Here is a 70039-nt window from a genome sequence, read left to right as displayed (position 1 = left end):
CACAATCATTAGCGCATATGCCCCTACACTGACCAGCACAGAGGAGACCATCGAGCAGTTCTATTCTGACCTGAGTGCCATGCTGCACTCAGTGCCCACCAATGACAAGCTGATACTACTGGGAGATTTTAATGCCCACGTTGGCCAGGACCATGAAAGATGGGAAGGAGTGCTCGGCAAACATGGCGTGGGCAAAATGAACAACAACGGCCTACTGCTACTCAGCAAATGCTCAGAGTTCAAACTCACCATCACGAACATTGTGTTTAGAATGGTGAACAAATATAAAACAACATGGATGCATCCACGATCAAAACAGTGGCATCTCATTGACTACATCACTGTACGCCAGTGAGACATCCAGGACGTACAGATTACCAGAGCCATGAGAGGAGCTGAATACTGAACAGACCACTGATTGGTTAGAACAACTCTTGAAATACGTATTGCGCCTCGTCATCCAAAATGCGCCCAGACAATCTGCACATTTTACAACGTGAGTCGTCTCAGAGATCCATTTTATCTGCAAACATTCCAGTCCTGCCTGGATGACAAGCTGTCTGTCAAGGGACCACTCACTGGAAGTCCAATCGAGAAATGGAACCAGTTCAGAGATGCGGTGATGGAAACATCAAAGGCAGTCCTAGGCCCCAAGCAACACAACCACCAGGACTGGTTTGATGAGAACAACACTGCTATTGAAGATCTGTTGAACAAAAAGAACAAAGTCTTTATGGAATGGCAAAATAATCCAAACTCTGCTCCTAAAAAGAAGAGACTCAAGTCTCTCCAAGCTACAGCGCAGTGTGAGATCAGGAAGATGCAAGACTGATGGTGGGAAAAAAAGGCAGAAGAAATCCAGCGCTTTGCTGATACGAAAAACTACAAACAATTTTTCAGTGCCCTCAAGACTGTCTATGGGCCCGCCACCTCCCCCTTACTATCCTCTGACAGTGACACTCTCATAAAAGATAAAAAAGGTATCAGCAACAGGTGGAAAGAACACTTCAGTCAGCTTCTCAACCTACCTTCTTCAGTTGACCAAAGCGCCCTTGACCAGATCCCCCAAAACTGCATCATCAAACAACTTGATGTCCCTCCTTCAATAGAAGAAGTCCAAAAAGCCATTAAACAAATGAGTATAGGCAAGGCACCCGGTAAAGACAGGATCCCAACCAAGGTGTACAAGGCCTTAAAGGGAAAGGCGCTTCAGGCATTCCACATAGTGCTGACCAGCATATGGGAAGAGGAAGACATGCCCCCAGAACTCAGAGATGCCTCCATCATAGCCCTATACAAGAACAAAGGCGCATGAGCAGCCTGTGACAATTACTGAGGCATCTCACTACTCTCCACTGCTGGAAAGATCTTCGCCCATGTTATACTCAACAGACTCTTGTCATCTGTTTCAGAGCAGAACCTGCCTGAATCACAATGTGGTTTCCGACCAGATCGCAGCACCATCGACATGGTCTTCAAGGTGAGGCAAATGCAGGAAAAATGCCTTGAGCAGAACCTGAGTCTCTACATTGTCTTCATAGACCTAACTAAAGTGTTTGACACAGTAAACAGGGATGCATTGTGGGTGATCCTTAGCAAGCTCGGCTGCCCAGCAAAATTCGTCAAACTGATCCAGCTCTTTCATGTCAATGTGACAGGGGAAGTCCTATCTGGTGGAGAGACTTCCAATTGCTTCAACATCTCCAATGGCGTGAAACAAGGCTGCATCCTCGCTCCAGTACTATTCAACCTATACTTCACCCATGTATTACGACAAGCAGTGATGGATCTAAACCTGGGCGTTTTTATATCAAATACCATCTGGATGACTCACTATTCGACCTTCACCGCCTGACTGCAAAAACAAAGACAACAGAGAAACTCATCCTGGAAGCTCTCTTCGCAGATGACTGTGCTCTCATGGCCCACCAAGAAAATCATCTCCAAACCATTGTGGACAGGTTCTCTACTGCAACAAAACTGTTTGGCCTGACTATCAGCCTCAACAAAACAGAGGTGCTATTCCAACCCGCACCAGGGAGGCTAACCAACCAGCCGTGCATTACAGTCGATGGCACACAGCTTTCTAACGTCAGCACTATCAAGTATCTGGGCAGCACCATCACCAACGACGGGTCCCTAGACCACGAGATCAATGCTAAGATCCAAAAGGCCAGCCAGGCACTTGGGTGGCTGCACTCCAAAGTCCTCCAACACAGCGGTGTAAGCCCTGCAATGAAGCTCAAAGTATATAACGCAGTGGTCCTCAGCTTGCTCCTGTACAGTCGTGAGACATGGACTACCAGAAGCACATGAAACAGCTGGAGCAATTCCACCAATGTTCTCTCCAATCAATCATGAGGATCCGATGGCAGGACTGAATCACCAACCAGGAAGTCCTCGACAGAGCCAACTCCACCAGCACTGAAGTAATGGTCCTCAAAACCCAGCTACGATAGTCTGGACACGTCATCTGCATGGACCCACAGAGAATACCAAGACAGGTATTCTATGATGAACTGTCAGCTGGACTCAGGAAGCAAGGCCGACCAAAGAAAAGATACAAGGATCAGCTAAAGTCAAATTTGAAGTGGGCTGGCATTACACCAAGGCAACTAGAACTTGCTGTGTCTGTCAGAAGCAGCTGGCATATCTACATCAGTCATGCCGCCACCACCTTTGAAGAACAACGTTGACGTCTTGCCGCTGCATGTGAACGCCGACACCAGGCCATAACCACACCTCCCGTAACAACTGGCGTCCCATGCCCCATGTGCCACAAACTCTGCGCCTCAGTCTTTGGACTTCAAAGTCATATGAGGGCACACCATAGATGAAAACGCACAAAGACAATCGTCATTCTCGGTTACCGAGAGACTACTACTACTAATATTCCAATACAATCAGTCTAAGATAATTGCTATCCCTGCTTTATAATTTTTGCTGAAGCATAATAGATTCTATTCTAGCTCTTTATTATGTGTCTCCCTGCTTTAAATGTGTTTCTTGTAGACAATCATAAAATTCCTAAACTGAAGAGAATGGCAGGGTGGATTACAAGCTCAAATCCCACAATATGCCATCCATAAGAAATGCTATCAACCAGTCACAATAAAAAGGGACAAAAGTGGTAGGTAAGCCATATGTCAGGATTGATAGTATGTACAGTGGCCTATATACAAGGTCTCACCTCTCCAAAGTAAGGAGGAAAGTACTTTTTTCTTTTCTCTATGTCTATAGTATAATGGAATTCTGCTTAAGTCTTACCTGTGTGTAACCAGGATTGGTCTGGGAACACCTATTTCCAGTGAAGGCCTTTTATTTCCTATCACAAAGATGGAGGTATCTTCTAATTGGCTTCTTGAAGCTTTAAAACTGGAGAGTAAGGATTGTTCTTTCCTACCTATCTTTCTGTGGTGCTCTTTTCTGCATACAGAGGGTGAAAAATCACAGTTTACCCACAGCATGAGGGTCGTGAACTGAACTGATGAAAGAATGACTTCCTTTCCCTGCTCCCTCTCTTTTTCCCTTTTTTTTTCTTTTACTCTGATGAACCCACTACTTTCCTGGGTTCCCCACAGACAGGAGTCCAACCTGAGTAAGAAAGACACTTTTCTTTCTAGTGTCTTCTCTATGTGGTGTCTCTATTTCTTAGAGGCAAAGGGCATGTTAACTATATTCTCAGCTGCATTAATACAGGAACTCCTCTCCTTAGGAGAGAAGCCCATTGGATAAAGGAATTAGCTGTCTTTTTATTGCTTCAAAATTAGGAAGAAAAAGGGCTATTCTAGGTTCAGTTGGAACAATCCAGTCCGGAATCCTGGTGGTCCTTCTTTCTCAAGCTTAGTTTGTAGTCACAAAGGATTATTAAGTATCAGGAAGGGGGGAGGGGAGGAATGAAGACTTAAGCAAATCCAATAAATAATTATAGTCAGTATTCCTTTTAATTTTTTACCCTGGTCCTGGAAATGAGCTTAGGGGAACTTGTTTCTGCTGTGTTGTTTATCTTGTTTCAGGCTCTAGAGGTGACCTCCACTGTACTAAGAAATTTGAGACATGGTGACCTTGAGGCTGAGGATTTATGGCAAGTCAGCATGGGAGTTTGGAAAAGCCAGAGTATCTGGCTCCCCTTGGGAGGAGAGGAAGGGAAAGGAAGGGAAGGAAAAGAAGAGAAGGGATTTCAAATGGGCTGAGCTCTATATGAGCTATTATGAGCTGAGCTATTATGAACCTAATTTTCACTTTCCCAGAAAATGAGGTGGTATAAAGGAGGCATTGACTCCCATGAGCTGGGGGAATAAACTTGTTATATATATATATATTTTTTTTTCCCCATTTAAATTAATTTATTTAGTCAATTTAGAACATTATTCCTTGGTTACAATAATCACATTTCCCTCCCTCCTCTCCACCCACTCTTCCCACAACCAATCCGCAATTTCATTGGGTATTACTTGTGTCCTTGATCAGAACCTATTTCTATGTTGTTGTTTACACTAGGATGTTCATTTAGAGTCTACATCCCCAGCCATATCCTTTCCACCCATGTACTCAAGCAGTTGCTTTTCTTCGGTGTTTTTCCTCCCACTGTGTTTCCTCTGGATATGGATAGTGGTTTTTCTCCTATAACCCTCTGGGTTGTTCAGGATCACTGCATTGCTACTAGTGGAGAAGTCCATTACATTCAATTGTACCACAGTGTATCAGTCTCTGTGTACAATGTTCTCCTGGTTCTGCTCCTTTCCCTCTGCATCACTTCCTGGAGGTTGTTCCAGTCTCCATGGAATTCCTCCACTTTATTATTACTTTTAGCACAATAGTATTCCATCACCAACATACACCACAATTTGTTCAGCCATTCCCCAATTGAAGGGCAGCCCCTCATTTTCCAATTTTTTGCCACCAACAAAGAGCGCAGCTATGAATATTTTTGTACATGTCTTTTTCCTTATCTCTTTGGGGTACAAACCCAGCAGTGCTATGGCTGGATCAAAGGGCAGGCAGTCTTTTATCGCCCTTTGGGCATAGTTCCAAATTGCCCTCCACAATGGTTGGATCAATTCACAACTCCACCAGCAATTAATTAGTGTCCCTACTTTGCCACATCCCCCAGCATTCATTACTTTCCTTTGCTGTCATGTTAGCCAATCTGCTAGATGTGAGGTTATACCTCAGAGTTTTGATTTGCATTTCTCTGATAAGAGATTTAGAACACTTTTTCATGTGCTTATTAATAGTTTTGATTTCTTTAACTGAAAATTGCCTATTCATGTCCCTTGCCCATTTATCAGTGAGTTGATTTTTTTGTACAACTGGTTTAGCTCTTTATAAATTTGAGTAATTAGACCTTTGTCAGAGATTTTTGTAATGAAGATTGTTTCCCAATTTGTTGCTTCCCTTCTAATTTTGGATGCATTAGTTTTGTTTGTACAAAACTTTTTTAATTTGATGTAATCAAAATTATTGGTTTTACATTTTGTGATTTTTTTTTCTAGCTCTTGCTTGGTTTTAAAGTCTTTCCTTTCCCAATGATCTGACATGTATACTATTCTGTGTTCACCTAATTTGCTTATAGTTTCCTTCTTTATATTCAGGTCATTCACCCATTCTGAATTTATCTTGTTGTAGGGTGTGAGATGTTGATCCAAACCTAATCTCTCCCATACTGTCTTCCAATTTTCCCAGCAGTTTTTATCAAATAGTGGGTTTTGGTCCCCAAAACTGGGATCTTTGGGTTTATCATAGACTGTCTTGCTGAGGTAATTTACCCCAAGTCTATTCCACTGATCCTCCTTTCTGTCTCTTAGCCAGTACCAAATTGTTTTGATGACCACTACTTTATAGTATAGTTTGAGATCTGGGACTGCAAGGCCACCTTCCTTTGCATTTTTTTTTCCATGATTTCCATGGATATCCTTGATCTTTTGTTCTTCCAAATGAACTTTGTTAGGTTTTTTTCTAATTCAGCAAAAAAGTTTTTTGGTAGTTCAATGGGTATGGCACTAAATAAGTAAATTAATTTGGGTAGGATTGTCATTTTTATTATGTTAGCTTGTTCCACCCATGAGCAATCAACGTTTTTCCAATTGTTTAGATCTAGTTTTAATTGAGAGTGTTTTATAGTTGTGTTCATATAGTTCCTGTGTTTGTCTTGGCAGATAGATTCCCAAGTATTTTATATTGTCTAGGGTGATTTTTTTTTAATATTTGAAATAATTGTTTATTTCATCTTATTCTAAATACTATGCATTTATGCTATATACCAAAATTATTTCTTTTTTTTAACGTTATTTTATTTGGTCATTTCCAAACATTATTCATTGGAAACAAAAATCATTTTCTTTTCTCCCCCCCCCCCACCTCTCCCATAGCTGATGCATGATTCCACTGGGTATCACATGTGTTCTTGACTCGAACCCATTTCCGTGTTGTTGGTATTTGCACTAGAGTGTTCATTTAGAGTCTCTCCTCAGTCATATCCCCTCAACCCCTGTAGTCAAGCAGTTGCTTTTCTTCAGTGTTTTTACTCTCACAGTTTATCCTCTGCTTGTGGATAGTGTTTTTTAGATCCCTGCAGTTTGTTCCGGGACATTGCATTATCCCTAATGGAGAAGTCCATTACCTTCGATTGTACCACAGTGTATCAGTCTCTGTGTACAGTGATTTCCCGGTTCTGCTCCTTTTGCTCTGCATCACTTCCTGGAGGTTAAATAAAAGATTGTCTCCATGGAATTCTTCCACTTTATTATTCCTTTTAGCACAATAGTATTCCATCACCAACATACACCACAATTTGTTCAGCCATTCCCCAATTGAAGGGCAGCCCCTCATTGGCCACCACAAAGAGTGCAGTTATGAATATTCTTGTACAAGTTTTTTTCCTTATTATCTCTTTGGGGTACAAATCCAGCAGTGCTATGGCTGGATCAAAGGGCAGGCAGTCTTTTATCACCCTTTGGACATAGTTCCAAATTGCCCTCCAGAATGGTTGGATCAATTCACAACTCCACCAGCAATTAATTAGTGTCCCTACTTTGCCACATCCCCTCCAGCATTCATTACTTTCCATAGCTGTCCTGTTAGCCAATCTGCTAGGTGTGAGGTGATACCTCAGAGTTGTTTTGATTTGCATCTCTCTGATTATAAGAGATGTAGAGCACTTTTTCATGTGCTTATTAATAGTTTTGATTTCTTTGGCTGAGAACTGCCTGTTCATGTCCCTTGCCCATTTATCAATTGGAGAATGGCTTGATTTTTTGTACAATTGATTTATCTCTTTGTAAATTTGAGTAATTAAACCTTTGTCAGAGTTTTTTTTTTTTAATTTTAATATTATTTTATTTGGTCGTTTTCATACATTATTCACTGGAAACAAAGATTGTTTTCTTTTCCTCCCCTCCCCTCCCCCAGCCCCCCCCGCCTTTCCCTCTCCCATAGCCGACGCATGATTCCACTGGTTATCACATGTGTTCTTGACTCGAACCCATTTCCCTGTTGTTGGAGTTTGCATTATAGTGTTCATTTAGAGTCTCTCCTCAGTCTTATCTCCTCCAACCCTGTAGTCAAGCAGTTGCTTTTCAGCGGTGTTTTTACTCCCACAGTTTATCCTCTGCTTGTGGGTAGTATTTTTTTTTTAGATCCCTGCAGATTGTTCAGGGATTGCATTGATACTAATGGAGAAGTCCATCACCTTCGATTGTACCACAATGTATCAGTCTCTGTGTACAATGTTTTCCTGGTTCTGCTCCTCTCGCTCTGCATTACTTCCTGGAGGTTGTTCCAGTCTCCATGGAACTTCTCCACTTTATTATTCCTTTTAGCACAATAGTATTCCATCACCAACATATACCACAATTTGTTCAGCCATTCCCCAATTGAAGGGCATCCCCTCGTTTTCCAATTTTTGGCCACCACAAAGAGCGCAGCTATGAATATTTTTGTACAAGTCTTTTTGTCCATTATCTCTTTGGGGTACAAGCCCAGCAGTGCTATGGCTGGATCAAAGGGCAGACAGTCTTTTATCGCCCTTTGGACATAGTTCCAAATTGCCCTCCAGAATGGTTGGATCAATTCACAACTCCACCAGCAATTAATCAATGTCCCCACTTTGCCACATCCCCTCCAGCATTCATTACTTTGCATAGCTGTCATGTTAGCCAATCTGCTAGGTGTGAGATGATACCTCAGAGTTGTTTTGATTTGCATCTCTCTGATTATAAGAGATGTAGAGCACTTTTTCATGTGCTTATTAATAGTTTTGATTTCTTTGGCTGTGAATTGCCTGTTCATGTCCCTTGCCCATTTGTCAATTGGAGAATGGCTTGATTTTTTGTACAATTGATTTAGTTCTTTATAAATTTTAGTAATTAAACCCTTGTCAGAGTTTTTATGAAGATTGCTTCCCAATTTGTTGCTTTCCATCTGATTTTAGTTACATTGGTTTTGTTTGTTCAAAAACTTTTTAATTTGATGTATTCCAAATTACTTATTTTGCATTTTGTGACTCTTTCTAAGTCTTGCTTGGTTTTAAAATCTTTCCCTTCCCAAAGGTCTGTCATGTATACTATTCTTTGTTTGCCTAATTTTCTTATGGTTTCCTTCTTTATGTTCAAGTCATTCACCCATTTTGAATTTATTTTGGTGTAGGGTGTGAGGTGTTGATCTAAACCTAATCTTTCCCACACTATCCTCCAATTTTCCCAGCAGTTTTTATGAAATAGTGTATTTTTATCGCAAAAGCTGGGTTCTCTGGGTTTGTCATATACTATTGTGCTGAGGTCACTTACCCCGAGTCTATTCCACTGATCCTCCTTTCTGTCTCTTAGCCAGTACCAAATTGTTTTGATGACCGCTGCTTTATAATATAGTCTGAGATCTAGGACTGCAAGGCCCCCTTCCTTTGTATTTTTTTTTCATTGTTTCCCTGGATATCCTTGATCCTTTGTTCTTCCAAATGAACTTTGTTATGGTTTTTTCTAAATCAGTAAAAAAAAATTTTTGGAAGTTCAATGGGTATGGCACTAAATAGATAAATGAGTTTGAGTAGGATGGTCATTTTTATTATATTGGCTCATCCTACCCATGAGCAGTTAATGTTCTTCCAATTGTTCAAGTCTAGTTTTAGTTGTGTGAAGAGTGTTTTGTAGTTGTGTTCATATAGTTCCTGTGTTTGTTTTGGGAGATAGATTCCTAAGTATTTTATTTTGTCTAAGGTGATTTTGAATGGGATTTCTCTTTCTAGTTCTTGCTGCTGAGCTGTGTTGGAAATATATAGAAATGCTGCTGACTTATGTGGTTTATTTTGTATTCTGCAACTTTGCTAAAATTGTTGATTGTTTTGACTACCTTTTTGGTTGATTCTCTAGGATTCTTTAAGTAAATCATCATATCATCCGCAAAGAATGATAGCTTGGTCTCTTCATTGCCAATTTTAGTACCTTCAATTTCTTTTTCTTCTTTAATTGCTATTGCTACAATGTTAAATAATAGAGGCGATAATGGGCATCCTTGTTTCACTCCTGATCTTACTGAGAAGGCTTCTTTCTAGTTTGTCCCCATTGCAGATGATGTTTGCTGATGGTTTTAGATATATACTGTTTATTCATTTTAGGAAAGGCCCTTCTATTCCTATACTTTCTAGTGTTTTCAGTAGGAATGGGTGTTGTATTTTATCAAAGGCTATTTCTGCATCTATTGAGATAATCATGTGATTTTTGTCAGTTTGCTTGTTAATACGGTCAATTATGTGGATGGTTTTCCTAATATTGAACCATCCTTGCATTCCTGGTATGAATCCTACCTGGTCATAGTGAATAACCCTTGTAATGACTTGCTGGAGTCTTTTTGCTAGTATCCTATTTAAGATTTTTGCATCTATATTCATTAAGGAGATTGGTCTGTAGTTTTCTTTCTCTGTTTTTGACCTGCCTGGTTTTTGGATCAGTACCATATTTGTGTCATAAAAGGAATTTGGTAGAACTCTTTCTTTGCTATTCTGTCAAATAGTTTGTATAATATTGGGATTAGTTGTTCTTTGAATGTTTGATAGAATTCATTTGTGAATCCATCTGGACCTGGGGATTTTTTCTTAGGGAGTTCTTTGATGGCTTGTTCAATTATATTTTCTGATGTATTTCTTTGTCAAAGCTAATATGACTATCATCAGTTAAATGGAACTGAAGTACACTTAAGAGAAAGCCATTGATGGAAGCTGGAGCATGAGAATTTGAATTAAGAGATCTTAAATTTTGAGTTAGTCAGTGTTACATTTATATTTATTGTAACATCATCTGAAATGATTACTCTTCATCCTTTTGTTTTGTTCAGTTGAAGCATAATGGATTTTGCACCATCTCCTTCATTTTAACTGTAAATCTGCTTTTCTTATAAATATGTGGCCTATATCCTATAGAATCCCATCATACTATGGGATTCTGCTTTTGTAACTCCATTCTACTGGGTGATTTCTTCACATTCACAGTTATTACTGTGAACTGTTCTCTTCTACTTTCTCCTCTCTTTCCTCCCCTCTTCTTGATAAACAAGAAGTAGTGAGGTGGCTCAAGTGGATTGTGAGCCAGGTCTAGAGATAGCAGGTCCTGGGATCAAATGTGACCTCAGACACTTCCTAGCTGTGTGATTCTGGGCAAATCACTTAAACCCAGTTGCCTATCTATCCCTTAGCACTCTTCTGCTTTGGAATTGACACTTGGTATCACTTCTAAGACAGGAAGTAAGTTTTTTTGTTTGTTTTGTTTTGTTTTGAAGTGCCTTCCCTCCTACTCACATGCTTCAGAATGAAACGGGAAAAAATCACACACTGATGACTAAGTTCATTACAAATTTGTTATATAACCTCAACTGGGACCTCATTACTGTCAAGCAATCCTAATTATCTTACTTTTCCCCTTATTATAACAACTCTTTCATATCTTTTTATTCCTCCTTCAAATTTACCATGGCAGCCCTGCCCACCACCTTGAGAACCTAGCCTCAAAAGTACATTGAAAAAAGTGAGGCCATTTGGTGAGAGATCCTCTTCTGTCCTCTCCCTCATCTTGTATCTCTCAAATGCCTTCCTACACTATACCATCATCTCTTTCTCTCATGGTCTCTTTACTAGTGATCCCATCCCTTCCCATCTTCTTCAGCAGATTGCCCCATCATCCTCACTCTCTCTCCCTGGCCACTTCTCTACTGTCTACAAACATGCCTCTCTCCTCCATCCCCTTCATTTGATCTTCCTTTCTATCCCTATTAGCTATTGTCCTATATGGATAAATTCCTTGAGAAATCTATAATTGGTCCTTCTACTTCCTTTCCTCTCAATCTTAACTCTAATCTGACTTCTGACCTCATAATTTAATTAGAACTTCTCTCCAAAATTATCAGATTTTTTTTACAATACTGATTTTATTTTACTAATCACATGTAATAATTTTTCACATAAGTTTTCTGAAGTTATATGATCCAAACTGTCTCTCTCACTTCCCTCCCCACTTCTGGAGATGGTAAGCAATTTGATCGGGGTTATACATGTATAATCATGCAAAACATTTCCATATTGTTCATTTTCAGAAACCTCTTAATGACCAAATCTTTTTTTAAGCCTTCCCCTCCACATATTGCTCTACTATGCTTCATATACTTTTATCCTGTGTGATTTATCTCCTATATACCACGTATGCCACATATTTAATATGTCTATAACTATATATACATTTATATCTTGTAATTCTGCACATAGTTGCTTGCATGTTGTCTCCTCCTAGACTGTCAGTTCCTTGAGAGGAACTGGTTTGATTTTGGGTTTTTTTGCCTTTTCTTCATATCTCTATTTTCACTTAGCATAGTTCTTGGTACTGAGTGGTAGTTGCTCACTTTTAGCCTTAGGGCCAAGCCCAGTCATTATGATCACATAGTAGTCATTTTCCAATTTTTTCCCCCTTTAATATTGGATTGCCCAATATCATCTGACTGCTGTGACTGTCTCTTCTTTCACCCCAATGTGGGGAGGGGGATTAATAATTCTCCAACTGGATAAAATAGCTCTTCTCAAGTAATAAACATTCCCATTGTTCCTCCTCAGTAGGTTTGCTGAATAAACTTGAATGGGACAAACTTTAGTAAAGATATGTGTAAGGGTTTAGCCATCCTCCAAACCAAGAGGCACAGAGTACAGTTAGGAAGATCCTTTTTGTTTCCTTCTGTGGCCCTCTCCACAAGACAAGATTTTTTTTAGGGCAAGATCTAGCTCTATCTTTCTCACCATCAAACTGAAAAATTTGTCATCTTTGTCCTACATCCTATTTCCTACATGATCTAAATGAGTGTGATGACATCACCACAGGATACTGGCCAACTTGCAAAGCCCCAGCCATGGCCACACAACCTCTCTACCTGTTGTCTATTTGTGAATTTTGCATTCCACTGATGGAGTGTGGGAGAGTATCCATCCTACATGTGCATTGCAGATGTTTTCTTGTCACTTTTGCTTTGGACCAATATTATCGGTGAGTACTATCCCAGACCTGAGGTAGGTGTTAGTGTTACACTGAATTGATGAGCATCTTGTCTCATGAGGTAGATTGGCTGTTTCTTGTAAGGATAACAGTTTTTTAAATTGATTTTGTATTATTCTATAATACCTCACACAGTTCACAGAACACTGTTGTAGGCATTAAATAAAGGATGATTTTACACTTGTTGATTTGATACAATAACTGACTATCCTCAGATTGCAATCCATGGAACTGACTCCCATCCTCAACTGCTAAGCTGATAGACTGTGGGGGAGGGAGTTGGGGAGGAAGGATGACTTGTCCTCTACCTTCCTCATCCTCCCCTTTCCAGTTTCATCTTTGCCTGATTGTCTGGATCCTTCATTCTCCCTTTCTGTCCCATAAAGTTAGATTCCTGAAATTAGAAGCTAATGAGAAGAGAATAGGACATGGGCTCTGAACAAGCTCTCTATTCTCCACCCTCAAGCCCTTCAGTCCAGAAAACCATCATCAGCATTTACTTCACAGTTCTAATTTATCAAGCTATTTCCAAAGAACTCTAGTTAGGACTAGAGCTGACTGGTACAAGGCAGAGGCACTCTGGGGGAGGCCTCTACTCTTTCTTCATTCTGGGAAAGTGGATAAAAAGTCAAGATTGGGGTGGAGGAGACAGTGATGCCTATTACCTACCACTAATCCTACATTTCAGAGCCAGATCAGGGATAGATAGGCAAAGTAAGTAGCCAACCTAGAAGTAAATCTGCTGGGAGCTAGACATTTTTTTTAAACCTCCACCTTCCATCTTAGAATCATTACTGTGTATGGGTTCCCAAGGCAGAAGAATAGTAAAGAGGAAGGGGGAGGAGTGGGCTAAGATGGTGGAGAAGGTACAGGGTCCCATCTAATTCTACCCTCCCAAAAGCAATGATATAATGCCTCAAAACCAATTCTGGAGCAGCATACTAACTCATAAATAGAAAAGGTAAAGTAATTTTTCAGCCCAAAGCAGTGCACAAGGGCAGGCCCCACTCGGACACTGGGTCGGTCTGAGCTGAAGCAGCAAAGATTTCCAGAGCTCTCAGACAAAAACCATAAGGGGGGGACTCACCAAGACAATTGCTCAGAAGAGATAACAAAAGTCCCTTTGTTGGCTCTCAGTACAAGACTTGCATTGCCCAAACTTAGATCAGGAAGCAGTACTGGGGCCACTGTCTCACATTGTGGCCACAGGGATTATAGTAATAAGAGGTAAAGGAGTGCTTGAAGTTACTCATAGACTAGAGCACAGGCCTGGAGAGTATTAAACATACCTCTTCTTACATCATACCAACATAGAAGGACCAAGAACAGAAACTCAACATAAAATAAAAATAAAAAATAAAATTAAGGTACTGGGAGGAGGGGGAAGGGGAAAATTGAATGGGGTAAATTATTATACATAAAAGAGGCATGAAAGAGTGTTCACAGTGGAGGGGAAATATGGGAGGTGGGGAGAGCATGTGAACCTTATTCTTACAGAATTGTCTCAATGAGGGAAGAACATACAACACAATTGACTGGGTATAAAAAGTTAAATTACTCTAAAGGAAACAGGAGAAGGGGATAAGAGAAGGTGGGGTAGAACTGATATAAAAGAGGGCAAATTAAGAGAGGTAGAAGTAAAAAACTAAACAAAGGTAAATAGAATGGAAAATCATAATGGTGCAAAAATTTTTTACAGGTCTCTAATAAAAACCTCATTTCTCAAATAGGGATATGATTTGAATATATAATAATACAAATCATTCCCCAATTATAAATGGTCAAAAGATATGACAAATAGTTCTCAAAGTAATTAAAGCTCTCTATGGTCATGCAAAAAATGCACTAAGTCACTATTATTTAGAGAAATGCAAATTAAAATAACTCTGAGGTACTACCCTATCAAATTGGCTGTGATGACAAAAAAGAAAAATGACAAAACTTGGAGAGGACGTGGGAAAGCTAGGACATGAATGCATTGTTTGGAGAGTCATGAACTGATTCAATCATTCAGGAGAGCAATTTGGATCTATGTCCCAAAGGCTATAAAAACAGTACTCTTTGACCCTGCAATAACATTACTGTATCCCCAAGAGAAAAAACAAAAAGAGGAAGGACCTATATGTACAAAAATATTTAAAGCAGCTATTTTTAGGGGGGCAACTATTTGGAAAGTGAAGGGATATCCACCAATTGGGGAATGACTAAATAAATACTGACAAGCAGCAGGAGCTCAGAAAAACCTAGAAAGACTTACATGAACTGAAGCAGTGAAATAAGCAGAACCAGAAGAACATTGTACAGTGACAGGAATATAATGAACAACTGTGAATAATAGCTATTCTCAGCAATATAATATTCAAAACTATTCTAAAGGCCTCATGATAAAAAAAAAAAGCCATCTACTTTCTAGAGGAAAAAAATCAAGTCTGAATCCAGACCAAAGGAAACTTTTTTCATTAAAATTTTTTTTTCCTATTTCATTTTCCTTCCATAAAAGAAGTGAGGAAAATATTTTATACGATTGCACATATAAAATCTATATGAGATTGCTTACCATCTCAAAGCAGGTAGGAGGTTAGGAGGGAGAGAATTTGAGATTTGGTATTCTTTGAAAATATTGGAAACTTTTTACATGTAAGGGGGGGTTTAAAAAAAATGATAAGGGCTAGGCAATTGGGGTTAAGTGACTTGTCCCTGGTCACACAGGTAGGCAGTGTTTGAGGCCAGATTGGAACCCAGGACCTCCTTGTCTCTAGACCTGGCTCTCAACTCACAGGGACATAACTGTCCCTGATACTTCTTTTTTTGCTAAACCCTTACCTTCAATCTTGGAATCAATACTGTGTATTGGTTCCAAGGCAGAAGAGTGGTAAAGGCTAGGCACTGGGGGGGTTAAGTGACTTGTCCAGGGACACATAGCTGGGAAGTGTCTGAGGCCAGATTTGAACGTAGGACCTCCCTTGTCTAGGCCTGGCTCTCAATTCACTGAGCTACCCAGCTGCACCCCCTCCCCTATACTTCTGATAAAATGTAAAGGCATTTTACAGTGGATTTTTAAAAATACTTCAAGGATTCAATTCATGGGTACTCCTCCCAAGCTTTAATTAGTCTCACAACTCACTATAAAATTCATCATGATGGCCCATGAAAATCCATTGTTGGGCCAGCTGGAAGCCAAGTTCTTTACTTCATTGGCATAGCTTTTAAAGGCCACCTCAATATCATATTTCCTCAGATTTACATCTCATAGTTTTGGGATGCCTATGTGGATTATAATTAACCCTTACAACCTCTAGGGATGGGAATTGATTGGGGGAAGACATCCTGGTAGAAGGAAAGTGGTACAATTTTCATACCAAGTCTCCAGTTATGCACACAAAAATTTTATTCAAATAATGACTCAGAAGCAGGGCACTTCTGGGCCTCAAGAAGAGAAGTAAAGAAGTTAAGAGTCAGAGAAGGGGAAGCCATCTCTTGGGCAGAGGAAGATTAGGTCTTGGATATTTCCCTAATGAGAGATGACAAAAAGTATTTTGGGGAGAGAAGGGGATGCAGGAGATTGTTATGTAATTCCTGTCTCAATTCAAACACCCCAAACAGAGGGGGAAATAGACTATATATACTTAAATATAATTATATTTAAAAGATTTAAAATCTAGGAGCAAGATGTAAAAGAAAGGCAAATTTTTAGTTTCATATAAAGAAAAATTTCCTAATAATCTTAGAACCTAGGATTTTTGAGCTGAAAGGGGGTGGGAAAAGTGCTGTACTTGGAATCAGGAAGATCTGGGAGCAAATGCCAGTTCTGACACTAGCTAGGTCACCCTGGGCATATTATTTAATCTTCAGCCTTAATTTCCTCATCTGCAAAATGAGGGAAGTAGATGGAATGTGATCCTAAAATTCCAAGCCTTCAAATCGTAGAGAAGGAAAAATGAGAAGCCTTGTCCCACAAATGGTTAATGGCAGGGATGAGGTTTGACTCTGGTGTCCTAGCTCCAAATCCCAGAGTTGTACAAAGATTATAATGTTTAAATTTAAATTGTTTTAATGTAAATCATCATTGATTTAAAGTAAGGGAATCCTTAGAAACTTAACCCACGAAAAAAACTCTGAGATCTAAGTTAACTCAAGGTTATTTAAACCGATGGTCGAAAGAATTGGAAATTTCATAATACGATGACTGCTTTGTAGCTATAACCTTTGAGTCTCACCCCATCTAAGTGGGAGACCAAGAATTAAAATTTAGGTCTCCTTTGACTCCAAATTGAGCATTAGTGCTCACAGTATCAAGCTGGAAAAGAATCCGTAATGTTGTAGAAGAGACTCTTTCCTTTCAAATTGGGGTGGGACTAGACGACTTCGAAGTCTTAGGTCCCAACTCTTGGGATTCCGGTGTTCTTGATCCCAAGTCCAAGGAATGCAGCCCTGCAGCCCTGATCTGCACCTTCCCACCCTTCCCCACACCTCCCTACCCCATTCCCTGGAAAGGAACTTGGAGGCATTAATTAGGTTATCCAAGTACTTACTAGGTCGGGGTCTCAGGTTCCAGGAACAAGGAAGGGGTGTGTGTGTTTGGAGTGTTGGATAGGGGCAGGCACCTGGTTCCATTGTTTTTCTAATCCCACAACTAAACCCAGGAGATTGATAAAATTAGATATTTTTTCCACCGGGGAGGAGAGGATTGAGGGAGGGGGGCACCAGTGTCCACTCCTCAACCAACTGGAGAAGAAACACCGAACACAGGAATGCATCCTGTCTAACTGCTTCGTAACTTTTCTCTGGCCTACCCATCCCCGCTCAGCGGAACAGCCTCTTTAAGAAGATACTAGGGTCAGGCAGTGAGTAGCAAGCCCAGGGGCCTGCCGTATACGTCACAAAACCGACGACCCGCTTTTCCCTCCCATTGGTCATTGGGCTGCTCAAGCTATTTGACCCCGCCATCTCCTCCATCTTTTAGGCAGTTAAGTTTCGTTCGGCAGAACTCGAGGGGGCAGCCCCAAGGCGCCCATTGGGTGGCGCGGTCGGGGGCGGGGCCAGACCTTAAAGGGCCCCGAAACCAAGAACTAGGTAAGAAAAGAACAGATAGTCCTGAATAAGATAGAACATGTGGCGCCCCCAACACCTCCTCCCGCCCTCATGACTAAGGACGCTGGTGGAGGAAGAGGGGCAGGGGTGGAGGAAGAGGGGCAGGGGTGGGGGAATGCATCACTCTTCCACAAACCCTTTCTTTTTTCTCACTTCCCCTACACAGGCCCGTCCATGGAGCCCAAACGCAACCATCCGCTGTTCGGGGGAGCTTTCTCCATCACCCTTCCCCCGGGGGCTCTGGACGTGAGGTCAGGGGTCACTTTCGGGTATGGCGGGGGCGGGAGACTGGGGGAGGCCTAGGAGGAGAACCGGTGAAGTTTAGCCTTCCTATTCTGTCTTTCAGTGATTTCCGGCCGGTCCCGGACAACCAGGAAGTTTTCTGCCACCGCGGGACGGAGCAGAGTCTCATTGTTGAGCTTTTGGAGCTGCAGGCGCACGTGCAAGGAGAAGCGGCAGCGCGGTGAGCGGAAATCTCCGCCAAGGGCGGGAACGGTCTGGTGCGGGCTCCTTTTTGGCCAATAGGAAGGCAATACGAATTCCGGTCGGAGGGGGCGTGGCCGCGGGCATCCTCTGCTAGAGGGTGTGTCTGAAGCTGCTGCGCCCCCCTTCCCTTGCCCTTCTTCTCCCCCTCCTCCTCTAGGTACCATTTCGAGGCCCTAGGAGGAGTGCAGGGGTCAGGGGACGAGCAAGTGGAAGCTGTGCAGCCTCTCTCCTTGCAAAATCTGTCCCTTCGAGCTTGCCGGGATGCCTGGGTCCTCTGCGGTCGGCAGCGCATGGCCAAGGAAAATGAGGTGGTGAGCTGTTAAGTCTTGGGGTTGTAGGGATAGCCAGTGGAGAAGGCAGGTGTCGAAAGAAGGATGGGGCGGAGAAGTGTGGGTGGAAGGAATAGGTGGAATGGAGTTCTGAGAAAAGGGTTTAGAAGGCCTGTCTGCACTGCGAACTACCTGGGCAATACCAGGGAAGCTTCAATTTATTATGTGAAATTATTTTTGGGGTCCCGGGCAGCTCTGACTTTGTATGGTTGCACAGAATTCTGAGCTGATTCTTGCTGCCCTCAGAATGAAAAGGATGTGATGTTACACCTGGCCCTATTCCGATTGCCACAATATGGAACTGACCTCCTGCTGACCTTCAACGAACCCACGTAAGTGAGGGTGGGGGTGGAATATCTGGGCTAGATGATTGGGTCTTTTGAAAGGAAGAAGGAAGAGTAGGACTGGGAGAATTCTTGCGGGTGGAGATAAAAGGAGGGTTTGGTTGTGGCACTGGGAGGGGAAAATGTTTATTTTCTATGGAGAAAGAAATTAGATCTGTGTGAACCTTTTCCTCTCTTCTCCAGACCTGGGAATACTACTAGGCCTGGCCATGGCCATGAATCAGGCCAAAACCACCCACCCTGGACTATGGTTGACTTTGAAAGGCTTGTAACTACCCTGACCCTTGTTGACCCCAGCATCTTTGGTCCCAGATAAAGATCTGAACTGCCCTCTGCCCCTGGTGTCTGGATGTCTGGATTCTCCAACAGAAGCAAGGGGTTGATGGTTGGAGTTTCCATCACTTCTCTGCTTCACATACAGACATAAGGCACCACTTTTGCAGAAATAAACTTGCTTTATATCAATACAATCTCTCTGTGACTGGTGAAAGGGGGAGGGAAGAAGTGTTTATACACTAGAGGCAGGGATGAAGAACGAAGAATTCCTTCAATTCCCTTTGGTTTGGGGGGATAAAGTTTAAAGCTGTGTATAGGGATTGGAAGCTAGAAGTCTGGGAAAGGAGACAAATCCCTCAGATTAATTCAACCCTGAGAGTAAAGGTGAGATTTGAAGCTGTGCATGATTCTAGGAGTGATGGCAGGATGAAAAGGAGTGCCCCACATAGTGATTCAACCCTGAGAATAAGGGAAGTTGGGGGAGGTGAGTGAATGATTATCAATCATTAAGACCTAAAAGTATGGAAGGGTCCAAAAAATATCATCTTGAGTGAGATAAGGGCATCCCTTCCCAAATGGAGAGTGTTGCAGGAGAATTTGGGGTGGGGGAGGTCACTGTTTGTGTGTCTGGTAAAGGATTCGAAGCTGGTCCCAGAAGAAGAGTGAGAGGATGGTGTGGGGGCCAAGGCGGAAGTAGGAAGCACCCACGCCCTTGTACATGCCCCAAATGCCCTCTGTCCGAATTGTCTGCATCAATGCATCTGGTAGCCCCCGATACATCAGACCCTGGGTGAGGCAGACATGGAAAGGAGTGGGATATATATTACAAAATTCTCCCTTACCCCACCTGTGTGCCCACCTGCTTGAACAATCCCCATTCCCATCAGACTCTTATTGCATGATACTGTAATTGTTTCCCCCACCCTGGTCCCCCACCCCTCACCTTTCCATGAGCATCTGTGGGTTGGTTGTAGAGCCTGGTGCTGATCACATCGAAGGGTGTCATGGCGAGGACCACAGCCATGCTACTCACCATTGCTGAAGCCAGAGCAAGTTTCCAGCTCTGTGGTGGAAACACCTGATGTAGGGGTGGAGGAAGTACATAAAAAGCAGTGGAAAAGAGCAACCCAGCCCTCCCTCCCTTTCCCTTAAGTCCCTGCCAGTGGCCTCACATTTGGGAGGTAGCATCTGTCTCCCACAGGCCAGGGTCAAATTGGTGGTGTTGCTCAGGAGTTAGGGGTGAACTAGTGGTCTTCCCTCCCCTTCCCAAATGACCCTTCCCATTTCCCACCAAGTGGTACCTCCCACTGGGCCACAAGATCTTTGATGGATGAGAAGGTGCAGAGCTGAGTGGAGGAGCCGACTATAACTCGAGGGAGTCCTCCCAATGCCCCTCTCCATAAACCAAATAGGCCATGTTTTCTTGCAATCACAGACAGTGCTTGAAACATACCCTGGTGAGGGAAGGGATGGAGTGGGATTCAGTTACCAGAGCAACCTCCCAAGACCTGCTAACACATTTCTGTCTTTAGAGTTTACAAAGACCTTTTAACACAAATGACCCTTCCACTCTTCCCAGAGGTTAGTTACCAGGAAAACAGGCTCTATCAAGACCCAGAACCAAAATGAAAACCTTTTAGTTTTCATGGTGACCATTCTCCCTTCTCCAACCCCTCAACTCTCAAGGGAGAAGAGAGGACTGCAGTCAGGGAATGTGTTAGAAATCCGGAAGTGAGGATGGAGTGGAGGCAAAGTGTAAAAACGTCAATGGAAAGGAAGATGGGGGTATAATGAGGAGATTCAGTGGTTGGACTTAGGAAGACAAGGAAGGATCAGGAGCTGATTTGGGGGTGTTGTGGAGAGACAATCAAGGCTGGAGAAAGAAAGAAGTCTAGTGACAGAGAATGGACTGGGGGTGGATAGTAAATCCCTCACCTGGTGCTTATATTGATGCCCAACTGCAATCTCAGAAGCTGATTGTGCCTGAAGGTGTGTCTTCACCTGGGAGAAGGAGGTGATATCATTTGCCCAAGACCCAGGCACCCTTCCCCCTCCTTTTCTTCAGGAACCCCAGTGCTTAGCCCCTAGTCTCTCCTATGAGAATAGCTAAGGAAGCAAATCCTTTAATCTGGTAATTATTGTTGTTCCCACAAAATAAATTGGTCATGGGACTCTGTGTCCCTTGGCTTTAGTCCCAAAAGATCTCCTAGCACTAAATAGATACCTCGTTTTCTTTTACACCACCCTGTTCCCTTTGTTGTGGAGAGTACAATTACTGCCTAGGTTTGCTAAGATTCAGGGAATACATCAAGCTAGGAGAAACCCAAATATCCAGATCTTAGCCTCTGATTACCTTAAGGGACCCAGAGAGGTCTAGTAGACATGGGACAAGTTTGTAGGCTCCTTGTGGATTGAATGTTTATAGTTTGCCTTCTGGATGGTAGAAGCCCTCATAAACCCAGAAGTCAAATGCAAACTTCTTTTCCTAAGATAGCCTTTACTGGCCTGAAATCCAGATTCACTTATCCAGAAGATCCTCAATTCTTTCCAAACTCTTTTGAATGTACTTGTAACCAATGCTGAAGCCTAGGTGAAGTTTTTGGTACTTCATACCCCCTGAATTATTCTCCTGATGTTCACCTATTCCATCCAAAACCATGTGAATCAATCAACAAATATTTTAAAGCACCTGCAGGGATAACTAGATTCTCTTCCAGGTATTACATGCTCTCTTAGAATGTCCTATGCCCTCCTTTCATGTAGACTTTACGTCATAGGGGCCTGACTTAAGAGAAAGATCCTCTAAATTTGTGACCACTTTCATGATTTTCCTCACCCTTACCACACCTCCCAAGGCCTTTTTGTATACTCTTGATTTGGTAGACAGGACTTTTGTCCTCCCTCGGCTGAAGATTAATCCTTACCATGTAGATGGGACTCCCTAAGTAGGCACCAATAACTCCAGCAATTCCCCCGGCAAGAGCACTACGGCCAGGGCTGTGGTTTCCATTGGAGTCAAGGAAAAAACCTTTAGCTTCCACCAGACCATAGATCCCCAGCCTTATCCCATTCATTAAGAACTGGTATACTAAGGCAGGGGCCAGGCCTTTCTGCAGGGCAGCCACCCCATCCACTTTCCCAATGGTGAAGAAGGCATGGAAGACATTTCGGTAGTGTCGCTGGTAAGAGCCTGGTGCTCGGAGCTCGCCCTGCAATTGCATTCGGGTTTTCACCACCTCCAAGGGGTTGGTAAATACACAGGCCCCACTGGCAGCCAGGCCACTCAGCAGGAAGTCCATGACTCCAAGCAGGCTGTAGGAGCTGGACCCGAAGTCAAGAAGTCGACAGAGGGGGTAGATGCTGGGTTCAGAGAAGTGTTGGGGACTGGAGGAGGGAAGCAATATGGATGGGGAAGAGAGGGTGGATGTCAGGAAAGGTTCAAGTTCAGAGGAACGGAAGGAAAGGAGTCTTTAGCGTTAGAAGTCAAGGGGTCAGGAAGTTCTAGAATTTGGAGATCAGCAGGGAACGAAGCCAAAGGGATTCAAGCGTTAGGGAAACAGAAGTAGCAAACTTTGGGGACCAGGAACCTTAAAAGGGATAGTGACTGATAAGTCACTTGAGCAAGGTCTGAAAGGGCATGCAAAAATTCAGAGGGAAGGGTTTGGGGAGAGACCTATCTGCAGGAAGGGTCCTTGCTGGCCTAGGGTTCAGAGGAAGGAAGGTCAGGAAGGGTCCAAAGCCAGAGGAGCGTGAGTGACAGGCGGAGACCGCGAGAGCCTGGAGTGTCAGAGACACTCGGCTGACCGGAGAGATCGCGGAGGGAAGGGGGAAGGAGATCGGACGGAGATCTCAGCAATAGGTCCAGGGCGCGGCGGAGATGGACCAGCTTGAGCATCAGGTGGAGCCCTCAGGATCCGGAATTAAGTCTTCAGGCTCGCGTCCCAACCCAGGGGTTGCTGGCGGCTGCAGCTCGGCCCGACCAGGGTGCTCTAGGGAGAGATAGGAGGGGCCACTCGGAGCGGGATGAAGAACCTTTCTGGTAGCCCTAGGCCAATCAGTGCAGTGCCGGCTTCGCGACCAATGGGAGAGGCCAGTCGGGGCCCAGCCTCCTATAACCTGGGCGGGAGTGGGGCGGAGAAACCGCGGCTAGGTTAACTCTCCTGGCGCCGTCTCAGTCTCCCGGGGAGTGGGGGCCGTGGGGGCGGGGCTGGCTCATTCACCCACGGACGGAAGCGGAGCGCAGCCTGGCCACGCCCGTCAGCTAGACCGCACCGTCTCCTGACGCACGCTGTCGCTAAGGTCGCTGGAAGACATGGAAGGGTATGGAGCCACGGTGCTGGATACGCGAGTTCGGAGGAGAATTCGGAGTTCAATCTGCTCTCCAGGTTGCGGGTTACGTAACAGTCCACACTGCCAGCTGGAACCCCGGGAAATAGAAAGAAAGAGACAGGAAAGAGACCTTCCCCTAATGTGGAAGGCATGGCCCCCTACCTTCCTCTAGAGGTGCATTTTGAAGGAAGAGGAGATTCATTCATTCTTTTATGTGCATGAATTTATGCATTCGTTTATACATTCATTCATCTGGCATTTATTATGTCGACTATGTGTTAAACCATTCGGGCAGGTGGCGCAGCTGGTTTTGAAGTCAGGAAGACAAGTTCAAATCCAACCTCTGAGACTTCTTAGCTGTGTGACCTTGGGCAAAAAAAAATAAGTTAGTAAAATTTTATTATGAAGCTACTATGTACCAGGCACTGTGCTAAGCACTGAGGATATATATACGAAAAAAGTCCTTATCCTCAAGGGAAGCAAAGCATAAAAGGAAACTGAAAAGGGCTGGGAGTGGGAAATGAGAAGTCTCAGAGCAGTTCCAAAATACTTTAGTCAGGTGAAAAACAAGGAAATGAGCTGTTCTCTTTAAATGGAGGTTTGTCGTCCGTGACCCTACCCTCCAATCTGAGAGGCAGACGGAGTGATTAGATGGAGGCTGATGAGATTTTTCGGAATGATATTATTCCACTAATGAACTCCCTGGGCCAAGGTGAAGTCCGAAATTGTAATGGAGCCAGGTGAGAAGTGAGTCACAACCCTTGGCAGCCTCAGCTTCTTCTACCGCAAAATAGGGGAAATAATTGCACCTCCCTCACAGGTTTGTTGCAACCTTTTTCCTAAACACTGTGGTAGGAGCTGGGAATGCAGAGACTAAAACAATAGGTTCCATGTGTTCAAGGAACCAAAATTCTAGTGAAGTGATAAGATCATGCACACAAAATAGGTAAATAAAAATTTCATGGAGGAAACACTGTGGGATCAGGAAAGACTTCCATTAGGAAATGGCACCCAAGTTAGGGAGTACTTTGAAGGGACAGAAGTATGCCAGACGAGACAATCAGTGAAAGAATATTGTATATATGCATCAGGTGGATGTGGAAATAAGGCAGGTGGAATGGTCAGTCACACTGAACAAGTGGACTTACTGTGCATACTTTTCTTTTTTTTTTCATCCTTACCTTCTGTTTTACAAGCAGTAGCAGTTCTAAGGCAGAAGAGCCTAATCTGAAGCCACATTTGGACCCAGGTTCTCCAGACTCCAGACTTAGCCTCTATCCACTGAGGCACCTAGCTGCCCTGATTAAGCATACTTTTAAAACTTGCTTTGCCTACCTCCTTGCATGTGGTGCTTCTCTAGAAACTTCTCTCCAGCAGTATGATTTTCCCTTTCCATGAACTTACTCCTCTAAGAGAAAAGTGAAAGCAAAAATGCTCATGTTTGCTCCCCTTGCTGCTTGCTCTCCTTACCGACTCACCATCTCAAAGTTTATAAATACCGAATTAATACAGGCACAGCTTATCAATCAGTGGGTAAGTACCACTTCTCCACTTTATCTGAATCTTGTAAGGTTCCAGGTATGAACTTATCATCAAAGTAGCAAAGATGTATTCAAAAGTTGACTCTTATGAACAATCTGCTCATGTACCAGACTTATGGATATAATTCTTATATTTCTTGATCCTTGTAACAAAGTGAAACTCAAATCTTACAATATTCTGATCATTCCCCAAACCTATATAGTCCAAAGGCCAAATGGGCCTCTGGGCTGGGTGCTGACTTCTACATTGTCTTAGCCTCCACCTCTTTGATATTGTGGTTGTTAACCAGCCAAAGTTAAATTTTCTACCATGTCACACATTCATCAACTACCTTCCATTCCCCATTCCTTGAATAGGCAATAAAAACTGGGTTCACGTGTAGCTTTCTCTCCCACCATCAGAGGAGCAACATAGACTGAATGCCAAGCTGTTGAAATCTACGCCTCTGTGTCTTTCTTCTCTCTTTATGTTCTTTCCCTCTTAATCTCTAAACCCCTTCACCCATTTTCCTAAAGTCTTCAACTTCCCTTTCAGGTGCTCACCCTAGAGAAAAAAATATTGCGTAGCTGCTGGTAAGCTAAAGATATTTTAAATATCTCAGATTATATCAAGAAGACCGTGTCCACTTTAAGGCATCAGCTTCCACTGATAAAACTTTTCATATTCTTGGAATAAGGAACAATTTTGACCCATCAGAACTCAACCAAAGCAGCACACATCTCCCATCCACCTGACCAGGTGTTTACTTGTCTGCCTTTCTACTTGCTCCTCGATGTTTAACTTCCCATTCTCATCTCCTCAGAGGCTCCTTCCCAAAGTCATTGTTAGGAGTCCCAGGAGTAGTCCCAGGTCAAGTGCGAAATCTTATCAGAGCTCAGAGAATACCAGAAAAGAGACTGCTCATCACCAGACAGTCCTGCTCTAATCTCCTCTTGTACTGGGTCCAAGCCTTCCGGCAGAAATCTAAAAAGGTGGATTACATAGGTATGGGAAATAGCCAGTAGGACAGTTTGGCTGGAACATAGAGTACAAAGTGGTGGAGGGGAGGAAATAATGTGAAATAAATCAGCAAAGGCAGGCTGGAGATTTTTTTAATTAAAATTTTTTATTTAATTAATTTATAATATTTTTCCATGGTTACATAATTCATGTTCTTTCCCTCCCATTCCCCCCCCCTCCCTCCCATTAGTCGACTCACAATTTGAGGATAGTTTTTGAAGGACTTCTTTTTATATTATTTTTCTTCTTTATTATTTATTACCAATTACATGTAATAAATTTCAACACAAATTTTCCTAAGTTATGTGATCAAAATTATCTCCCCCACTTCCTTCCCTTTCCCCTCCTGGTGCTGGCAGGCAATTCAACCTGTTATACATGTATTATCATGCAAAACATATTTCTGCATTGTTCATTTTTGTAAGTTTAAATCTTATAAAATCTTATAAAACCCAAACCCTGAAACATAAACCCAAATAAACAAATGAAAAATTATATGCTTTCATCTGCATTCTGACTCCAACAGTTCTTTCTCTGGAGGTGGGTAGCCTTCCTTGTCATAAGTCACTCAGAATTGTCCTGGTTTGCTGTTAGTATTAAAATCTATCACATTTGATTATCCCACAGTATTGCTATTACTGCATACTCGCCTGGTTCTGTTTATTTTACTCTGTATACATTCATGAAGGTATTTCCAGCTCTTTCTGAAATCATCCTGTTCATCTTTTCTTACATCATAATAGTATTCCATCACTATACCACAATTCGTTTAGCCATTCCTCAATTGATGGACATCCCTTTAATTTCCAATTTTTTGCCACCACAAGAAGAGCAGCTATAAATGTTTTTGTACAAGTAGGTCTTTTCTTCTTGTTTTTGATCTCTTTGGGATACAGACCAACTAGTGGTATCACTGGAACAAAAGGTATGCATTATTTTATAACCCTTTGGGCATAGTTCCAAATTGCCCTCCAGAAAGGTTGGATCAGTTCACAGCTGCACCAGCAATGCATTAGTGTCCTAGTTTTGAAGGACTAATATTTTAGAAGCAGTAGGGAGCCATTAACATTCCTTGAGCAGGGAAATAGCAATGGTTGAGTTTTGGGAATATCTGTTTGGCAACTGTGAAAAATGAATTAGAAAGATGAAAATCTGGAAAGTGGGAGACCATTTAAAAGATGGAACATGAAACTGACAGAAATTAGAGAAAGAAGAATGTGAGTAGTACTATCCTATATTCTTTTAAAAAAGGAATATAAATTTGTGACCATAGGCAAGTCTTAATCCTGAGGCTCAGGGTTTTGTTTGTTTTGGGGTTTTTTCCCCTAGCAAAATTGTCAATTAATTGGAGAAGGGGTATATGGAAGAAAGAAGAATCAAGGATAAAGGTGAGGGTTAATAAAGCAGGGCTAAACTGATAGATAAGAATTTAGGGTCCTCCAAACTGGTTCCTTAAAATAAAAAAAATTTTTTTTAATCATACCTTTTGTCATAGTCATTTTCCATCTACCCACTTTAGATTTAGATTTAGATTGAGGTCTTCCTTAATCATAAGATCCAATATAGAGAACAAGACTGACAACATATATGTGTTTCACCTTTTGGAGTCCCACCAAGAGGATTGGAATGAGGGAAGTTAGGCAGTTTGACTGCAAAAATGTGGGTTCAATGACTGTGAATTGCCAAAACTGTAAAAATAATTTTAGTGTTTTGATTTTATATAAAAAATAAGTGGTCACCATGGGAAAATTTCCCAAATATGAATACCCAAGTCAGCTGGGTTTTATGGAGATTTTAATTAATACAGATCTTCATCTGTATTATTAATCTGAATTAAGGGAAGGGAGAGAGACAGAGTAAGAGGAAATAGTAGAAAGAGGCCTAGGGCCTAGGCCAAATGGCCTTTCTCTTTAAGAGAGAAAACTAAGTCAGTCTTTTATCCACTCACCACCAGATTTTGTTCCAAGCAAAACTCCAACTAAGTTCAGAGGCCCAGCTACTCCAACTAGTCTGAGATCCAACTCACCCTAAGTTGAGAGAGCCAGCTCCTTTTAAAGAGAAATTTCTCTTATGTCACCTCCCCTAAGTTTTCACACCTACCAATCACAGTAGACGTTTTCCACAGGACTGAGCATTCTTAATTCACATCTTCTTTTGTTAATCACTTTCCCCAAGTAGACTAAAACTTCACACCTCTTGCTAAGCTTGTCCTTTGTAAGTTGCTTGACCTTTTAGTGATTAATTTAACCTTTATAGGTACTTAGCACCCTTTTGTATTAGATCTAAAAATAGACCTAGCTTAAGGTTTTTTTGGCACCACTTAAATTTATTTTTTTTTAATCTGTCCTGTTTAATTTCATTTTTAGGTTCAAGAAATTTGTTTTGCTTGTGATTATTTCCATTCATTATATTTTTCTATTACTAATTGTAAGGACAAAAGCTTTATAGGGGTAGCAGACTATCTTGCAAATTATGCCAAATGGAAGAGGTCAGATCTGTTTTGTACTGATTATGCCAATCATAGGGTGGCATTCCCTCCAGAGAATACTGAGATACCATAGAAAGAGGAGCCTGTGCCAGCTTGGTTATTAATAGGTTTTATTAGGGTTAATTAGGTTATTGGGCTCATTGGGGGAACTTACTCCAAAGAGGATAAAGGTAGATCACTGCACCAACCACAGACCAGAACACAGAAATAAAACAAAGAAGGCATAGTGCCAGGGATGGCTAAGGGTCACATTTTCCCATGTGCCAGTTGGAGCTTCTTTTCCTGTTTACATTTACTCAAGGTAGTGTACATTCTCTGTCAAGCAGTAAGTAGGTCAAGTTCCCACTCTGGGGTGTGTGTTTGTGTGTGTGTGTGTGTGTGTGTGTGTGTGTGTGTGTGTGTTTCTGTTTGGCCCTCCTTTCTTCAGTTCAGATAAATGAGTTTCATTTGATATCTGTTGTCCATCATCCCTTCCACATGTTTGAATATTTTCCTCATAATACCCAATTATAAGAAATAGCAAGTTTCACCCTAGTGTATTCTTCCTTTGCCCTCCTTTATCTTTCCCTTTTTAAATTCCTGAAAATAGAGGCAATACTCCCAACAACCTCTGTTTTTGTTTAACTCCCTCCATGCCCTTTGAAGACAATAAAGTTCTGAAGAAAGTTAGCACTGAACTGCACTATCATATATATCATCACCTTCCAAATGCTTAAATAAATTTGCACAGCTAGGTCATGATTAATGCAATTTCAAATAATGTTGAAGATTTTAACATGCTGTTTCATTATCAGTTGTCCATGTTACAATGCAACTTGCCTATTATCAAGTGTGGATGTGGTGTGTAGCTGCATAACATATTACCAACAGTTTGCTAATTTTAAAAAAGAGATATTTTAACAAAGCAGACAAGAGGAGAAATTCCTCAGTTGGAAACACTGTGATTGGAAAAAAGGGAGAAGGAGAAGAGGAAGAGGAGGAGGCAAAGAGGAAGAAGAAAAAGAGGGAGGAGGATGAGGAGGAAAGAAAGAAAGAAGAAAAAAAATTTGTTATTACATTAGAAAGGTCAGCAAATTATTTTCAATTAAAAAACCAGATAGTAATGAATTAGTTTGTGGACTGAGGCAAATTTGATGATATTATTTAGATATTTATATAACACGAGAGCATAAGTTTCCACAAATTTTTTATTTGTATCATTCAAAACATCATAATAATTGCATATGTTTATTAATGAGAAGAAAGGAGGTTTTTTTGAGAGGATTACATTTTGCTTAGTGGGGATTCAAAGTTAGTGTTCATTATCGAAATCTATTGTAAATGTTCATCTATTAATGCTGATCTGTAATGAGATTTTACATGTCACCTTTGAAAACATCTTTTCACACAGGTAGATTAACTAATTGAGCCTAAAAGAATAATATTCTTAAGCAAATTACTCTGGACACATTTCTTCAGTCTCTTTAATCAAGCACAGCTTAATTAACTCATTGATAAACTACTCTTTTTGTTTGGCTGACAAAATGTAAACTTGGAAACTAACTTTGATTGCAGCCTCCTTTTATTTTTACCAAAAAATTCTGTTGTGATGAGATATTTCACTTAAAATTTTCTATTTTTTCCTGACCTTTGCTTTCCTAAGAATTGGAAATATTGTGATAAATGCTTAGTCTGGTCATGTCTAACCAAAGGTGTCTCATAGTGACTGCTTCTCTTCTCCTTCTAAAACACTTCACAGCTTTCATGGATTGATTTATTTCTATGTTCATCACCTCTCTACTGACCTCCAATCTTGCATCTTCAACTGCCTTTCAGACATCTTGGATACCCTATGGAAATATTACTAAATATATTAAAACTACACCCATAATCCCCTCCCCCCAGCCCTCCCTTCTCCCTAACTTCTTTTTTGTTGTTGAGACCACAACATCATCCTTCCAGTCCCACAGGCTTGGAACCTCAGAACCATTCTCAACTTTTCACTCTGTATCATATTCGATCTGTTGCCTAGGTGTGTCCATTCTACTCTGGCAATATCTCTCCAATACTGTCCCTTCTCTCCTCTGACACTGCTGCCACTCTAGTGCAGGCCCTCATCACTTCATCCCAAGACTATTGTAATAGCCTGTTGATGGGTCTGCCTGCCTCAAGCCTCTCCTCAGTCCAGTCCATCCTGCATTCAACAACTAAAATGATTTTCCTAAAGTGCAGGTCTGACTCAAACTTCATTGTCTCCCCATCGCCTCCAGGATCAAATACAAACCCGTATATTTGGCATTCAAAGTCCAAACCTCTCCCACCTTTCCAGGCTTTTTATATTTTACTCTCCCAACCTAGTTTTCAATCTAGTGACTGGCCTCCTGGCTGTTTCATGAATGAGACACTTCATCTCAGGGCTGTCCCATAGACCCGGAATGTTCTCCCTCCTCATCTCTGTCGACTGCTCATTAACCAGTCTTAATTCTAGTGCCTTCCCTCTGTTAATTATTTCCTATTTGTGCTATATATCGTTTATATCTATTTGCTAATTGTCTCCGCAATTAGATTGTGAGCTCCTTGAAAGCAGGACTATTTTTGCCTCTTCTTGAATCCTGAGCAATTAGCACAATGTCTGGCACATAATAAAGGCTTAATACTAATTGATGGATATCTATATGTATTGTGTTCTTTTACTACCGCTACGGTGCCACTGTAAAATAAGCATAAATCTTTACCATCTAATTTAATAATAAAGTAATGCACCTTCCACTGGGCCTCAAAAGCATGAAATTTGAAACCTATTTTTCTCTTCTTTTCTCGTTTTGACAGAATGGGTATGCACTGGTAAGGAACAAAAAATAAGATGTCATAGTAGGGGCACCTAGGTGGCTCAGTGAATAGAAAGCCAGGCCTAGAGATGGGAGGTTCTGGGTTCCAATTTGACCTCAGACACATCTTAGCTGTGTAACCCTGGGCAAGTCCTTTAACTCTAATTGCCCTAGCCCTTCCTTCTGCCTTGGAAATGATAATTAACATCGATTCTAAGACAGAAGGAAAAGATTTTTTTTTAAAGTATGTCACATCATGGGCATACTATTCTTTCTTTTTTTTTTCCTTAGCCCATTCCTTCCATTTGTGTATCTCAGTTCAAGGCAAAAGAGCTGTAAGGGCTAGGCAAGAGAGTGAAGGGATTAAGTGACTTGCCCAGAATCACACAGCTAGGGAGTGTCTGAGGTGTAAAGATTAAAATTTAGGGGAGAGGGGGAGACTGAGGCATCTGAGGCAGGTAGAAATTAGTTTCTCTCTGCAAGAAGTATTATATTTTTTAGAGGTTTATTAAAGGTTAAAGATTAAGAATATACAAGTAAGAAACATGTGTCTAGGCCAGAGGCCTAGACAAAATAACCTCACATCATGGAAGAGACGCCTCTGCTCCAAAACGCAAGTTCAAAAGACCCCAGAGCCTTCAAAAGCCTTTGCTTAAATATCTTCTCAATCTCAGCCCAGGTGAGATTACAAGGCATTCTGGGGAAGTGGAGCAAAGGCTCGTGGGGATTGTAGTCCTGTATTCGAGTCTATTTTTTACAGAGGTCAAATTTGAACCCAGGACCTTCTGTCTTTAGGCCTGGCTTTCAATCACTGAGCTACCTGGCTTCCTCCCAGTGGTCTTTGTATTATATTTTTTAAAATTAAATTAAATTTATTTAAATTTTTTTCCATATTGTTCATTTTTGTAAATTATTAATCTTATAAAACCAAAACCCCAAAACATAAACCCTAATAAACAGTTGAAAAACTGTAATGGGAATGGGAATGCCTCACAGCAATTTGTAGTGCTCCAAGAAAAAGTAAGAAGGAATAAGTGTGTTTGCCTGTGGTCTCTGTTGTAGTATGAAAGCGGCCATACACACTATATAATTGAATAAGCATACCTGTGTTCCAATAACATTTTATGGACACTGAAATTTGAATTTCATGTAGTTTACATCTGTTACAAAAGACTATTCTTTAAAAAAAATTTTGCCAACCGCTTAAGAATATAAAAACCAACGTTGGTTTGTGGGCCATTCTAAACAGGAGGTTTGGAATGGCCTGAACATGGTCATAGTAATGTTTGAATGCCTGAATATATGGTGCAAAATATTATATAACAAATAGGAGCCATAAATGAAAAAGGCAAAGTCACATTAGTTTTTTGTGACTTGCAAAGAATGATGAGATAGAAATGTTACAATGCTAGAAAATGGTATATCCATTAGCTATGTGGATTGAAGATCAAAATAAAAAATGCATTCTTCTTAGCAGAGAAGCCATTCAGATAAAAGTGTCTAGTTTATTTAAGGTAGTAAAAGAAAATGGAAACCATGTGCTTAGTGGAGAGATTATTACTTCAAACTTTGGTTGGTAAGATCATTTTGCAATTTGAGTTAATTAAATTATATTAAAGTTATTGGAGAGGCAGCCAGTGTAGATAAGGACCCAGGGGCTAACTATCCTGATAAAATAATCAAATAAGGTGGACAACTGAATAACAATTTTTAAAAAAAGTTAATTAAATTAATTAAGAATATTTTTCCATAATTACATGATTCATGTTCTTTCCCTTCCCTCCTCTCACCCCCATCCTTAGCCAATAAGCAATTTCACTGGGTTTTACATGTATCATCGATTCAGACCTTATTCCATATTATTAACATTTGCATTAGAGTGATCATTCAGAGTGCATATCCCCATTCATATCCCCATCGAACCATGTGATCAAGCAGTTTGAACAACAATGTTTTAGAGTGGATGAAGCAGGTTTATTCTTAAGAGAGAGAAAACAAAATCTCAATCTGGATTTAAAGTGACTAAGAATTACCTAATAATTTTACAGCGATGTAATTCAGAAGAGGATTTTAAAGTTAAAACAATGCTTTTAATATAATAATGTAATATTATATTATAATATAATACAAACACTCTTATAATCTGAAGAAGCTACAACAAAATTCTGATGGGGACATCCAGAAAAAGTCACATTGAGTCATTTGTCCAGTCCAAGTCTACCTATAAGACATAAAGAGGTCTGTATTCACTGAGGATATGGTTTGGCTCAGAGCAGACTGTGGGTGGAAAATGACTCCATGAGTCAACAAGAAATATTAAAACAAAGTAAAAAGACTAAAAAAAAAGAAGAAAATGTAAGGTATCTCAGTCTAAAAACAACTGACTTGAAAAACAGATTTTGGAGAACAATCTGAAATTATGCCAGAAAAGTTGTAAAACTGAGTGAACCCTTTGACCTAGTAATACCATTATTAGGTCTATTTCCCAAATTGATCAGGAAAAAAAGGAAAAAAAAACCCTATATGTTCCAAAATTTTTATAGCAGCTCTCTTCATGGTGTCAAAGAAATGGGAATTGAGGAGATACCTATCAATTGGTGAATGGCTAAACAAATTGTGGCATGATTATGATGGACTATTACCATGAAGTTAGAAATGATAAGCAGGCTAATTAAAAAAAAAAAAACCATGGAAAGACCTACATGAAATTATTTATTTTTTAAACCCTTACTTTCCATCTTAAAATTGACACTGTGTTCTAAGGCAGAAGAACAGTTAGGGGTTAAGTGACTTGCACCCAGGGTCATATAACTAGGGTATCAGAGGCTAGATTTGAACCCTGCTCCTCCTGACTCCAGGCCTGGCTTTCTATCCACTGTGCTATCTCACTGCCCCTTATAGTCTTTTTCTCCCCCTCAACATCTACTCTCATAGCAGTATACTTCACCATAACATATGCATTAACAGTCCCTAAAATCCCTAATCTCCCAATTTCTTAATTTACTAATTTCCCATAACCCACTCCTCTGTCCCACCTCAGGTACACAGAGATGGTGATACCCTTAATGGTGTCATCACCCACAAGTATTCTACTTCTATGTTCATGAATTCTGAAATGCCCTTTTCTGATCATAATCTATTATCCTTCTATGTCTCAATTTCCTTTGCTTCTTTGATGAAGATCCAGGACATGATCACTAAGATCACATGTCCCTTAACATTTTGTCCTGGGCCTTCTGTTCTCCATTTATATTTCTTTGTCGGCTGATCTTATCAGGTCCCATGAATTTAATAATCAACCTAATGTAGATAATTTTCAAATTTATTCATCCATCCCTAACTTCTTTGATGACTTCCAGTTATTATTCTAGTCGGACCACTCAAAACTGGATGATGTCCCATAGAATTCTCAAGATCCATAAGTCCCAAAATGAACTCATTGTCTTTTGCCTTGGGCCCTCCTTTCTTCTTAACTTCCCTATTACTGTTGAGGCCACCATCATCCTGCCCACACTTACCTTCTCACCTGTGATGCTTCCACAATCTTTATGCAAGCCCTCATCCCTTCATATCCTATTGGACTACTCCAGTAGCATTCTGGCTTGTCTCTTCTCAGGTTTCTTTCTCTCCACTCAGCTGTCAGTGTTCTTTCTAAAGCTTAGCATGATCCTGTCACCTTCCTATTCAGTAAACTTCAGTGGTTTTCTGTCCCTTCCAGGATCAGATATAAAATCTATCTCAGCTATGTCTTTTGCTTGGCTGCCTTGCCTCTTTCAAAGGATTTTCTGAACTGAGGACTGGATAACAGAAACTACTTCCTCTCTCTCTCCAACCTTACATGTGTGCACCCATGCTCACACACACACACACACACACACACACACACACACATCAGTAGAGAGTGAGATGTCTGAATTGTGGCACAAAGATTTTGGTGGAGCTGAAGAGCCCATGAATGACAGACTTTGCAGGAAAAGATGACTTGTCAGTCACAATTCTCGTCCTCCCATTCCTACCCCCACTGCTACACAAACATCCCTAGCCCAGTCCCTGACACAATGGTCTGGGAGGGGCCAGGGACTGGCTTCCTTTTTAGAGATCCCTATCTTATTCCTCATCTCTGGTCCCCGAGATACAGCAATAAGCTAAGAAGAGGAGATTCAGGCACACTGGGTACTAGAGGTGTTGGAGTCTTAACAAAGATGCAAGGGCTTTAAAAAGGTTAGATGAACTTAAGGACGACACAACCTGAACGAGTTATCATGGGAAAGCAAAGTGTTTGGGGGAGATAAAGGAACAGGAAACCAATGAAAGACAAAGGCACAAGGAGAAATAGAGCTATGGGGAGAAAGAAATATGTAAAGAGAAAAATTAGGAGAGAGACAGAGAAATGTGAGGCAGAAGGGAAACACAAGGCAAAATAACAAAAATCATTTAGAATGATTTAGTATTGTAAGGGACCTTAGAAATCATCTAGTCCTTTTCTCCTATTTTACAGATGAGGAACCTGAGTCTTAGAAAGTTTGAACAAATATGAAAATATGTTTTGCATGATTATGCATGTATAACCCAGATCAAATGGTTTACCATTTCCAGGAAGGGGGAGGGAAGGGAAGAAGGAAGAAAAATTTAGATCATATAACTTCAGAAAACTTATGTAGAAAATTGTTATTACATGTAATTGGTAACATCTTTATTAAAAAAAAAAAGGTTAAGTGACTTATCCAAGTAGTAAATAGCAGAACTAGAATTCGAACTCTCTCCCCACCCCCACCCCAGCAAGTGTTCATCATTATAATCAAAAATCTTACCCTTAGATTAGTACAAGAAAAGAGAGACATACACTCAGGAAACATAGACCCATAGGAAAGACACACCCATTGTCCCTTGAGATACACCCTCAACTGGCCCATCTCAACAAAAAGCCATAGATCTATCACCATAATCTGACATGAATATACAGGATTATAGACCCAAAGAAGTCACTTATCTACCTTTTTGGATCCTCCATGTAGACTTGTCCCTGAGAAGATCCCCCTATCCAGGCTCACTGCCTTAAGCATCCTAATATCCAGCATCTAGCCAAAAGCCCTGTCAGTATCCTTATGGAGTGGGGGTGGGGGGTTGGGGGTAGGAAGGAGAGGAGTGTCCGGTTGGGAGGAGGGACCTGATTCCTGTTTCCTGCCCCAACTCACAGGGTAACAGGAGTTCTTGTTCAAGAGCAGAGAGAACTGCCGGGTAAGAATTGGGGTGTCCTGGGAGCCTGGAAGGGATGACAGTTGGGGGAAGAGGAAGGGAGCTGGGCACAAAGGGGTCAGATATTAGGGACCCAAAAGGGACTGGAAGCTGGAGGAGAGTAAAAACTAGAACCTGTGATACTCAAGTCCCTAAAGGGTGTATGGGGTACCGGACCTAGGAACTGGGTACCTGGGTTCCTGAGCAGAAGGGGAGAATGCCTGGAATGGAAGGGGAGGTTGATCTGTTTGAGTTTGCTTCATAAATCATCAACGATTGGGGGGCTCTGGAAGAGGAAGGTGATGCCTTTCTCTTTCTACATCCTGAGACAGGTTTGGGGAGCCCCTGGATGTTCCACAGGTCTGGCACTGGCACTGGGGCTTTATCCTATTTTGGCATTTCCTCCTTTACATTAAGCATAGCCTTCATCACTGAGATCCCCACTCGGCCCTATCCCTATCCTACCTTCACAAAAATACCAATTCCAGTCCCTTTTGTCAGTTCATTTTTCTCTCTCTGAGCTTGTATAGGGCTATGAGAATTTGGACTGAGGTAGGAAGAAGCTGGGGTGGAGGGGCTAGTCCTTGGGTCCTCTTGATCTCCCTGGGTCAGAGGCTCCAGGACAATCCATACAGGAAAATAAAGCTAAAAATAATCCGGAAAGGGAGAGTCCAGGAGAAAGAGGAACTTGGAAATGGGGGTGGGAACTAGAACACAGTGATATATACTTCCTGACTCTCCTCTTTCTTTTGCTCCTCATCTGTCTGTATCTGGGTCTAGGTCTATTTCTGCATCTCTCTCACTTCCAAATTCCCTTTATTAATTTATTGAAAACCCCCCTTCACTTTGCCGCCACAAAGAATCCACTCTCCCTTCCTCTCTTCTGCCCCCTTCTCACCCACCCTCCTTTAGCTCTGACTCATTTCCCCAGTTTCCTGAAGTCAGGAAATTCAGAGACAGAAACTGAGGAACCACGACTGAGATGTCAGTTTTGAAAATCCTTTCAATAAGACACTGGAGCTGGAATCGAGAACCAGGAAAGAGAAAGAAATGGGAGATGAGAAAAGGAAAAGGGAGAAATAGGAGATGAAAAATTGAAGAGGAGCAAGTTCAGAAATTCTATTTTTAAGGGTCTACTGTTTGGACTACCAAATAATAATACATTGCTTTCTAATTTTCACAATATTGTTTATAAGTTCACGAGCTCACATCCTTCTCACCCTCAGTCACCCTAATCTCTTCCCTTTTCCTCAATCAAGGTGATGCCTTCAGGACCAGGTCCCCCTACTATTGTCAAACTTAAGGAATGATGTCAGCCCACTCTCTTCCCCCAGCAACACCTCCATCTCAGAAGCCTCCTCGGGTCATTCGACCCCAACCTCCTTCCAGACTCCGTATTAATTCACCTCCAGGGTCACTCTTCAATGGGCCCTCTCACCAGGAAGCAGCCAAACCCCCTACTTCTCCTGATCCGTTAGTCTTAACCTCACTGTCCCCCCTATGTGACTCTCTCCCCACCTCTACCAAGTCTCTAATTTTTCCATCTACACCATCCCCCAAATCTAGCTCCTTTTCTTTGACTCTACCAGACTCTTCATCCAGTCCCCCAAGTCCCCACATCCTGGGCCCTGGCCTCCCCAAGCTCCTCCCCCCATTCCCAGCTCCTCGGACCAACAGCTCCCCTGAACCCATCAGCCCCTCTCAGTCTTCATCTCCCAAATTCGGATCCTTGCCCCATCACCCCTCAGCATCTGGCACTGTCCGAAGACTAGCTGGGAAGTTTGAGCCAGGGTCCACAGTAGGGGACCAAGTTGGGGAAGCTCCATTTCCTGATCCCCAGGGTGGAGTTGATGAGAATGGAGAGAGAAAAGACTGTCATGATCCTGTGGCAAGGAGTGGACCCCAGGAAAATGGATGTCTGGGTAAGCAGGGGGATGCTGGCTTGAGGACATGGAGTGGTTCATGAGTCCTGGAAAAGAACAGGATCTAGAAAGATAAATAGAATCTGGGAGGCTGAATACTTGGGTCTTCAAGAGAAGAAAAGTCCTGGAGGGTAGAGAACTGTGACTGGTGCCAGTACAAGAATATTGGTCAAAACCTGCCCTGCTACTAACTAGTTGTGACTTTGGACAAACCTTCATTTGGGGGCTTAATTTTTCCCTCTGTATAATGAAGAGTTAGATTTTATGACCAGAAAAGTACCTTCTAATACTGACAAAAATTAAATAAATTTATCAAATGCTTGGACTCTTGAGGGACATAGGAGTGGAGGTCTATCTACTCAGGTGTTTTTTTCTCTCTTCCCAGATACTCCCTTGTCCTGCCCACCATGTTGCCCCTGTCTCTGTCATTTGGCACATCCTAGCCTGGAACTTAAATGGGTCTCTGTGGGAGACAGTGAGGAAGCCCCCCGTGCGCCTCCTCGTTGCCCTTCTCGTTCTCTCTCCAGTCCCACTAGCAACAAGAGCACCTCCGTTGTTCTTACATCATACCGATCCATGGTGGAGCACAAAGTCCTCCCACCCCTTAAACCTCCCAAACCAGCTTGGGCCAGGAAAGAGGTCACCTGCCCTGAGCATACTCCACAGACAAATTCCACTGTGCTCCCTAAAGATGGAACTCATCCAGGTATTGGGACCTGGGAATGGGGTATGGGTGCTTGGTTTCCAGAGGGGAATAGAGCCTGAGGATAGGGAGTGATAAAGAAGGAAAATGGAATTCCACGAAGGGAGGAAAACTCCAATTCCCAACAGATGAAGAGGCAAAGTTCAGGCAAGGAATTAACTCAAGACTTGTTATGTGGCATAATTCCAAAGATGGAGTTAGCCAATCCTTCAGAGAAGGAACTCTCGTTTTACCTTATATCTTTAGCACCTAGCATAGTATCTTTCACCTAGAAGGAATAAAATATCTTAAGAAAAATTCATTTGAATTGAGGTTCCTTCTGCCTTTGGCATTCTGTTGTTCCCAAAGTGGCAGCCTCCTTCATTAGCTTCTCCTTTAACCTAGAATCTAAGTGATTTAGTCTGCCTACTGGTTCCCAGACAGGAGCTGGGGAATCTTAGGCAATGGGAGTTGAAAGCCTGGGTCTCAGAGAAATAAGGTCTCTCACCCCTCATTGTGGTTTGTCTCTTCAGGAGAGAGTCTGGAAGAATGTCCGAAGACCCTGGTGGAAAGGTACCGGAAAACCTCTGATAATCTCCAAATTATATGTCAAGGGGTAGACCATGCTTTAAGGCCAAAGGAAAAGCATATCTCCTTCATGAACCCCAAGGGTCTTCTCTCTCTCTCTTTTGAATTGCCAGTACATGGATTGTCCTTACCATTCATTTGACCTTTAATCAAGTACTGCATTGACAAGTTGTCCTAGGTATTATTTAATTCTTCAGTGTTTATGTCTTGTCTCCCTTCCCATCCCCAATTTGTCCTAAATCATTTTGGGTGAAGAAGTTTTATCTGTGCATCTTCCCAATATAGCACATGCATAGAATATTGTCTCAATTAAACTTGTACTACTTGGAGGAAGGTTTTATTTCTCTTTCTCTCCACAGAGATCAAGAGCTACAGGCTCTGAATGAACAGGATTGGGGCCTGCCTCTGCAGGATGGTGAGGGACTCTGGATTCTGGGTCTTTGGGAAGGGAGAGCAAGGAAGTTGAGGCTGGCCCCTTGGGTCATTGCCCAGGAGCAGATTGGATTTCTATCACCTTTTCCTCAGAGCCCCTGTACCAGACAGCTGTGCTGGCTGAAGAGCTGTGGGGGGTTGGCAAGGACGGGAAGCTTCTCCCAACAAACCTTGGAGAACCCTCAGAACCTCGAAATACACTTTGGCAGGAGCTTCCTACAGTACGGGAGAGTGGCCTCTTAAAGACTCTCAGCCCTGAGGAGAGGCGTATGCAAGAGGTCAGATACCTGGATCAGGACAGGAAACAGGAATAGGAGGAAAAGGGGGAGGAAGAAGAGCTTGGAGCTGGGTGGTTGGAGGTCTGGTTCTTGGGAGTGGGAATTTGGGGCTGGGAGGGATGGGGGAGATAAGCCAGGGGTAAGAAACTTGAGTTCTCATAGATCTTAAGTTGAAAGGGATCTCTAAGGTCTCCATATCTCTTGACTCTTTCCCAGAGTTTATTTGAGGTGGTAACATCAGAGGCCTCCTACCTTCGATCACTTCAACTACTGATGGACACCTTTGTGCTAAGTGCTTCACTCCGAGATACACTGACACCCCGAGACCACCATACTCTGTTCTCTAATGTGCATCGTGTGCAGAGTGTCAGTGAGCGGTCAGTCTGCCTTCCCTGTTTCTGTCCCCCCGCCCCTGCTTCTCTTAAGATTCTTGGTTTTAACCTCCCCCACCCCAATTCCCATTTCCTCCATTCCAGGTCCTCTGTAGACCCTCCCCCCCCCCCATTCAAGCTGTAGGGTATTTCCCCCTTTTTCCAGCTCTTCTCATGGACCTAGTTACCCTGGTCCCCCTAACTCCTGGATCTTCCCACTCCCATAGGTTTCTGGGAGTGCTACTATCCCGAGTAAGGAGCTCCCCTCATATCAGTGACTTGTGTGATGTGGTGCATGCCCATGCTGAAGGCCCCTTCTCAGTGTATGTGGATTATGTGAGGAATCAGCAGTATCAGGAGGAGACATACAGACGCTTGATGTGAGAGGACTGTGGTGACTCCTGATATCAAGGGATTGGAAGGAAAAAGTTAGGGGAAGATTGGAGGGTTGGAACTCCTGCAGGGAATGGGGATACAAGCAATCCATCAGATCTTGGAGAAGGCACCTGGGGCTCAGCTAGCTCCTGTATCTTCCTTCCACAGGGAGACAAACATGCGTTTCTCAGCAGAACTGCATCGGCTGCAGAGCCTGCCCCAGTGCCAGAAGCTCCCACTGCCTTCCTTCCTGCTGCTTCCCTTTCAGCGCATCACCCGACTTCGAATGCTGCTGCAGGTGCAGGGTCCTGATACCCCTTGAACTAGCAGGGACTACCTGCTCTGGAGTGGAAGCCAACCTTCTTCAGGGCTTGCTCATAGAAAGATTCTGCCAAATAGGATTCCCTCCAACCCAAGGAACCTCTTAATGTGGACTCCCCAATCCAGGGACCCACTGACTTTCATTCTGCAGTTGGGCCAAACTCTATAGTCCTCAAATAGGGGTATCCTGTCTTCAAATCTTCCAAACTATGTCACCCAAGGTGGGGCTGGAAATTTCTGATTTTTTGATTGATTGTTCCTTAGAAATACATGAATGCTGCCACCTCTAACCTCACTTTTTAGGCTTCTAAATTCATCAGTTACAAACTAAACAGTGGTTCAGTGTTAAAATTCCAGCTCTGCTATTGTTATAAACATGGGCATATCATTTCAACTCTAGATGAATCGAGTTTTCCTCATTTATAAAACTTGGATGGAGTAAATGACCTTTCAGCTCCCTTCTAGTTCTAAATGATCCCAGAACTCTAGGATCACTCTTCCTTCTCTGTTCACAGAATATCTTTCGCCAGACTGAAGAGGGCTCCAGCCGACGGGAGAATGCCCAGAGAGCACTGGGGGCCATCAGCAAGGTGTGTGTGTGTGTGTGTGTACAAGCGTGTCTGAGACTAGGAATCTTGTGCAGAGAGGGAACAGGTGGGAGGAGGGGAGAGGGTGACACAGGTCTTTCTCCCCAGATTATTGAACGATGCAGTGCTGAAGTTGGGCGCATGAAGCAGACAGAGGAGCTGATCCGGCTCAGCCAGAGGTTGCGTTTCCACAAAGTCAAGGTCGGTGACCTTGGATCCCCAGCACCCAAGTCCCCATCTGGGTCTCACTCACATCCCCCCCAGCTTCCTGACTCCAAGCTCTCCAAGTTCCCATTTATGATATTGCCCAAGTCCTGTTCTTTTGGGGGGGGCGGGGTGTAGGGTAAGGGGGGGGCAGTGTACACAGGGAATGCACAATGGTAGAGCTGTGAATCCTTTCCTTCTGTTTCTCAACTCCCACCCCAGGCTCTACCTCTGGTCTCCTGGTCCCGGCGTCTAGAACTGCAAGGAGAGCTGATGGAGTTGGGGAGCAAGAAGGGCAGGTCCCTCTTCAATTCCCGCCCCCGACTTACTCCCCTCTGTCTTCTGCTCTTCAGTGACCTCCTGCTCATCACTCAGCCTAAAAGGTGGGCAGGCCTTCTGGGTGATGGCTGGGGGAGGATGGCTGGGAGGGATGGCTGGCCTGTGTGAGGGGAGGAAATAAGGCATCTTTCCTGATAATCTCTCTTCCGGGCAGTGGGCAAAGGCTACATGTTCTCGATTATGCCCATCGTTCCCTAGTCCAAGCCCAGCCAGTTCCAGACCCTTCTGGCCCTCCGACTTTTCGTCTCTCACTACTCAGCAACCACCAGGGCTGTCCTACTCATCGACTACTCCAAACCTCTTCTCTGTAAGTTATAACATCCTAGATTGGCTATTCAGCACATATTTTCTGACCCTGTGATTGATACATGTGCATACATATGAATTGTATGTATAATATATATGAACTGTAAGAGGATATATATATATATATATATATATATATATATATATATATATATATATTTAATCTTATGATTCTATCATTCCTCTGATCTCTTCCTCCAGACCAACCCCCTCTATCTAATCCCTCTTCCACCTCCCTCTGGCTGCCCCTGGGAATCTAGGGGACCAGCTGTGACTTCTCCATGTTCTGTCTATTCCCCACCCAAGGTCTGACATGCAGCGCTGGCTGGGGGCCTTCCCCATTCCTGGACCCCCTCCTTGCTCTCCAGACACCATCTATGAAGAGTGGGGTGAGGACATGCTTAATAGAGATGGGGTGGGAGAAGGAATATTATAAGAAAATGGAGTCTGAGGGTGAAAGGGGGAGGGATTAGTCAGGGGCATTTTCTGGGGACGTGGGTTTTAGCCTCATCTTGCATCTCCCTCATAAACTCCAGATTGCCCCCAAGCCTTGAGTGCAGATTCCCATGTAATTGCCAAGACAAAGGATCTCAGCCTGGAGCCTGGGGACCTTGTCAACAAGCTGCACAAAGGTCCAGAGGGTAAGGGAAACCAGACTTCTCCATTAGTATCCCCAACATTTTCTGACATACCTTCCCCACCTTTCTTTATCAAACCACTCTTGCCCCTCCTCACCCCCGCAAACCCTTCCCTTCCCTCTTAGAGAGAATACAGTGTATTGGTTCTAAGACAGACGAGTGATAAGGGCTAGGGAATGGGAGTTAAGTGACTTGCTCAGGATCACATGGCTAGGAAGTGTTTTTGAGGTCAAATTTGAACCCAGGACCTCCCATCTCTGGGCCTGACTCTCAATCCACTGAGCCACTCAGTTGCCCCCTCAAGCCGCTCTTGATGGGAGCCTTTCTACTGATTCAATTCAATTCATCAAAAATTTATTGTATGCTGGATACTGATTTCTGTGCTAAGCCTTAGAGGACATGGTTAAGAGTCTATACAGGGAATCTGACATAGAAATTTTGTTAGCTATATTATAATACAAAACATTGCATTTGTACTTAAGAAAGATCAGGCAGAATAGTCCACGAGAGAGAAACAGGTCATTACAAGCTGGCAGGAGGCAAAATCAAGGAGGCAATTAACTTAAATGTAAGAGAGGACATTTGAAGTTTAACCTGTAGTAGGATTTCAAAGGTCAGGATGGAGTTAGGAAAAGCAACCCAAGCAGGAGAAGCTGCTACTCAAGTCACTCTCCTGGTGATCTCCACTGACCCCAACAGCCCCCAGAACAGGGATTCTTTACCATTTTTTGTGGGGGGGTCATAAATCCTTCTGGCAGTTTGGTGAAGCCTATGGACTCCTCAGAATGTTTTTAAATGCATAAAAATAATACATTGGACCACAAAGGAAACGAATTCTATGAAAATATATTTATCTTATCAAAGGGGTAGCTAGGTAGCTCAGTGGATTGGAAAGCCAGGCCTAGAGACAGGGAGTCCTGGGTTCAAATTATACCTCAGGCACTTCCAGTTTGTGGGATTCCCGGATCCAATGCACAGTATTGCTTCTAAGACAGAAGGTAAGGGCTTTTAAAAAAATAGTTATCACTTTTTAAACGAATCCTCGGACCCTAGGTTAAGATCCTTTGTATTAGAAAACCCTAGGAACCACCGAAAACCCCATTTCTTTCCAGCCTGGCTGAAGAGTATCCATGGGGCGTACGCTGCTCAATTGGCGAGTGAGGTAACAGGTGAGCACATCCGACGGAAAAACCTGCGACAGCAGAAGCAGTTACTACAAGAGACCGGGAATGTACAGACAACGCCCCCACTCTCCAAGGGCTCGCAGCAGCCTCCCGCACTTACGTAGATCCTTTGCAGACCCCTAAATCCCCGGACAGCTAGTTGAGGATTGGCATTCTTTTGAGCAGTCAATAAAGACAGAGTCGTCTTAGGCTCCCACCAATAAAAATGACGTTTCCCTGAAGTGGCAACCAATGGGAGACGGAGGCCCAACATGGGAGCCAATGAGGATAGACAGAGCTGTAGCCTCTTCTTTCTTACAAAGATTGGAGAACAAAGTCTCAGCGCTCGCTGCTCGTGAAGACTTTGCTGGCCAAGAGGACGTTTTCCTACAGGACTAAACAGCCAATAGGGGATAAAGGAGCTAATTATGTAACCAGCCAATGAGAATGGAACTTGATTTTTTCTCAGTCACGTCTCACGTATCATTGTCTCCTGGGATGCCCCCTCTCTTTTCACCCCCTGTGTGTGGAGAGGAATATGGAGTGAACCTGAGAAAATGTGATGTGTTCACTTTAAAACCCAGGTTGGTGTTCCCTGGGTTGATTTGTCAAACCAGTTTTGTTTTTTTTAACCTCCTTTCTCCCTATTTTTGGAATATATCATAAATGGCTCTTGGAGGTGAATAATGCTGGTGTAGATGTGTAGGACGAGTCCGTGGGGAGGATTCGAGAGGAGGAGAGTAGGTGCTTAAACTGAGGAATAGAAGAAATACATATGGGGGGAGGCGTTAGGAGGTTCTGCCACTTAACCAAATTTATGACCTTGGACAAGTCATTTCCCCTCCTCTGAGAATCACCTTTTCTCACCTCAGGCAAAATGCATTTATGAAGAGCTTCCTATGCAGGAACTCTGCTAAATAAACATTGGGACTACAAAGACAGGCTTTTAGCCACTGCCCTCCCATTCTCTAGATCCTCCAAAATGGGACTAATGCCTACCTCACACGATTGTTATTATGATTTTTATAAGATAATAGATATGAGAGCTCTTGAGGGCAGCTAGGCATCTCAGTGGATAGAATGTCCTACCTGGAGACAGGAAGACTCAACTTCCTGGGTTCAAAGGAGCTGTTCCTCATATGAATTGTCTACTTCTCCAGCAATGACTTCCCCAGCATTAAATTTGGTTAAGGTAAGAGAGATAGAGGGACACAAAGAACACAGAGAAAGGGGCAGATACATGTTGAAATGGAAGGATGCAGAACTGGGTACACCTTTCTCTTTCTTCTTTTTTTTTTTTTAACTGTTTAGTATAATAACTTACTAAGGACAGGCATATGGGGAGTTTGGAATATTGAATATGTAAGAGTTAAAATATTAAAGGTTGGACTAAATTTATGAGAAATATGGTTGTGGAAATTAATTATTCAAGTCAGAATGACTTTTATGGTAGTTTATTTACAAAATAGAGTGAAAGTAAGGAAAATGAGAGAGAGAGAGAGAGAGAGAGAGAGAGAGAGAGAGAGAGAGAGAGAGAGAGAATTACTCCAGTTGGGTCCGAACCAGGCAGGGCTTCAGAGGCCCCAGCAAAGGGGGCCCCAGAGGTAAATTAAACAAGGGTTCTAGCCAGGAGGCCTCCTCCAAGATGAGGGGCCTCTCTGGAGGCTAGTACCTCCAGAAAAGCCAGGAAAAGGAGTCAGCCTTTTCACTCACCCACACAGCAGTCCAGAGGGAAGCAGTCTGAGGTCCCAAGTCAAAGCTCCCCCAAAGTCAAGTTCAAAGGAGAAAAAAACTCGTCATAGGAAGTTACAGACATTTTTAAAGACAGTTCTTTGTATCACTTCCTGTGTCTTCCTTCCACTTTTATGTAGCTCAATTGAAGCTTTAGCTTTGCTTTGGTCTGCTGAGGGGGCAGTCAGTCATTTTTGTCATTCACAAGCACACATGGGTCATAGACCTCCCTTCCCACTTAAGGATAGGCTAAAATCTAAAAAATGGGCAGGGGAGAGTTAAATCCATCTTTACAAATATGAGATTTAACATAGAGATTATATAAAATACAGTGAATTATTTGGAATATATTTGTATCATGACTTTTGAAAGTTGAGGTTTTGTAGCTCATATCTCCAGTTACCTATTGGACATCTCAAACTGAATGACCTCTAGACATTTTGAACTCAATATGTGCAAAACTAAACTTTTGATCTTCTACCCCTTCCTCCCTCAGCCTGCCCCTCTTCCTTTGTTGAAGACACTCCATTTTCCGCTCAGCTGTTTAAGCATGCCATTCCCCTATGTAATAAACTCTAGGATCACTGTCTCTGTCTCTCTGTTTCTCTCCTCTTTCAAATATATATTTCCAGGATCAAATATAAAATCTTTTGCTTTGGCTTTAAAAGTCCTTTATAACCTTTACCCTTCCTACCTCTTTCATCTTCTCATACTTTACTCCCACCTCACATATTGTACAATCTAGTGACACTGGCCTCCTACACAGGACTCTCCATTTCTTTATTCTGTTCATTTTCCCTGGCTATCCACCATGCCTTGAATTTACTTTCTGCTCATTTCTATCCTCTGTGTTCCCTGGCTTCCTTGAAGTCCTAGCTAAAATCTCACCTTCTATAAGAAGTCTTTAATGCTAATACCTTTGCTCTGTTGATTAAATCTAATTTATCCTGTATATATATATATAAATATAATTTGTACATAATTGTTTAAGTCTTGTCACTCTTTGAGAGTAGAAATTGGTTTTTGCCCTCCTCTGTATTCCTAGGGCCTGGATATATAGAAGATGCTTAATAAATATTTTGACTTTGAATGACTGTTGCTGGAATTACTGGGAGGCAACATGATGTGGAAAGCACAATGTATATTGTGTGTAAAATGATAATGTTGGACTAAATGACCTTTAACACCCTGTTTAGCTCCAAATATTTGATTATAGGGTCTGATTTCACTGATTTCACTAGATCTCTGTGATTGAGACAAACTGTGGTTTATAGTTGGGATAAGAAAGAGGAAAAGAATGGAAAAGTGTTTATGCAAGATTGGGCAGGTTATACCTGTTGAAAGCAGGGATCTTACTTGTATTTGGGAAATAGGGTGAGTATTTAAAAGGGAATAGTGTGGTCTGGAAATTCCTGAGATATTTAGTTTTAAGAGGCAATTAGAAACAGAAGTTGTCTGCAAGACTGCTAGAAGCAAATAAATGCTGAAGGTGGGGAGAGAAGCTAATATAATACAGCTTTTTAAAGCCAGATCTAGAAGATGGTAGATAACTCATATGTAGAAGCTAAAATCAGATAAGGGTAGATATTGTACCAGTAATAAAGACCCTTTATTAATCAGCCAAGTTGATTTTGCATTCATGTAAGCATCTGGGGAACCAGGGCCTCATCTCTGTCCTCTTTTTTTCTGCAACAGGAGTCAGAGAAGGATACTGAGAAAAAGAACAAACAGACACATAGAGATTGAGAGACAGATTAAATGCTGGTCCAGTTATTATAGAATTCAGGCTGATATTGATGAAGAAGGGGAAAGAGAAAGTCACAGAAATGCTAAAAAGAACAAGGGAAGTTTATTTATTTATTTGTATAAAGATTTCACAAACTTCCAGTTTTTATGATCAGAGATTCTCTTTTCTTTATTTCTTGCCAGGGGTAAGTGATACACAATCATAGAATCTCAGAGTTGGAAGGAACTTTAAAGAACATCCAGTCTAACATATGCCTGAATAAGAATCCACTCTATAATATACCTAGAAACAGGTCATCCAATCTTTGCTTGAAGACTTTTAGAGAAAAAGAGCCCACCATTTCTGCAGGCAATCCATTTTACTTTGGGATAGCTCTAATGTTTGGGAAGTCTTTTCTTACTTCAAGCCTTTTACTTTTCCCCATCATTCCTGGTTCTGCTCCCTGGGCCAAATAGAACAAGCCTAAATCTTTTACATAACAGTCCTTCAGATTATTATTATTATTATTATTATTAATCCTTACTGTCTGTCTTGGAATCATTATTGTGTATTGGTTCTAAGGCAGAAGAATAAAAAGGGCTATACAATGGGGGTTAAGTGACTTGCCCAGGTCACATAGCTAGGAAGTGTCTGAGACCAGATTTGAATCCAGGATCTGTCTCTAGATCTAAAACTTAATTCACTGAGCCACCTAGCTATTCCTACCCAAGAATTTTCTTCACCAGATGAAAACTCCCTGTTCCTTCAACAGAACCTCCTTTGGCATTATTTTAAAGCCTTTCCCCATCCTGGTTGTCTTACCCTGAATGTTTTCTGGCTTTATCAATATCTTGCCTAAAATGTAGTACTTAGAACAGACACAGAACTTCACCTGTGATCTGACTAGGGCAAAGTACCATGGAGCCATCAACTTCCTGGGTTATTTAATGTGGTTCAGGATCAAATGAGGTAATTTTGGGTTATGTGTGTGTGTGTGTGTGTGTGTGTGTGTAGATATAGATATATAGATATATATCACATAAGAGGATAAAACATGAATGAATTGTGATCTAGATCAGAGATTCATTAACCTACTGAAGGGGACCAAAAGAGGCAATACATTATAGTGGAAAGAACACCATGACATTGGGAATCAGAGGACCTAACTGTCTCAGTGTTGAACAAATCATTTAACCTCTTGAGATCCCAGTTATCTATAAAATGATTTGGCTGCACTATATGATCTCTAAGATTTTTCCAGTTGTGTAATCCTGTAATTTCAAGTCAAGGTGAATTTGGACCAGGTTTGATTTTTTTAGTCCCTTAATGATAATAAAAAACATGGCTCTAACCTTACTTGGGATTTTTACCCTTGGGAACATGTGAATTTGACTCCTCACATATCTAATATATATTAGAGACAGGACCTAGATCCAATTTTCTGACTCTATGGCAAGCCCTCTAACCATCACACCATACAGCCTCTAACTAAAGGAATAATAAATAGAAGTGCTCTACTTTTTCTAATGGGCTTCTTTCCAATCCCCAGGTTCAGTACCATTTGTCCCTAGATTCACAACTCAAGGACTTGATCACTTTTCTCAAACTCACAGACTGGGCACTTGGTGAGTGAATTCTGACAAGGGATAATATCTCCCTATAGCTTTTCTCTGAGATCCTTTACCTACTTTCCTCTGCTGCTCCTGCTGCTCCGCTTCTCCAGCTCCAGGTTCACTATCTGGTCCTAGATGGGCAGCTTCTCCTTCTTCAGATTATTCATAGGCAGTTCCAGCTCTGTTTTGTGAAACTTCATTACCTCTAATCTCTGGCAACATCATTTCTTTAAATGGTGGAGTGGGAGAGATGGAGAGGAGGTGAGAAATTCCCTTTCTACTCAATCATTGCCTAATCCTGGTAGGAAGAAGGAGCTGCTGGCAATATAGGTGTATATATTGGAATATATGTGTAGAGGAAGCCAAGAGCATCTAGGGCAGTGATGGCAAAATTTTTAGAGACCGTGTGCCATACCCCACCTCCCACCCTGAGACTGAGTGCCATGAACTCCTACCCCCCACCCATACCCCAGACAGGGAAAGGGCAGGGAGGTATGCTGAATAAAGGGAAGGGCGCTCTGCCAAAGTCTCTCTGCCTTTCTAGTAAGTAACTCTGGCAGGCATGGTGTGCATGCTCACAGAGAGGTCTCTGTGTGCTGTCTTTGGCACATGTGCCATAGGTTTGCCATCATGGGATTCAGAGCAAGAATGGACTAGTCCAACTCTCTCATTTCCCAGAGGTAGAAATGTAAATCCAGAGAGTATTTGCTCAAGATCATACAAGTAGCAAGTAGTTGAATCAGAATCTAAACTTGGGTCATAAGACTCAAAATACATGTCTACTTTTACTATACCATATTTCCACATGGGAGTGGGAATGGATGATAAAATGAGTCTTGGATCTTTTTAGTATATGGAGACTGAGTGGGGAGAGACCTGAGAACTTGGGAATCAAGGATGATAAGAGGAAAAAGGCTTCTGGAGCATGGTTGAATGAAAGAGGAAAATCAAAGAAAGAGAGAACAAAAAGGGAACAGATTAGGTTCTTCATAGGGCTCCCCCTCCCACTTACTGTTACTTCCTGTGGCTGTCATTTTGTTCCATGGCAGTTAGACTTCCCTCCCCCCTTTACGGGCTGGAATCTTGGCCTGGATTTAGGAAATGGGAAAAGGTGTATAAGAAGGATTCCCAAGACACTTCTGGACCTCATCCTTTACCTGCTCAGTGTGATGAACGCTTTTACTAGGTGATGGCTGGGGGTGAGGGAGATCAAGAAAAAAGACGAAGGAAGAGCCAGAGGAGAAATTAAGGAGTGGAATAAGGAGGGTGAAGCAAGCAAAATGGTTATATCTTGGGAGAGGAGGGTGTTGGGAAAGGGAAGCTTAAAATTTGAAGGTGGGGCATTGGAAGTTGGGGCTGGTGGGAAAAGATCAGAGTTGTCGGAATTTTTAAAAAAATAGTCATGGGACATGAAACATGAATTCTCAGGAGGAAAAGGGATTGGAGGAAGTACCCATGTGTTGAGAGAGGGGGGAGGTTTGAAGGGCAGTGTATGTGGTAGGGTATAGAAGTCAGAGACTAAGAAGCAAGGAACTAGGAGATCTGAGGTCTGGGGACCACCACACAACTGCATGGAGGCATTGTCCTTTACCTTCCTCTCCCTGTCAGTTCAGGCATACCATTTCCCTTCCTGCAAAATGGAAGCTCATGTACCATGTCCGGTGGCTGAGTAGGGTGGCAAGTGTGGAAATGAGCTTGAGTGCATTAATACTCCTGCTAATCATGACCTTCTCTTCGAATTGGGTGCACGTCTCCACCGTAGTCATTTACGAGCCTTTGTTGAAGTATGGCTTGGAGAACATAAACTATACTTCTGAAGGGTTCTGGGATTACTGTCAAATTTGGACCTGTTACAACGAATCAGGTGAGACTCCCTCTTTTCTGTTCCTTCAGTCTGCCCTTGAACTTCCCCCAGCTTCTCCTGAAATGCTCCTCAGGCCCCCTTAGTCCAGAGCATCCATAGTTATTTCATCAGAAAAGACCTCATAGATCATCTCTTCTAGCAGTTCCCATAGCCCAGATCTAGTCTTCATTTTAGAGTTGGAAAGAACCTTAGAGAAGATTTAATCCAATCCTCTTTTGTAGGCAGCAGGAGGACCTCAGTTTGGCTTCTTGGGGAGGTCTGGGAACCAAGTCTTCTTGAATGCTTCACTTTGCTGAGATGATGCAGCCTCTCCTGATTGATCCCTCCCTTCCCAAGTCTCTGAGATGGATAACTATCACAGGGATTTAGCTGTTGTATGTTATTGGGGGAAGAGACTCATGTGGAGGAACCTTCCCCCTTAGCAGGCTAAAAGAACAATAGAGAGGATATATCCTTTCTCTTGAGGGTATCACATAGGACAAATTTAATATCCGCTCTCCCTTGGACTTCCAGAAAGAATGGGAAGGAATTTTTCTTCTCTCTTCTCCTCCCATTGCCTCCTACATCAATGGTCAATACAACTTGAGCACATGGCAGCAAGAACATATGCTTGCCTAAGTGAGACTGAGGCTGAACCTCAAGTCACTGGTTGCTTCTTCTGCCTCTGTGTTTCCCTCCCTAAGTATAGATCATAGAATAGCAATTGTAAAAGACAGGCATTTCCAGCCTAGGTGGCTACCTTTAAGTTCAAGAGTTCCTGGGTTCCTGAGTTTGTGCTGGCTGCCCTTCAAGAGATATTTTCTGCAATTATGTTGCTTCTTGGATGAGGAGATGACAATTAACAGGGTCATTTTGAATTCCAAAGGATTAAAAAGTCATACCTATCTGGCCAGTAGATCTGAACCTTGTGAGTTGCTTGGGATAGTACAGATTTAAGATGATTGTGGAATCTTGTACAGTGATCCTACAAGCTGTCTTCACTTCCTGGAAGGATATACTAGTAGTGGTGGGTCATTATTTTATGGGCATTTGTTAATTTGCATTTATAAGTCTTTTGTGCTTTAAGTATAGTGGAGAAAATTAATAGTTGTCCTATGCTTAATATTTATTTTGTACATTAAGTACCATTTCTAGAAGAACTCTTCATATCTTTTTAGTAGAAAACCTAAATACAACCCTAAGATATGAACCATATCTAAGCTTCATGACTCTCAGTGGCCAACCCCCTTTGATACAACTCCTGGGCTGTATTCTGTGAAGGACAAATAGGGACCCATTGGGAGTTGCTATTTCATTTCAGCCAGGTGAAGTATCTTCTCTTCAGCAAGAAGCCAATGTGTGAGTCATTCTCCACAGAGCCACAGCATATGTTCCATGCTTGTTTCATACACATAAATAAATAGAGCCCCCAGACTAAGTGATTTGCCTGAGGTTATCAAGGCAAGTGGCAAGATCAAGGAAGCCAAGTCCTCTGACTCCATATCCAATATTCCTTCCACTCTACCATACACTTTTGATGAGATAAAGTCTCTCCTCTCTCAATCTCAATCTCTCTCTCTCCTCTCTCAATCTCAATCTCTCTCTCTCTCTCTCTCTCTCTCTCTCTCTATCTCTATCTCTATCTCTCTTTCTCTTTCTCTCTCTTTCTCTGTAAGTTACAAGTAAGGTTTGGGTTTTTTTTTTTTGCTAAACCAAAAACATAACAAAACAAAACAGATATACCATAAAATTATTGTTGAGAGACCCACAATTCACCTATCCTAACTTATCCTCTTCCTTGTGTTCTACTAGATTAGAAAATAGCAAAATTTCAGTGCATAGATTGTTTTACAGGGATGAAAGATTTAGTGGATCATCTTTATGACCCACTCAGTCAATGAAACATATGTTAGTACATAAGCTCCTTGAGATATGAAGGGCTGTTTTATTTCTGTCTACAGTTCCCAGCACAGTTCAGGTACATAGTAAGCATTTTATGAATATTTGCTTATTCCTTTAGACACCATTTTTGATGAGACAAATGATGTTGGGATTTTTGGTGGCTTTATGTATCTTTAAAAAATTTCCACTTATTTTGTACCAGAGACAAACACCTCCTGCTTCAAATACTGAGAAACAACCACAACCTTATGTTGCATGCTCAATTTATTGATCTGCTTTTTCATTATTTTATTGATGTAAACATTTAGAGATATAAAATTTCCCCTAAGTATAGCTTTGACTGCATCCTACAAGTTCTGTTATATTTGTTGTTGTTGTCATTCTCTTGAATGAAATTATTGATTGTTTCTATGATTTGTTCTTTGGCCCATTTATTCTTTAGGATCAGATTATTTAGTATCTTATTAATTTTTAGTCTTTCTTCTGCCCTTTGTTGAGTATAATTTTATTGTAGTCTGAAAACTATGAATTTAATATTTCTGCTCTTCTCCATTTGACTATGAGGTTTTTAATGCCCTATTATGTAGTCATTTTTTTGTGGTGTCATGTACTTATGAGAAAAAAGGTATATTCCTTTCTATTCCCATTTAGTTTTCTTCAGAGATCTATCATTTCTAACTTTTCTGAAATTCTATTTATCTCCTTAACTTCTTCTTTATTTTTTGTTTGGATTTATCTGCTTCTGAGAGGGGAAGGTTGAGGACCCTCATTTGTATAGTTTTACTCTCTATTTCCTTCCATCACTCATGTAACTTCTCCTTTAGGAATTTGCAAACTATGCCATTTGGCACACATATGTTTAGTATTGATATTGTTTCATTCTCTATGTTGTCTTTTATCTTGATGTAATTTTCTTCCTTATCTTTTTTATTAGATCAATTTTTCTTTTGCTTTGTCTTAGACCATAATTATTAGCCTGCTTTTTTTTCACTTTTTACTGAAACATAATAGATTCTGCTCCTGCTCCTTACTCTGACTCATATGTGTTTCTCTGCTTTAAATGTGTTTCTTGTAGACAGCATATTGTGGAATTTGCTTTTTAATCCACTCTGCTAGCCTTTTTCATTTTATGGGTAATTTCATCCCATTCACATTCAAATTATCATTACTACTTGTGTTTCCACCATCTTATTTCCCCCTTGTTTATTCTTTTCTCTCTCCTTTCAAGCTTTCCCTATTCATAGATGTTTTTGCTTCCAACCACTGCCTCCTCCATTTTGCCCTCCTTTTTGTCCATACCACCTCCTTCCCTTCTCTTATTCCTCTTTCCCTTCCACTCCTTGATAGGGTAAGGTAGGATTCTATAGCTGACTGGCTGACTGTGGGTATTATCCCCATTTTGAGCTAGTTACAATGAGAGTAAAGTTCAAGCATTACCTACCACACTCCCCAACTTCTACACTGTACTGAATCTTAGGTGCCTCTTCATGTGAGAGAATTTATCTCCTTCTATTTAGTCTTTTCTCTTCTCCTGTGTGTCCCTCTTTCCTGTCCTGCGATTTTCTTTTCTTTTTTGGATATCAACCCACCCTATTCTGCTTAATCCCTTGTTTGTTTGTTTGTTTGTTTCTTTCTTTCTTCTTTCTTTCTGTCCTAATAGTGGTAAAGATCTTAAGTATTTTAGGTATTTTGAATGCTTTAAGTACTTTAAGTATCATAGCTATATTAAGTATCTTAATTATCATAATTCAAGGTATGAATATATTCAATTCAACCTTACTAAAACTCTTTAAGTTTTCACTTTTCTGTTTAGCTTTTTATGCTTCTCTTGAGGAGTAAATTTGCTCAACCAATTTTCTTTTCAGTTGTTTGTTTGTTTGTAAATCAGGCATTACTGGAAATATCCTCTATTTTATTAAACATCACTTTCCCCCTTGGAGAATTATGCTTAGTTTTGCTGGGTATGTGATTCTTGGGTATAGGTCTAGGTCCTTTGCCTTTTTGAATATCATATTGCCTTCTGATCCTTTAATGTAGAATGTAATGTAATGCTAGGTCTTGTGTAATTATGACATTAACTCTATTGTATTTGAATTGTTTCCTTCTGACTGCTTGTAGTAATTTTTCCTTAGTCTGGAAGGTTTTTTTTTTTTATTTTGCTATAATATTCCTGGGATGTTTTATCTTAATGTCTTTTCCAGGAAGTGATCAGTGGATTCTTTCAATTTATATTTTCCGTTCTTCTTTGAGGATTTGGGCCAGTATTCCCTGATGATTTCTTTCAAAATGGAACCTAAGTTCTTTTTTCAATCATAGCTTCTGATAATTCTTAGATGTTCTCTTTTGGATCTATTTTCTAGGTCAATTGTTTTCCCAATGAGGTATTTCAGATTTTCTTCTGTCTTTTTTCCTTTCATTCATTTGATTTTATGTTATTGTTTCCTAATGCCTTATGGTTTTTACATTACTTTCTGTTTATTCCATTCTAATTTTTAGTGAGCTATTTTCTTCCTTGAGCTTTTGTGTTTCCTTTTCCATTTGGCCCATTCTAGTCTTGTAGAAGGTTGTTTTCCTCAAAAGTTTTTTGGTCTCCATTTCCATTTGACCCATTCTAATTTTTAAGTTGTTCGATCTTTCTATCATTTCTTCTATTATTTGATTTTTAAACTTCAAGTTCTTCCAAGAGTCCTTTTGGGGCTTGACATTCTCTCTCACTTTCCTTTGGAGCTTTCCATGTTTTCTTTTTTCTATTGTTATCCTTTTCTGTGTTTATATTTTGATTTTCCCTGCTACTAAAATAACTTTCTAAAGTTACAACCACAACTTTATGAACTACATTCTATCACTGCCACACTTCCCTAGAATCTTTCCTATTCATTATCCCTCCTGTTGGTTCCTGTAGGTTTTGTCATCTTTCTCATTTAATTTTATTCTTTCCTTCTTTATATCACCTATCTTTATTTCTGCCCTCCCCCTCTCCCACACCTCTACCAAACCTCTCATGCAAAACAAATTAATTACATTGAATAGTTATTTGTTAAATTCCTCCTTAAGGTGCTCAAAATATTGTGTAGTCACTTAGGAAAGATAGAAAAAGGTAGTTCCTGCCATCAAGGAGCTTAAAATTAATTCATCCTCTAATGATTTCAACTAATGATTTTAGTAAAATATTTTGGCAGCTTCCATTTATAATTCAGTAATCCAGGTCTATGATTCCATTATTCTATATATTCTCTCACAGATATTTCATTTATTAGATAAACAAGGTTTCCTTCTATTTGTCTGCATTGTACCTTTAATGCCCTGATACTCCTGTCTATCCTTAGATACTCCTTTTAGATTGTGAGTGGTCATAATGCTCCAGCCTCAGCTTCATCCCATTTTTCTTCCACACTCATTGAAAAATAATCCCAACATCATCCCAACCCCACCCTCCCATCATTTTCTCTTTCAAACCAATCCAATCTCTATTTCTTTCCTCTCCCTAGAGAAAAGCAGAGCCTTCTACATTCATGAGATGAGCAAGATATGTTTCTTACTTTCTCTTGGTTCATCCTTGCTTCTCACCTGCTGGTTCCACTGTGTCTTCGTGCCGGTGGTAAAACATCTCAATGTCTTCGACTGGAGTGGGGGCTTGGCCAGCTTATTTACAGGTGTGGCTGGTTAATAGAGGGCCTAAAACATTCCCTGCTGCCTCTTAACTGGGTCCTCTTCCCCCCTCACTTCCCATGAGACTGGGTATCTGCTCCTTAAACCCTTGAGGGTAATAGCCCAAGCCAGAGGAGGAACTTGTCACTTCAAAGCCTGATAATTGTAATCTCCCAATCCTTTGTACATACGGGGAGGGAAGATATTGCTATGAGCTTTTGGGGAGATAATGGGCATCACTTATCCCAAAATTAGATGGAACCCCCAAGGGATTCTTGAATGGGGATGAAACTCTTTATCCCTTATGGACATCCAATCTGTGTCTTCCTCTCTCCCTAGCCTGCTTTATTTTCTTCACTATCATATTATTTCCTATTCATCTCTGGATCCAAGAGCTAAAAACGAATAAGAGGACACTCTTGGGCTGGAGCTACTATATTGGTTGGCTGGTGTTCCTGTTATACATCTTATGCGGTGAGACAGAGGTGGTGTGGGTAATCCTCAGGGATAGGGTCTAACCCTCTTCCCTTTTATCTCAATCTACCTACTTCTTCCCCCTTCCAGCCATCCTTTGCTTTCTCAACTACAAGGATTCTTGGAGAGTGTGTCCTCAACTATGATCACCTATCAACAACTATTGATTGCCCTATAAAGAAGAAAACTAGAATGTCTTTTCTGCTCTGGATCCAGGCTAAAGAAGTGAGGGAGGGGATCCCTTGGTATCCTGGAGAATGACACCTGTCTAGGGTCTGTACTCCCTTTTTGTGGCTGATGGACTCTGACTATGGAGGAAAGCCAATCCTAGTAGGAGCCCTTGATTCCTAACCCATCCACAGCAGACCCTGCAGGCTTTATTTTGCCCCCTTCTACTTCTGCACCTTCTTTTCCTACTATCCAGTCTCAGGATCAGTTTAATGGAATAAAATATTGGACTATACTAATATACCTGATGATCACCTGCTAGGGTAGGGGTGGGGAAAAGAGGAATCCTATGTCTTAGAGCTGACACAGACCTGAGAATCTTCTAACGAGTGCTAATGGTTGGATATATTCCCCTACCTCCCAATTTATGCTGGGTCAACCCCCTAAAATTGCTATTCACAAGTTTATTCTCATGTTTAAAAGTCTGCTAATTAATGCAATTAGCTCCAGACAAAGCATTTACTAAAATGGTATGTTAAGAACAGTAGCTATAAATTATTCCTCCTTTGAGCTTGTGTACTCTTTCACAAATAAGCGTATTAGCCAGAGAGAAGAGCAGACACACATAAAATCCAGAAGTAAAGGGACATACACATTTAGGAATACACATTTTGAAGGCAACTCAGACTGCTGGAACTGTATTTTTTCTCATGATGTCTGTCATTATGCAACTCTCCCTGCATGTAGTTTCTTGGTTTGGCAAATCATTTTTTGGTCTGTCTGGGTCTACTTCTCTCCATAGCTCAACTCTGATGGGTAACCTGAGTGAATTACTATATGGGGGTGGAGCTGAGGAGGTGGGAAGGAAGGAGATCTCTGCCCCATTACATATGCACTTTGAAAAACTGCAAAGAGTTGTTATGAGGATTAAATAATAGTAAAGTATTTAACACAATGCCTGACACATAGGAAGCACTATATAAATCTTAGTTATTATTATTACTATTCCCTCAACTAATTATGAGCTGGCTAACTTGTTATTTAAGGCCACCAGAGATAGACTGGCTCTACAGCCATCCAATGCAAACACCAAGCAGTCTGTGTGACACCTTTGACTTAAATAACTCCTCTTCACAATGAGGTCTTCTCTGGAAGGCCCTCAAACACGTATACTGCCAATGATGGCTAAGTTTCTAATTTTTGTCAGATTTTACAAAGCATCAAAGAATCTTTAGAAGTAAGAGTTGGGGGTGGGGGCCAACTCTCCATAGAGTTCTTATGTCTTTTCCTAACTGTAAACAACCCTAACCCCTAAGTGAGTCAATAAGCATTTATTGAATAAGTCAATTTACTAAATGGGAGGAAGGGGAGGGGGAGAAGATAAGTGGAAGGCAATATCAGCTAGAAAGAAATTAGGTGCCTATATTTGAATCTTAGTTCTGTGACCAGGGTAAGTCACTTATTCTCTCAAGGCCTCAGTTTCCTCATCTGTAAATTATGGGAGTTAGGCCAGATGAATTTTGAAGTCTATTCCAGCTCTAAATCCTATGATGCCCTCAGCTGGTAAGAGTCTCTTTGCCTTACTCCCTTTCCCAGGGAAAATAACCTTAATTTTCCTCCAGTGATACCAAGCACCCTCTCTACCCTTGCAGGGGGAGGGAAGCCGGAAGGGGAGTCCTGCCCATGGCTTCTGATATTGGTTTTCCCCTAGTCCACTTCTTAGTGTCTTCTTTCGTAGCTCTCTCTGTCAAGACAAATGACTTCATAGGAGACTACTATTACATTGGATTATTCTGAAAAAGTGTCACTGTGTGTGTGAGAAAAGAAAGGAAGAGATATAATTTGGGATCTAGAAGGTGACCCAGCAAGGATGTAACACAAGTCCATGTGTAGGGAAAACTCAGATGTGGTAAAGGCACAATGAACATAAATAGTAAATAGCAAAGAAATCCATTTATCTAAATCAATATAGAAATCAGAGAAGGTATACATGGGAGAATGTATGCCAGACAATTCAGAGAAAGGGGCTAGATAATTCAGCTCAAATAAGAGCATCCTAGTTCTTACCCAAGGAGAAATTTCCCAGTCTCTATGGTATCAAGTTGGGGATAGGGACATGATGGAGATTGCCCACTCTTCCCATGTCTTCCCAGAATCTTTTCCTTCAGCAATCTGAAATGAGATTGGCCTCTTCTATTTTCTTTCTCAACCTGAGAATCCAGAAGTGCCCAAAGTGACTTGAAGCTTGAAGAGTCCTGAAGACTGGACAAGAACTGAAGCTTTCTTACTCTCACCAACTCCAACATACAAACCCTACCATTCATTTCCATCAATAAGGAGAGTCTCTTACCAATGGGCTTTGGGACTGGGACAATATTTAGTTCCTAAAGTGAAGAAAAAAGTTGATAGTATAAATGGGAAGATGTCATTATCAGCATGTATAGAAAGGAGAGGTAGGCTCAGTGGATAGAAAGCCAGGTCTAGAGATGGGAGGTCCTGGGTTCAAATCTAGCCTCAGACACGTCTTAGCTATGTGACCCTGGGCAAATCACTTAACCCCCATTGCTTAGCACTTACTGCTCTTCTGCCTTGGTACCAATACCAATTATTAATTCTCAGACAGAAGGTAAGGGTCTTAAAAAATTTTTTTTAATGGAGAGGCAGATGTGTAAATGGGTTTGTGTAGAGATCTCACAGGGGATGTATGGAGATGGGTAGAGTATAACTGGAATCCAGAGAAGTTGTCTCTGCGCAGAGAGAAGAGAGGTGTAACTACGTTCCTAGACAGGTGTGTGGAAAGGCCACAGGGAAGAGAAAAGTAGATATTGCAAGAAGGTCCACTATGTGGTAAGGAAGAAAGAGGGGAGAGAGTAGAATACAGGAAGACTAATTGGATTCTAGGGGAGGTGTCACTATGTATGCCACTGATGTTTAGGAGCAACATCTAATGCTAATAAAACTGGTTCCTGCAACATAGTTGAGTTTTTTCCTAAAAAGGAAATGAAGCCATTCTAAAGATTTAATTGGCCTAAGGAATTATAACTTGAACCATTGATTTAGCATCTTGGTTATTCTACAGTATAAAATCCTAGAACATGAGTAATTATTGCTCCTCAGATATCATGCAAATCCTGACTGGGCTTATTTCTATATAAGGAGAACTATATCCCCTTACTATGTAAGGGGAACTACATCCAACTGAACCATTACTTTCTTTGAGGAATATCTTTTTCCTTTTATTGCTTAAATAAACTTGTTAAATATTACATGGTCAATGAGTAAGTCATTTTGTATCACTCCTAAGCCTGAACCACCATATCTGTCTAAGCCAGGTCTGACCCAGACCCAGAACATTTGACATACTAGCAAGAAAAACATTAAAAGACAAGAACTCTGATCAAGGGAATAACCAACCATGATTCAAGAAGACTTATAATGAATCATGCTGTCTACTCCCTGATAGGGAGGTGATGTACTAAATATTTAGAATATGAAGAAATATCCATACATTTTTGGATTTGACCAATGTGGGAATTTTTTGTTTGACTATGCATATGGAGGGACTTTTTTCCCCAACCGGGAAAGGGGGAGCAGGAAGGAGATAGGAGTTTTATCACACCCCCTTCCCCTCAAATTAGAAGGGAATAGAAATCCAGAAGAAATTATAGATGAGCTTTGAAAGCTACATGTTTCTTAACCATATTCTTCAATTCATTCTAAATGAATTTGGCACCCTAAAATTAATGATCAGATTATTAAAAATATTAGAAACAGATCATATACCTCTCACAAGTATGAGTTGAAGATTTTTTTTTAAATAGCCTTTATTTTTTGTCTTAGTAATAATTCTAAAACAGAAGGCAACGCTAGGCAAACAGGATTAAGTGCCACACAGCTATGAAGTTTCTGAGGCCAAATTAGGATCTATGTCCACCCAACCTCAGGCCTGGCACTCTATCCAACTGAATCACCTAGCTGCCCCCCAAAAGATTTTTTTTCCTTTTTAAACCCTTAGCTTCTGTCTTAGAATCTATACTAGTGATTAGTTCCAAGGCAGAAGAGTGGTAAAGGCTAGAGCTAGGCAATTAGGTTAAGTGATTTGCAGCAGAGGCCCCTAAAGACACAAAGATTCCAATATCACTCCTATGACAGGACTCCTAACGAGGATCAAGTAATACTGAATATTAACATTGTTTCTCATTGGATGAGATCAGTGCAATCTAAACATAAGCAGAGCAGTCAAGAGAATGAGGGGAAGAGATGAGCATTTATAGACTTGGGCCCTTTTGAAGATTCCTCTAGTTCTAACTGAAAAGTAGCAAATTAGAAAGGATTCCTTCTAACCATATGGTTAGCAGATTGGAACCAGGTGCAGAATTTCTGCGCATGTTCTGCAATCTCTCTAAAGCATTTTTATTTGATGCCAACATGAATCTCTTAGAGCCAGGTTCTTTTGCATCTCCACATAGAAAATTTGGACCTACTCTGTATGTTAATACATTCTCTATATAATCCAAAATCCAATTACACATGAAAGGCATCTTCTTCTAATCTAATTTGTTTAAAATATGACCAAACTAAAATGGGGGGGGGGGTGTTCCTCCATTGGGAAATGGCTGAACAAATTATGGTATATGATAGTGATGGAATACTATCATGCTATAAGGAATGATGAACTACTTGATTTCTGCAAGTACTAAAAAGATACATGAAATGATGTGGAGTGAAATGAGCAGAACCAGGAGAACATTGTACACAGTAACTGAAACATTGTAGGATAATCAAATGGAATAGACTTTGCTACTAAATGCAATACAATGATCCAGGACGATTTTGGGGGACTTATGAGAAAGAATGCTATCCACATCAAGAGAAAGAACTGTGGGAGTGGAAATGCAAAAGAAAAGCATATGATTTATCACTTGTTCATAAGGGTATATGATTTGGAGTTTTGGTTTTAAAAGATTACTCTATTACAAAAGTGAATAATATGGAAATGTTTTGAGTGATAATACATGTATAACCCATGTTTGCTTGTCAGCTCCAGGAGGAGGAAGGTAAAAGGGGATGGAAGAGCACGAAACATGTAACCATGGAAAAATACTTTAAAAATAAATAAAGAGAAAAAATATGTACCCATTTAGAGCTTATTGTGTTTTATGTTGAGATGCTGATCTACAACTCATTTAATACAGACGGCTTTCCAATTTCCCAGTAATTTTTATTAAGCTAGAGTAATTGGTTTCCTTGGATTTACCAAACACTATACCCACTATGTTCAGTTGCTTCTGGAGCTTGCGTACCTAATCTGTTCTATTGATGGAGTTTTCTATTTTTTAACCAGTACCTAATTGTTTTGATGTCTGCTTTATAGTATAGTTTAGGATAGGAAATCTTGTTCAAGAAGGAAAGAAACATGCTTTTTTAAAGCACTGTACACTATATGTAAGACACTCTGCTAAGTGCTTTACAAATATTATTTCATCTGATCCTCACAGCAGATAGATGCTTTTATTATTCCCATTTTATAGTTAAAAAACAAACAAACAAACAACTGAGGCAGGCAGCTAGTAAGTGTCTGAGTCTGGATTTTATCTTAAGTCTTCCTGACACTAGACCAAGCACTTTATCCATTTTGTCATCTAGCTGATCCTAGGCCATTTCTTCTCTTTTTTTCTAGAACAAAGAATAGATCTATGTATATCCATTTCTCCGTTGGCCACCTTTACCTTCCTGAAGGATGACTATATGTCTGTATTCAGTTTGCATACTAAAGAATAGAGATGGTATGTATTTATCTTTCTTACTTGCAACTGTAGGGAGAATGTCTGAATATCAGAATCTTTTGCTGGGTGGGCTGGGATAGTTTTTTTCCTTAAAAAAGTATTGAAATCACACACAAGACTTAATTCATTCAGAGGATTAAGGGCTCAGGCAGTTGGGTAAGTAGAAAAAAATCATAAGTTTAGCTTCAGTTCCTCCCTCTGTTTGACCCTGATGTTCCGCTCAGAGGCAGGGGGACATGTGCTCAGCAGAATCAGTTCAGTATTCTCTTTGAATATCCTTTCCCTTTCTATGACTAAGTAAATCTTTTGTTAGTATTTATCAAGGACTCCCTATATGCTAGACACCATGAAGCAACAAAGTAAAGCCAAAATAGTCACTGCCCTCAAGGAGCTCACATTCCAATGGAAAAGACAACATTCAAATAGCTATGTCTAGACAAAATTTATAAATTTACACAATAGAAGGCAATCTCAGAGGGGAGGCACTAGCAGTCGTGGTGAGAAGGGAACATAAAGCACTTTATAGTGGTTCAAGACTGAGCCTTGAGCCTTGACTGTGAGCCTTTCAAGAGCAAAAGCCTGCCAAGGGCTGCAATATGGAATCACCAACTCTGCAAAGCTCTGAATTGCAAGGAGCTAGGAAAAGCAGTCTCTGATCTTCCAATGCCATCGGAGTCTGAACTAACTGCCAGTGTTGGGCCAAAGAACCAAGGAACAGATGGAGTGGGTCGGGTCACCAGGACATAACACTACGTGTACGGGGAATTGGGCAGTCCTCCACTAAGCCTGAGGGAAGAGCGCATCCAACTGGAGCTAGTTTTGACCCCCCAAAAGTCATCTAGGGCAGAGACTTAGGCTGGTGAATGGTGACTTGTCCAGTGTGAAAGGAGACTGAGATGCTTTGAGATCCAGCCCCCAAAGAAAATCACAATTAGAAAGAAGGGAATCAGGAAGTGAGTGATAAGGAAAATGAGAAAAAAAAGACTGAAAGTCTTCCCTCACACATATACACGTATGTGTCTTATTTTTCTAAAAAATAAAGGGAATGGAACCAAATTAATAAAAATAAAGGCCATTTACCAGTTGACTGGGAATGGTCAAAGAATGTAAACAGATAGTTTTCAGAAAATAAATCAAAGCTATCTAGAGTCATATGAAAAAATGTCCTAAATCACTAATGATTACAGAAGTACAAATTAAAACAACTCTGAAATACCACCTCACCTGTATAAGATTGGATAACATGACAGAAAAGGAAAGTGAGAAATGCTGGAAGGGATATGAGAGAATTGGGACACTAATACACTGTTAGTGATCTTCTGAACTGATACAACCATTCTGGAGAACAATTTGGAACCACGCCCAAAAGGCTATGAAACTGTGTATACTCTTTGACCCAACAATACCACTACTAGGTCTAGGTATTGCAAAGAGATCAAAGAAAAGGGGAAAGAACCAATTTATACAAAAATACTTATAGCAGCTCTTTTCATGGTGGCAAAGAATTGGGAAATGAGGGGATTGTCCATCAATTGGGGAATTGATGAACAAATTGTGGTATATAACTGTATGAAATGATGAAGAGAACAATTTCAGAAAAACCTGGAAAGAAAGAAAAGCTGGATGCAAAGTGAACAGAATCAGGAGAACATTGTACATAGTAAGAGTAATGTATGGTGATTAACTGTGAATGGCTTAATTATTATCAGCAATGCAAGGATCCAAGACAACTCTAAGGAACTCATGATGAAAAATGCTATCCACAGCCATAGAAGGAACTGATAAAGTCAGAATCTAGATCAAAATATTATTTTTTCACTTTTTTTCCTTCATCAAATTTTACTTATATGTGTGATGTGTCTTCTTTTACAACATGATGAATATGGAAATATAAATTGCATGATATCACATGTATAACATATATCAGATTACTCTATCTGGGGAGGGGGGTAGAGGAAGGGAGGGAGAGAATTTGGAATTTGAAATTTTTAAAAAATGAATTAAATAATCATAAGATCTTTCTTCCTTCCACCTTCATAAATTGAATTTTATGGAGTTTTTGTGTCTTTGTGAAAGAATTCAGAGAGAAAATAATATAATGGTCCTGAAAACATGCCATTACCAGTTGGGATAGGAAACATAGGGGAGGAGATAAAAATGTCTCTATGACAAATATGTGTGTGAATATTTGTGTGTGTGTTTGCTAGTTAAGTCTAGAGGGACAACAAAGAAGAGAGAATTTAAGAGTCCTTAAGTGTTACTCTGCAAATATTGAAGAGTTTACCTTGGGGAGGAGTTACTCTGTGTGTGGTGTTGGGGATGGTGGTAGAGGACATAGGAAACAGTATAATTAGATCCTTGTGGAGGTATCACTTCATATGTGTGTGTGTAGGGAATAAGAAGAATAGAGTATAATTTGGTGCCTTGGGAGGTGTCAGTGTGTAGGGTAAACACAGTAGAATATAACTGTTATCCAGAGGAGGTGTGTGGGAGGAGTGTGTGTGTGTGTATAGAATCCATTAATTTCAGTTAGATAGGAGTTTAGTGGCCATCTAGTCCAACCTGGCACCTGAAAAAGAATTCCTTCTACAACATAACAAATAAATACATGTTTCTTGGGGAGAACATATGGGATGGAATATAGCTGAGTAGCTGAGAAGTATCTTTTTGTATGCTTCTGATTAGAAAATTAAGAGAGGGGGAGAGTAACTGGATCCTGGGGAAATATGATTGGTGTGATTTGGATGAGGAAGAGAACAGTCAGTCAATTAATCAATAAATATTTATTAAGTGCCTTCTATGGGTCATACACTGTGCTAAGTGCTAGGGATACAAAGAGAAGCAAAAGACAGTCCTTGTCCTTAAGAAGCTAACATTATAATAGAGGAGACAAAAATAAACAATCTATAGACAAAAAAAAAATAGGAAATAATTAATAGAGTGAAGGCTTTTTCAAGATTAAGAGGGGTTAGGAAAGGTTTCCTATAGAACAGTGATGGGGAACCTTTTAGGGTCAGTGTGTTGGGCCCCACCCCAGAGACCAAGTGCCATGCCCCCTCCCCCACATGCTGGGTATCCCCCCCATACTCCACATAGGGGAGGGAGAAAGCTCTCCCTCCCCATTGGGTGGGTGAAAAAATGTCATCAGGCACAGTGGAGAGGGGGAAAGGAGCAGTTCTGACTTTCTAGTAGCAAACTCTGGGGGTGGGGGATGGGAGGTGGGGAGGGAGTATGACCGAGGGTTCAAAGAGAGTATTCTGTGCGCTATCTTTGGCACCTGTTTGCCATCACTGCCATAGAAGATAGTTTTTTGGATGGGACGTAAGGGAGGTCAGAGAAGCTAGTAGGTGAGAAGAGGAGGGAAAACATTGCAGGCATGGGGAACAGCCAGAGAAAATGGCTAGAATGGAGAAATGGAGTGTCTTTTTCTTGAAACAAAAAGGAGGCCATTTTCACTGGACTGAAGAGAACATGTCAGAAAGTAAGTTCTAATAAGGCTGGCAAGATAGAGGAGGGCTAGGTTATAAAAGACTTTCAATATCAAACAAGTGATTTTATATTTGATTCTGAAGGTGACAGAGAATTTGGGAGCTGACTGAGTATGGAGATGACATGGTCAAATTTGTTGGTTAGGTAAATGACTTTGGTGGATGACTGGAGGATAGAGTAGAATGGGGAGAAACTTGAGGCAAGTGGACCCACCAGCAAGCTATTATAATAGTCCAAGCATGCGGTGATAAGGGTCTGTAGCAGAGTGGGCAATGTCAGAAGAGAGAAGGGAGTGGCAAAAACTACTGGGAAAACTGAAAAACAATATGGCAAAAACTAGGTATAAACCAATATCTCACACCGTATACCAAGATATGGTCAACATGGATATATGATTTAGACAGAAAGGATGATAGCATAAGCAAATTACAGGAGCATAAAATAGTTTCCTTGTCAGATCTATGAGAAGGGATCCCTTCCTTGATGCCCTCTGCAATGCCTTTTTCATAGGCAACAAACTTACTTTCATCTTAATTTTTTTTCCTTTTCCCACTCCTTCCATCTTCTGGCTCTCACTGAGACCTGGTTTCCTCCTTATGACAATCTCCCTGGCCAACCTTTCTAGCAGCACTGGCTAATTCCCCCAAAGTCATTGGTCAAGATGGAGGAGTTGGAATACTTCTTGATCCCCATTGCCACAAATTCTGCCCTTTGCATGATCACTTAGTAACTTCTCCATTGAAGTTCATAGAACTTACATCTATTATCTAAATCAAAATCCTGGTAGTTATTGCCTATAGACTTTTTAGGACACCTCCCTTCCTTCTTCAGTGGATTCAATGCCTTCACAATCCTCTCTCCTCCCCAACACCTGCTTTCCTAATAGGGAGGCTTCCAGCCTTATCATTCAACCAAAATTACAAGTGATCTCTTAATTACCCAATCCAACAGCCTTTTCACAATCCTAATCCTTCTTGACCTCTCTGAAACCTCTGACACTGTCATTCACTGTCTTCTTGATTCTTTCTTCCTTTTAGGTTTTCATTACTCCATTCTCTCCTGATTCTTTCTACCTCTTTAATCATTTCTTCTCAGTCTCCTTTGTTGTATCTTCATCTAAGTCATGCCTACCAACTGGATGTCACACAGGGCTCTATCCTGGCCATGTTTTCTTCTTTTCCCTCTATACTATACTTGATGATTACATCAACTCCCATGGATTCAATTATAATTTCTTTACTGATCATTCTCAAATCTACTTATCAATCCCTTGCCTCTCTGTTGGTTTCCAATTTCAAAACTCCAACTTCTAATTAGACATCTCAAACAAACTTGGTGTTCAATAGACATCTTAAACTCAATATGCCCCAAAGTGAACTTAATAGTTTCTTCCTCAAACCTTCTCTCCTTCCAACTTCCCTATTACTGTCAAGGAGGGGAAAGGGAAAAAGGGGAAAGGAAATATACATTTATATGGCACCCGTGTTAAGTTTTTTTTAACACCCGTGTTAAATATTTTTACAAATATTATCATAGTTGATCCTTGAAACAACCCTGCAAGGTAGGTGCTATTATTTCCCAGACTCTAGGACACCATTATTTTACCATTCCCCTCTACTAACAATCTAAGAATCATCCTTAACTTCTCTCTCAACACTCTCCCTTGCCCCTCAATATACAATCTATTGCTAAGGCATGTTGATTTAACCTTTGTAACTTTTGTCTCAAATATGTCTTCTCTCCTCTTCTCTGTACCACCCTGTTATTGGTACTCATTTCCTCATGCCTATATCCTGCTTATGGGTCTGCCTGCCACAAATCTCTCCCCACTCTACATTTTCCAGTGATTTTCCTAAAATACAAATCTGACCCTTTACTCAATAAACTCCAGTGATTCCCTATCATCTCAGGAACAAATAAAAAAATCCACTGTTTGATGTTCAAAGTCCTCTTTTATAATCTTATGCCTGACACTTTCCATCCTCTTACCATATACTCTTCAATCCAGTGACACTGACCTAGACTCTCCATCTTCAACCTCCAGACATTTTCATTGGCTGTCCTCTATACTTGGAATGTTCTTCCTCCTCAGCCCTACCTCCTAACTTCCCTGGCTTCCTTAAAGTCCCAGCTAAAATGTCATTTTCTACAGAAAATCTTTCCTGAATCCTCTTACTGCTAGCTCCTTCCCTCTGTTGATTACCTCTAATTTGTACAACTTGTTTGTATATAGTTGTTTGCTGGTTGTGTCCTTCCTTTAGATTTAAGATCCTTGAGGGCAGGGACCATCTTTTGCCTTTTTTTTGGTAGCCCTAGGACTTAGCACAGTGCTTGGCATATAGTAGATGCTTAAAAAAGACTGGAATAGCACTGTCTTGGGAAGGTAAACTCACCAATCTCTCATATGTAAAATTTCACTTTTGTTTCTCTAGCTTTTCTTCATGTTTATGGTTTTCCACAAAATTGAGTTTTGAGGGGGAATAGTCCTGTAGAGTCTTTTTGGTGTAGCTTTATTAAGTACCACTTCTGCAGAATATAAATTCTTGCCTCACAAACTGAAATAAGAAACAGAAACTAGAGATATGATCTGGTTTTTGAGCAGGAACAAAGGAAACTGCTGGTTTAGGAAGACTAATAAACCTGGAGTTAAGGGTATTGGGAACATGTGGCTTTAACATCGTTTAAATGCTGCATAGCAATCTGGGGAGAAATGATGGAAGAAAGAAAAGCATAGAAATAAAGTGGAAGAAAGGGTAGCTTGATAGGACAGAGTGTTATTTACTAAAGGGAATATTCACAGGACATTTCTGTGAAGAGTTGGCTGAGCTCCATTTTGAAGGCAGGAAATAATAACTCAAGGCTTTGACACTGCAATCAGAATTCATAACAGGAAGTAAATGAGATATGAACGAAGAAATTTGAAACTGTAAAGGGTTTGCTGGGCTGAAGTATTTGGAGTTGGTATAGAAGGAAATTAACATAATGGTATTAGTTGAAAACTATTCC

The 70039-nt window shown here is 41.2% G+C and overlaps 4 protein-coding genes and 1 long non-coding RNA gene across 11 annotated transcripts; 3 read left to right on the top strand and 2 right to left on the bottom strand.

The window, feature by feature from the left end:
* Nucleotides 1-6355: 6355 nt before the first annotated feature.
* On the bottom strand, nt 6356-23413 carry SLC25A35 (solute carrier family 25 member 35). 2 transcript variants are annotated; one of them, XM_056817542.1, is made up of 5 exons: nt 21972-23413; nt 20983-21048; nt 20349-20501; nt 19991-20125; nt 6356-6699 (listed from the first exon to the last, which is right to left on the bottom strand). In XM_056817542.1, exons 1-5 carry the CDS (start codon nt 22344-22346, stop codon nt 6619-6621), a joined length of 810 nt encoding a protein of 269 aa, XP_056673520.1. In that variant the 5' UTR covers nt 22347-23413; the 3' UTR covers nt 6356-6618. The 2 variants fall into 2 exon arrangements, with proteins under 2 accessions (XP_056673520.1, XP_001368207.1); XM_001368170.4 differs by lacking the exon at nt 6356-6699 and adding an exon at nt 19207-19833.
* RANGRF (RAN guanine nucleotide release factor) lies at nt 17443-19241 on the top strand. Of its 2 annotated transcripts, none has more exons than XM_007483124.3 (6): nt 17443-17594; nt 17779-17863; nt 17959-18075; nt 18256-18406; nt 18674-18759; nt 18955-19241. In XM_007483124.3, exons 2-6 carry the CDS (start codon nt 17787-17789, stop codon nt 19085-19087), a joined length of 564 nt encoding a protein of 187 aa, XP_007483186.1. In that variant the 5' UTR covers nt 17443-17594; nt 17779-17786; the 3' UTR covers nt 19088-19241. The 2 variants fall into 2 exon arrangements, with proteins under 2 accessions (XP_007483186.1, XP_001364184.1); XM_001364147.4 differs by having other exon boundaries at nt 18256-18409.
* Nucleotides 23414-36395: 12982 nt separating the features above from the next.
* On the top strand, nt 36396-45095 carry ARHGEF15 (Rho guanine nucleotide exchange factor 15). The gene is made up of 16 exons (XM_016430803.2): nt 36396-36450; nt 37707-38369; nt 38755-39075; nt 39585-39624; nt 39999-40054; nt 40165-40349; nt 40566-40726; nt 40948-41100; nt 41264-41393; nt 41932-42006; nt 42112-42204; nt 42430-42590; nt 42701-42853; nt 43159-43241; nt 43389-43493; nt 44603-45095. The coding sequence occupies exons 2-16, from the start codon at nt 37754-37756 to the stop codon at nt 44776-44778; spliced, it is 2508 nt and encodes an 835-aa protein (XP_016286289.1). The 5' UTR covers nt 36396-36450; nt 37707-37753; the 3' UTR covers nt 44779-45095.
* On the top strand, nt 45040-58053 carry ODF4 (outer dense fiber of sperm tails 4). 5 transcript variants are annotated; one of them, XM_056817540.1, is made up of 7 exons: nt 45040-45237; nt 48977-49079; nt 49660-49735; nt 51332-51587; nt 56957-57121; nt 57456-57590; nt 57681-58053. In XM_056817540.1, the coding sequence occupies exons 4-7, from the start codon at nt 51371-51373 to the stop codon at nt 57734-57736; spliced, it is 573 nt and encodes a 190-aa protein (XP_056673518.1). In that variant the 5' UTR covers nt 45040-45237; nt 48977-49079; nt 49660-49735; nt 51332-51370; the 3' UTR covers nt 57737-58053. The 5 variants fall into 5 exon arrangements, with proteins under 5 accessions (XP_056673518.1, XP_056673519.1, XP_056673517.1 ...); XM_056817541.1 differs by lacking the exon at nt 48977-49079 and having other exon boundaries at nt 51337-51587; XM_056817539.1 differs by lacking the exon at nt 48977-49079.
* On the bottom strand, nt 47972-50872 carry LOC130457285 (uncharacterized). The gene is made up of 3 exons (XR_008916474.1): nt 50736-50872; nt 49799-49950; nt 47972-48095 (listed from the first exon to the last, which is right to left on the bottom strand). It is a non-coding gene; the product is annotated as an uncharacterized LOC130457285 (long non-coding RNA).
* Nucleotides 58054-70039: the final 11986 nt, after the last annotated feature.

This window comes from Monodelphis domestica, chromosome 2, assembly GCF_027887165.1.
Source record: "Monodelphis domestica isolate mMonDom1 chromosome 2, mMonDom1.pri, whole genome shotgun sequence".
NCBI classification, from domain to species: domain Eukaryota; kingdom Metazoa; phylum Chordata; class Mammalia; order Didelphimorphia; family Didelphidae; genus Monodelphis; species Monodelphis domestica.
The sequence above is the reverse complement of the archived record's forward strand: the minus strand, read 5'-3'. Positions and strand labels throughout refer to the sequence as shown.

What these genes read in the sequence shown, in the direction of transcription:
- SLC25A35 (XM_001368170.4), bottom strand. Translation starts at nt 22,346, where the DNA reads ATGGACTTCCTGCTGAGTGGCCTGGCTGCCAGTGGGGCCTGTGTATTT. An exon ending in TAGGGAGTCCCATCTACATG is followed by an intron (nt 21,049 to 21,971) that starts GTAAGGATTAAT and finishes TCCTTCTCCCAG; the next exon opens with GTGAAGACACACCTTCAGGC. An exon ending in CCACAGATGCTCATGGAAAG is followed by an intron (nt 19,834 to 19,990) that starts GTGAGGGGTGGG and finishes TGCCTCACCCAG; the next exon opens with GGTCTGATGTATCGGGGGCT.
- ARHGEF15 (XM_016430803.2), top strand. Translation starts at nt 37,754, where the DNA reads ATGATGTCAGCCCACTCTCTTCCCCCAGCAACACCTCCATCTCAGAAG. An exon ending in GTGCAGAGTGTCAGTGAGCG is followed by an intron (nt 40,727 to 40,947) that starts GTCAGTCTGCCT and finishes CCACTCCCATAG; the next exon opens with GTTTCTGGGAGTGCTACTAT. An exon ending in GCTGCACAAAGGTCCAGAGG is followed by an intron (nt 43,494 to 44,602) that starts GTAAGGGAAACC and finishes ATTTCTTTCCAG; the next exon opens with CCTGGCTGAAGAGTATCCAT.
- RANGRF (XM_001364147.4), top strand. Translation starts at nt 17,787, where the DNA reads ATGGAGCCCAAACGCAACCATCCGCTGTTCGGGGGAGCTTTCTCCATC. An exon ending in TGGCCAAGGAAAATGAGGTG is followed by an intron (nt 18,410 to 18,673) that starts GTGAGCTGTTAA and finishes TGCTGCCCTCAG; the next exon opens with AATGAAAAGGATGTGATGTT. An exon ending in CTGACCTTCAACGAACCCAC is followed by an intron (nt 18,760 to 18,954) that starts GTAAGTGAGGGT and finishes TCTCTTCTCCAG; the next exon opens with ACCTGGGAATACTACTAGGC.
- ODF4 (XM_056817537.1), top strand. An exon ending in GACCTGTTACAACGAATCAG is followed by an intron (nt 51,588 to 56,956) that starts GTGAGACTCCCT and finishes TCCTCTCCCTAG; the next exon opens with AGAAAAGCAGAGCCTTCTAC. An exon ending in CTTGGCCAGCTTATTTACAG is followed by an intron (nt 57,122 to 57,455) that starts GTGTGGCTGGTT and finishes CTCTCTCCCTAG; the next exon opens with CCTGCTTTATTTTCTTCACT.